The following is a 70,655-nucleotide window of genomic DNA, read 5'->3' on the forward strand; positions in this document are numbered from 1 at the left end:
CACTGACTCAAAGGTCAATCTCCGCTGGCAACACCCTCACAGACACACCCAGAAATAATACTTTACCAGCCCTCCAGGCATCCTTCAATCCAACCGAGTTGACACCTAGTATTAACCATTACATTGACCTAATACATGTTAAGCACTTAGAATGTTGCCTGATATACAGTAGATTCTAAGTAAATATTAGCTGTTACTATCATCACATCATTCACTTCATTTCACTCACAGCATTTACTAAAGCAGTGAAGGTGGAGGTGGGAAGATTGTTTCTCATGCAGATGCCAAGCCCCAGGGCCCTACGCACCTCTTGCCCTGTTGAGCTGTTGAGGCTTCACAGGAGGGAGGCACCTGCAGAATGAGCTTGATGGAGCCCCTCCTGCCATATCTCTGAGCCGGGATGAGGCCCTTTCCAGTGGCTGAGCCCCAGAATTTCCCCCTGGGGGTGGCGTCACCTGGAAATGATGGCATTGGTCAGGTGAACTAGGACTTGCGGCTATTTCTGCAGCTTTCATGTACAACAATAGCTTGGGAATAAATTCACGCTCAACTTGGCTTCTCAGACTATGCTGTAGATTCATTATTTTAAAAGTATCATGAAATTTAAGATACCACTTTTATATTCATTTGGCTATAATATTTTCTTAAAAATTCCATTTGTGTGACCTCCCTGAATTAAAGCCATGTGGAAGCATTAATTCATAGCCCTTTAAAACTGTATTTGTGAACACCTTTGGTCAACAACTCTCTCTTTTGTTTTGACTCCGTGTCCTGGCAGCCAAAATGTGATTGCAGTTCCAAGGCGAACCTCATGTATGTATTCTGATTCTGATGGTGTTCAGCTCTTGAATATCCACTACCAAAATGCTGGTGGGCATGTCTCACTGTTTCAGTGTGATTTAGTTCTTCTGCCTGGCTGCAGCCAGGATAAAGAATAATAGAAAATGAGGCTCTGCATTCCAAATGAAATGTAAACAAATCCCTTTGCCTTTGGTTGTTCTCTGGTTCCTAGTTACAGTTGCTCCAACAATAATCATCCCTCAGTATCTGCTGGGTATTGATTCTAAGACCCCCTTAGGTACCAAAATCCATGTTTGCTTTTAAGTCCTTTATATAAAATGTCATAATATTTGCATAAAATCCACCCAATCCTCCCATATACTTTAAATCATCTCCAGATTACTTTTAATACCTAACACAATGTAAATGCTAAGTAAATAGTTGTTATACTATATTTTTATTTGTATTATTTTTACTGTTTTTTAAAAAATATTTTTGATCCTTGGTTGGTCAAATCTGTGGATGTGGAACCCGTGGATAGGAAGGACCGGCTGTACTGTGAGCCTTTTGGGAATCATGTTTTATCTTTCTTTACATCTCCATGGTGCTCAGTACTTACAAAGTATTTCATAAAAACCTCTGATTGTGCTTTGATAAGTAAATGCTTGTTGAGTGCATGAATAAAAACCAGTAATCTTTTTGTACTCCTTTTTTGGGTGGTCACAAGACAGGTTCTCTGTACTCTGCTGTCCTTTTTCCTATCCAAGCTCATGTTCAACTTTAAACTGGCAAGAGGTTCATAACAATCATAGCTCAACTTTTGCAATTCATGGATAGTAAAGCTTAAAACAAAACAAAACTCCTGGGGACTAACATATGGTTTTCAACTTATTCCAGTAAGAAAGTTCATTAAAAATAACCAGCATTGTGCTATGCTGAATAATGGCCTTCAAAGATGTCCACGTCCTAATCCTTGGAACCTGAGAACATGTTACCCTTATGTAATAAAACTGACTTTGTAGATGCGATTTGGTTCAGGATCTTGAGATAGGGAGATGATCCTTGATTATCCAGATGGGCCCAATATAATCACAAAATATTTTTAAGAGGGAAGAAGGAGGTTGACAATCAGAGAGAGGTTGGAAGATGCTAAGCTGTTGGCTTTGAAAATGGAGGAAGGGTCCGTGAGCCAAGGATGCAGGCTACTTCTGTAGGCTAGGAAGGGTAAGGAAAGGGATTCTCCCCAGAGCCTCCCAAAGGAGCACACTCTTGCCCATCCATTTTGGAATTCTGACCTCCAGAACTGGAAAATAATACATTGTAATTTTTTGAGCTGTCTGTCACATTTGTGGTAATTTGTTGCAGTAGCAGTAGAAAATGAATACAGTCATCTATATGTTCCATCATTCCATTAAATGGAGAGTTTGTTTGTTTGTTTTGAGACAGGGTCTTTCTCTATCACCCAGGCTGGAGTGCAGTGGAATCATGGCTTACTACGCCTTAACCTCTAGGGCTCAAGTGATCCTCCCACCTCAGCCTCCTGAGTAGTTGTGACTACAGATGTGTGCCACTATGCCCAGCTGATTTTAAAATATTTTTTTTGTAGAGACAGGGTTTCACCGTGTTGCCCGGGCTGGTCTTGAACTCCTGGCTCAAGCAATCCTTCCCCTCAGTCTCCCAACGTGCTGGGATTACGGGCGTGAGTCACTGCATCCAGTCAATAAATCTTTAAGGTCAAAAAAGCAGGGAGATGAGATCTCCTAAAAGCACATTGGCAATTTTGCATGATATACAGACGTACAGAGAGGTACATGTATTTGGGGGCTATCAAGGCATGGATCTGTTGTTCTCAGCTGTTCTGAAGACAACAGGGGAAGATACCATTGTGGGTGTGTGAAGGAAGCCCAGAGCTACCAAGTGAATGTCAAGCAACGTAAAAAGTCAGCCCAGCCTCTATCCACAGGTGCAAAGCTGCTTGCCACAGCCTTCTCTCATGTGCGAAGGCATAGCTCTCCTACTTCTGAGCACTTTCCATTGACTTCCAGAAACATGCTTGATCCATCACTGGAGAATATGACTTGCTTTTTCAAGGGGAATTGAATTAGGTAAGTTCCATAAGTTTAATTTAAGTCTATATGAAATCTATTAAGCGTATTCAGATTCTATTCCAACACATTTTAGAGTTCATGGATAACAAGTAAATGTCTAGACTAGCTTTGCAGAAGCCCTCTACTTTCAGAGTCTATTCAGATTCTTTCTTTAAAATATCTACATTTTTCTCTTGCATAAATCTTTTTAAAGAGATTCTAGTGACAGGGCCTGAGTGCTTTGCTATATTCACTGTGAAATATCTTCATTCTTAACTATCTTTTCAAATTGAAGACTGTAGAGGTGTGATCAACTTAGTGAGCCTAATTCTCCCTGGCAGTTCCTTGCACTGGGTGGAGAAGGGAAAATGGGGCTCATTCTTGTGGCAGGAAATAGTCACGCCTTCACCTAGCACTGCATAAGGCTGCTCCATGCTGATTTCCTCACAATGGCGATATGGACAGACAGCCCAAGAAACACATTATTTCTTTCATAAGCTTCAAGGTCATGGGAACAGTACTGTGCTGATGAACTTCAAAGTCATGGTAACAGTACTGTGCTGATGAGCTTGACCTCTGAAGTCAGACAGACCTGGGTTCCAATTCTGACTCTGCCACTGATTAGCTCTATGATATTGGTAAGTTGATGATCTCTCTAAGCATCAGTTTCCTTATTTGGGATGATATTAGCACGATCTATGTCATTGTGAAAGTTGAATGGACTGGGAGCCGTGGTGGCTCAGGCCGGTTGTCCTGGCACACAAGGAGGCAAGGCTACACGTTCAAGGCCAACCTGGACAACATTAAAAGCCTTACATCCTTAAAAAAAGAAAATTGAATGGAAAGCACTCAGCACAGAGTACTTAATATTAATGGTACTTAATGATCATTCAATAAACATTGCTTTAATATTGTCTAGGTATCATTTATACAAGTTTTGGAGATGTTGGATGGCTAATATTCTCTGTATGCTAAAACTCCAGACCTTTTCCCTTCCTTCTTGCATTGATATCTGAAGATTCATTTGATAGGAGGCAGTTGTTGCTCAAAGGAGTTAGCATCTAATGGATGTTCTCTGGCAACTTGGGTCCCTCTGGAATTACACATTAGATAGCTCGGGTGATGGGGGCATTGGCTGATAGTTTGATGTTTGCTTTAGAATGTGTGTGCTATTTCTGTGGAAATCCCCTTTATGTCTATGAAGCATCCACATGTCAAAAGTGATTTTCCTCTTCATTCTTTCCCACTTCTCCTGCCATCCTTCTGACCCCCTTACAGGACAGCAGGACAAGAGCTTCATTATTCCTTTTTCTCAGGTTTACTTGAGAGACTTCTGTCTTTGCCACGCTTGGTACCCAGACCATCTGGAGGCTATTGAAAGGGAAGGATCAGCCCATGGTGAGAGTCATTCATTTCTCCCTCCAGCTCATTCCTATCTGGATATTGGCAGTCAGCACTCTACTAGGCTCACAGTTCTTGTTTTGTTTTTCAAACAGGCAGCTTGATGTCATGGGGCCCCATACACCTTTACCTTCACCTGCTGGCAAATGCTACTTGCCCATTAGTTCACCCTTAGATCAGCGTTGCACCATTTAATGAGATTTCTAAAAGTATCTTTTGCAGCAGAAACCTGTCTGTTGGAAACATATCCTGCATTTAGTTCTCTATCTCTCACTCTCACACTTTTTGTGTTCCCTGGATCATGATAGCATCAGCAAGTTGATATCTCGGCATCATCTTTGATCCCCTTCATCCTTACTCCTATAGCCACTCAACCTTCAGATTCTGTTGCATCTGCCTCCACAATCCTCCTTGACTTTACTTTCTTTTTTTTTTTTTTTTTTTTTGAGACAGAGTCTTGCTCTGTCGCCCAGGCTGGGGTGCAGTGGCTGGATCTCAGCTCACTGCAAGCTCCGCCTCCCGGGTTTAGACCATTCTCCTGCCTCAGCCTCCCGAGTAGCTGGGACTACAGGCGCCCGCCACCTCGCCCGGCTAGTTTTTTGTATTTTTTAGTAGAGACGGGGTTTCACCGTGTTAGCCAGGATGGTCTCGATCTCCTGACCTCGTGATCCGCCCGTCTCGGCCTCCCAAAGTGCTGGGATTGCAGGCTTGAGCCACCGCGCCCGGCCGACTTTACTTTCTTCTTTCCTTCTCCACAGGCATTGTCCTAGTTCAGGCTATCTTATCTTGCCACCCGCAGTGCTTCTGGATTGACCTCTCTGCCTCCAGTCTTTTTCCAGATATTGCAGAGTTATCTTTCTGAAACACACATCTGATCACCAATGATGCCTTGTTGTCCTGTGCATAAACTGCATGCTCTTCAGTGGAATTTACAGCACTGTGCACCATGGCACAGTGGGTCACGGGGAGAACCTCGAAGTCAGGCATATGGGTTCAAAGGATGGCACCATCACTTACTAGCTATGTGATCTTGAATGAGTTGCTTTACCTTTCTGTGTCTCAAGTTATCTCAAAATAGAGATAATAATAGTACTTCATAAGATTGTTGTGAAGAGTAAATGTGATGATGCATGTAGATTTCTTTGACCGGAGTCTGATATATATTAAGCATTTCAAAATGTTAACTACTGTGACCACAACTGCTGCACAGCTAACTATAGATGCCCTAATAGCCCACTGCTGTTGTGGCTGGGGTACTGGCGAAAGGCTTAGGTTGTCTAGAAATCTTTCTTCCTTCAATATCTGCAATGAAAATGGAACTGAAGGATATTAAAGAACTGCATCCTTTCTGATTCCCAATCTAGGAAAAATACTAAGGAGATGATACCAGCATCTGGAGTGGGTGTGCGTGGGAGGGAAAGGAGGAGGTGAAGATATGACTTGATGTATCACTTCAGCTAGAGATGTAATGCAGTGGAGTGGTTTTTACCACAGCTGAAACCAAGAGTGAAAGATGAATTTAACGGGTTCTAGATCAGTATAAACCAGGCTGACTTTCTCTAAGTCCAGCAGTGCATAGGGGCACCAAGCCTGTAAAAACTGGCATGGTTTCTGGGCTGTACAGACACTAATATTTCACACATTTGTAGTCGCCACCTTGTTGCATCAAAACCTCATCATTTGGACTCTGCAGCTGTAAACAAAAATTCTATGACTTTAAAAAATGCAATATATAAACTGAGTATAGGGAAAGTAATTACGTTTCAAAGGATAGCTTTCAAAATTTTGTAATGTTTTCCATCTCTAAATTTTCTTAGCCTAAATAAAAGCCTTTATATTCCTAAGAGGGTCCATTATCTTATTATTTTAAAGTGAGCTTTCTAGAACTATACCATTTTTGTATAAAAGTTAATTAGATAAGGCAGCCTCAACAGTTTTTTCTTATCTATTTATATGAATGAGACCATCCTTTGAAAAATGTGCGTTCTGTAGTGGCCCACTGAAGGGAAATTAGACAAATGCAGCCAAGAGAACCCTTGTCACACCGACCAGCCAAGGTGATAAGAATGCCAATTAAATGCTCACCTGGTTTGTTTCAAGATGGGAGTGTATTTATTTCATTCAAAGATTTCTTGGATTCACCTTCTAGAAGATTCCTGTGTTTGGGATTGCCCTAGATCAGTGGTTCTTAGCCAAGGAGGATTTTGCCTCCAGAAGACATTTGGCAATGTCTGAAGATGTTTTTAGTTTTCACAACTAGAGGGGTGGGTGTTATAGGCATCTACTGGGTAGAGGCCAGGGATGCGCTGAACATCCTACAATGCATGGGACAGGCCACCACAGTAGAGGACTGTCCAGCACCAAATGCAGTTGTGAGACCCTGGAATAGATGTTTTTGGCCTAGCAGGATAGTCTGGGTGAGGCTTCTTCTGGTGCTTATCCTGAATATCCATCCAGAATAGCTCTAGATAGGGCTTAGTCCAAAAAGGTCACCAGTGAACTCTCGGGGCTAGGGAAATAAGTTTTCTTGTTATTCCCCTAAAATCTCCCTCACTTGTTTACTGAGTTCTAAAATTATATCAAAATTTGAAATGAGGTTTAAATTGTGACTATATCTGAGAAGGAGGACAGGTTGACTTCAGTTAAAAAAAAATACATGGACAATTACATTTTTTTTTCTTTTCTTTTTTTTTTTTTTTTTTTTTGAGGCAGAATCTGGCTCTGTTAACTGGGCTGGTGCCATCTCACTGCAACCTCTGCCTCCCAGTTCAATTGATTCTCCTCCTGAGTAGCTGGGATTACAAGCACGAGCCACGTGCCTGACTAATTTTTGTACTTCTAGAAGAGATGGGGTTTCACCATGTTGGCCAGGCTGGTCTTGAACTCCTGACCTCAAGTGATCCACCCTCCTCAGCCTCCCAAAGTGCTGAGATTACTTGTGTGAACCACCACGCCCAGCCTATAATTTTCTTGACGAGCAATTTTGATGAGGTAGGGAGAACACAAAGTCCCTAGGCAGGGTTGCCAGATTTAGCAAATAAAAATACAGAATATCCAGGTAATTTGGATTTTAGATAGTCAAGAAATAATACTTTAGTGTATGTCCCAAACATAAGACGTATTTATACTAAAAAGTTATTTGCTGTTTATTGGAGCTTCACATTTAATTGGATATCCTGTGTTTTATCTGGTCACTCTGTGTCTGAGTGATTAGAGAAGGTGAAGGTAATTCTTGAAGAATAGAAAAGAAGCCCAAGAGTTGGGGGCCTATAACATGTATTGCAGCTGTGATCAACTTATTTAATCTCTCTGTTCTTGAGTTTTGTCAGGTGTTAAATGGGGGTAAAAATAGTACTCACTTTATAGAGAAGTTATGAGGATTGTTCGTTAATACATATAAAGTACTCAGAAAAATACCTGACTACGTAAAAACATTTTCCATGTTAGCTATTATTATTATTATTAGGACTGTAAGTATTATTCCAGGGCAACTGGGTGCATCTTGGTCTGGTCTTTTCTCTTTTGGACTACTGAAATTACTTTTATCATTTGGAAGGGTAGCAAGTGAGGAATCCCTTCCCCCAGCTTTTCCAAGGGAGTTATACATGTGGCTATCATTTGGTACTACTATTGGGTAACAGACAACCTCCAAACCAAGGCACCCATTTTGCCTTGAGAAAGATTAATTGCCAAGAAGAACCATCTGCATTTCAGAGTAGCCCCATGTTTGATTTCTGCCAGTTGCCAACCTGCCAGTACTTGCTTTAATCCTGTCAGATATCAAAGGTGAGTTACAGTCACTGTGGAGAAAGAATCTGTGTCCGTACAAGATAATTTGTCACGCTGATTCTGCAGTGAAGAATGATTAGAGTTCTGGGTAGAGCAATTTTCCTGTGGATATCTGAATCCATATCTATAGCTGAATGTAGCAAAGAGTTTCTTCGATATAGGGTTAAAAAAAAATCCTTTTCACAGAGATGTCTGAAGTATTCTATTCTTCTTTTCAAAAACCTTTAGTAACTTTTTCTTACCTACAGAATAATAGAATTGTATGAGATCACTCAACATCTGAAGGGAGACCAGGGTAAGATTAACCCGGAAGAAACCTAAGAAGGAGTACAGGAGAAGAGGGACAGAGTTTTATCTTGAAGCCAATGGAGAAGAGCATTTCAAAATAGAAGGATGGGTAAACAGTGCCAAATTCTTAGGGTTAGGAACCTGTTGGGAGGGAGTTTAAGAAGACTTTTGATCTAGATGATTACATAAATTGTTACTTTGACACACTTTTATCTGCTCCTAACACACAGTAATGACAGCTAAAATATAAAAGAAGAAAACTCAAAAGATACATTTAAGCTAAAAGATATAGTCACTGAAATGAAAAAAACAAAAGCAAAAATCCTCACTAGGTATAATGAGTTATAGTTTTAACACAGTTAAAAATAGCATTAGAAATTCGGAAGATAGTATAGAATAATTAACCCAGAAAACAGAACAAAAACATAAAGAGATTCAGAAATATGAAAAAGGCGTTAAGAGACACAGCAAGTAGATCTATGATTTTCCATATTTTTAAGAGGAGTTCCAAAGGAAGAGACTGAATAAAATGCTAGATATTTTAAGAGGTATTTTACATTTTTCCTGAATTAAAGACATGACTCCTCATAGCAAGTGTGCACATATGAACTCAAAATTACAAGTAGGACTAGTAAAGATAAATTCACATTGTTGTGGGTTGAATTGTGTTCCACAAAAGATATGTTGAGGTCTTAACCTTTGGTACCTGTGAATCTATTTTTGCACATAGGATCTTTGGTGATGTAAGCAAATCATACTGGATTAGGATAAGCCCTAATTCTGTGAATGGTGACTTTGTAAGAGGAAGAAGAGGGATATTTGGACACACAGATACAAAGGAAACACAGGGAAGAAGTCCATGTTAAGGGAGAGACAGAGATTGAAGTGATGCAGCTGCAAGTCAATGAACACGAAAAATTGCCAACAACCATAAGAAGTTAGGAAAGAGGCAAGGAAGGATTCTTTTCCACAGCCTTCAGAGAGAGCATGGCCCTTCTGACAATGTGTGCTATAAAACCCTTTGAGAACAGTTTGACAATTTATTAAAAGACTAAAGATACACTTACCATACAACTCAGCCATTTTACTCCTAAGTATTTATGCAAGGTAAATGAAAACATGTACACACAGAGACTTGTACATGAATGTTCATAGCAGCTGTTTGTGTAATATTCAAAACCTCCCAAAGTGCAAATAGCCATCAACTGTTAAATAAATTATGGTATATCTATGCAGTGAAATAGTACTCAGTGATGAAAAGGAATGAACTATTGATATACACAATTGTCAGGATCCATCTCAAAGTCACTATGCTGAGTGAAAGAAGCTAGGTATAACAAAGAATACATATCAAATTATTCCATGTATTATATGTAACATTTTAAGAAATGCGAACTAATACACAGTGACAGAAAGGTAAGTAGTTGTGTGAGGACAGGGGTGGAGGGAGGTATGGATTATTAAAGGGCACCAGGAAATTTTGGGGATGATAGAAATGTTCATTATTTTGATTGTAGTGATGTTTTCAAAGGTGTATGCATGTGTCAAAGTTCATCAAATTGAACCCTTTCAACAGGTACAGTTTATTGTATGTCAATTACACTTCAATAAAAAAGCAAAAAAAAGTATACTCCTTAAAAGATATATAAGAAATGAATCAAAACCATAGACTGGTGGAAAATATTTGTGATACCTGTATCTGACAAAATGCTTAGATCTGGACTGTATAAAGAACTCAACTCAAAAATAGAATGATTAGTGACACAAAAACAAATGAGTTATGAAAGGCCAGTAAGCTCATGTAAGGCTGCCCAACGTCATTAGACGTTAGGGAAATATAATAAAAATCACAAGGAAATACCACTTCATACTAAGTAAAATAGATAAAATAAAAAAGATACACAATAAGAAACGTAAGCAAGGATGTGAAGCAACTGTGATTCTCATACATTGCTGCTGAGAAAATAAAATTAGGTAATCTGAAAAACTGTTTTTCAGTTTCTTCTGAACTTTATTATGAAGTTAAGTATATACCTACTCCATGACTTATAGGTATTTACACAAGAGAAATGAACACATATGTCCATAGAAAGGCTTTTATGAGAATATCAATAGCGGCTCTATTCATAATAACCCGAACTTGAAACAAGTAAAATGTCTCTCGACAAGTAGAATAGATAAGCCAATTGTGGCATATTTAGGCATTAGAATAATACTCAGCAGTAAAAAGGGAGGAACTACTGATACACGGAACAACATGAACACACTTCTAAGACATTATTTTGATTAAAAGAAGCCAGCTGCAAAAGATTCTATTACTACATTTAAGATGGAAATAAAAACAATGGCTGCCTATGGGATGCTGGCGATGCTGGTGTAGGGGGTAGGATTCAGCAAAGGGGCAGGAGGAAACCTTCTGAGGGATAGAAATGTCCTATATCTTGCTCTTAAAATCTATGTATTTTGTTGTAGGTAAGCTGTACCTCACTGAAAAAATATTTTAAAAAGCAAGGACCAAAGAGCTAATGCAAATGTGATGAAATGTTGGTAATTGTTGAATCTGGGGAATGGGCTTATGGGGATTTATCAAACCATTCTCTTGACATCCTAATCCCCAGAATCTGTGAATATGTTACCTTACATTGCAAAAGGGAATTTGTATTTGTGACAAAGGTTAAGGACCTTGAGATGGGGGAGATAATCCTGAATGAATCCTTAAAAATGGAGAACTTTTCTTGGCTATGGTCAGACGATGTACGACTATGGAAGAATGGTCAGAGATGAAACATTGCTGGGTTTTGAAGACGTAGGAAGGAGCCGCGAGCAGGGAACAGGGGTGGCCTCTAGAAGCTGGAAAAGGCAAGAAGAGGGATTCTTCCTTCTCTGCTCCATAAATGCACCCCAGTCAACACTATGATTTTAGTTCATTAAGACCCATGTCGAACTTCCAATCTACAGCAATGTAAAACAATAAATATGTGTTGTTCAAGCTACTAAGTTGGTCACAATTTGTTACAGTAGCAAAAGAAAAGCAATGTATGCATATAACTGATAAAATATTGATATCAATAATATATGAAATATATGAATAATTCCCACAAATCAATAAGAAAAATGCGCAATACAAAATGAAAACAGGATATAAATAGAACATTAACAAAAAATAAAATGCAGAAATGTCTATTCAATTCCTATGCCCATTTAAAAATCAAGTTATTTGATTTTTTTTGTTGTTAAGTTGTAGGAGTTCTTTATATATTTTGGACACCAACCCTTTATCGGATATATAATTTGTAAATATTTTTCCCATTCCATAGGTTGTCTTTTCACTGTGCTGATTGTGTCTACTGATGAACGAAAGTTTTTGAGTTTGAAAGAGTCTCATTTACCTATTTTGCATCTGTTGCCTATTTCATGTCATTTCTAAGAAATCATTGCCAAATTCAATATCATAAAGCTTTCCCCCCTTTTCTTCTAACAGTTTTGTAAGTTTGAGGTCTTACCTTTGGGTCGTTAGCCCAAGTTAATTTTTGAACATGGTGTAAGATAAGGGTTCAATTTCATTCTTTTGCATGAGGATATCTAGTTTTCCCAATACCATTTGTTGAAGGCACTGTCGATTTTTGGTATTTTCAAATAACTAACTCTTAATTTTATGTAGTTTTCTATTGTTTTCCTATTTTCTATTTCATTCGTCTCTGCTCTAATCTTTATTTTCTCCCTTCTGCTAGCATTAGGTTTAGTTTGTTTTCCTTTTTCGGGTTCCTTGAGGTGTACAGTTAGGTTTTTAATTTGAGATCTTTCTTCTTCTTTTAATTGCATATGTTTATAGCTACAAACTCTCCTCTTAGCACTGCTTTTCCTACATCTCATAAGCTTTGTTTTTATTTGTCTCAAGATATTTTCTAATTTCCCTTATGACTTCTTCTTTGATCTATTGGTTGTTTAAGATGGTGTTTTTATTTTTTTTATTTTTTATTTATTTTTATTTTTTTAATTATTATACTTTAAGTTCTAGGGTACACGTGCATAACGTGCAGGTTTGTTACATATGTATGCTTGTGCCACGTTGGTGTGCTGCACCAAGGTGGTGTTTTTAAATTTCCACTTATCTGTGTATTTCCAGTTTTCCTTCTGCTATTGATTTCTAGTTTATTTTTACCACTTTTAGAAAAAGATAGTTTCTGTAATATTGATCTTTTAAAATTCGTTGAGCTTTGTTTTGTGGCTGTATTTTTTTTAAGGAAGGACAGCTTAATTGCTTTTAGGTCCTGCATATGAAAATTCAAATTATAGTTATGTGTGAATTCATGGACACAGCCATTGTTGTTACATCTCTCAATGGGGAATCTGGGAAGTATTACATAATCATGAATCACAAACACAAATCCTAAGTTAAGTCATCTATTTTACAACCATTCACTCAATGAAAATTACGTATGGAACCTACAATCATAGTCTCATAAAGTTATGTATTGGTCAAATTGGCCTTAGTGGTCACTTAATGTGTTCCCTTATGTTGCAGATGCAGAAAGAAGGAGTTCTGCTTCTTCCAAAGGAGTGACTCCCAAAGGAGCAAGAATTGACCATAGGTTATGGCTTGGATTATAACACACTAATGTTGTCTTTGAGGCCATCCACTGACGTCCTCACCCATGGCATAAGCAAGTTTTTCTGAAGGTATTATTGGATGTTTACAATTTCCATAGTCTAAAATTCAGAACTGTTTTTTAACTAGATTTATTCTTTAGAGAAGTTTTAGGTTCACAGCAAAATTGATCAGAAAGTATGGAGAATTCCTATACCTTCTGCCCCCATACAAGCACAGCTTCCCCAACTAGCAACATCCTGTACCAGAATGGTGCATTTGTTACAATCAATTAACCTAAACTGAAAAATCATTATCACCCAAAGTCCATAGTTTAAATTAGGGTTCACTCTTGGTGTTGGTATATTCTGTTTTAAAAAATATGATATTAATACTTATATAAAATTTACCACTTAGCCATTTATAGCATACAGTTCAGTAGTGTTAAGTATGTTCACATTGTCGTGAAACAGATCTCCAGAACTTTTTCATTTTGCAGAATTGAAACTCTATACCCTTTAAATAACAACTCCATTTTTCCTCTTCTCCTCAGCCCCTTAGTAACCACCATTCTACTTTCTGTTTCTATGAATTTGACTACTCTAGGTACCTCATATGAGTGGAATCATACAGTATTCATCTTTTTGTGACTAGATGATTTCATTTAGCGTGTCTTCAAGGTTCACCCATGTTGTAGCATGTGACAGGATTTTCTCCCTTTTTAAGGCTGAATCATATCCCGCTGTATATACAACATTTTGTTTATCCATTCATCCTTTGATGAACACTTGGGTTGCCTCTACCTTTTGGCTATTGTGGGAATAATGCTGCTGTGAGCATGTTGAGACCCTGCTTTCAATTCTTTTGGATATATACCCACAAATGGGATTGCTGGATCATATAGTAGTTCTATTTTTTTTTTTTTTTTTTTTTTTTTGAGACGGAGTCTTGCTCTGTCGCCCAGGCTGGAGTGCAGTGGCGCAATCTCGGCTCACTGCAAGCTCCGCCTCCCGGGTTCACGCCATTCTCCTGCCTCAGCCTCCCGAGTAGCTGGGACTACAGGCGCCCGCCACTGTGCCCGGCTAATTTTTTTCTATTTTTAGTAGAGACGGGGTTTCACCATGGTCTCGATCTCCTGACCTTGTGATCCGCCCGCCTCGGCCTCCCAAAGTGCTGGGATTACAGGCGTGAGCCACCGCGCCCGGCCAGTAGTTCTATTTTTAATTTTTGAGGAATTACCACACTATTTTCCATAGCAATTGCACCATTTTACAGTCCTACCAACACTGGTTCCAATTCCTCCACATCCTTACCAACACTTGTTATTCTTTTTCTTTCTTTTTAAATAACAGACATTCTCACAGGTATGAGGTGTAGAATTTAAAACTTGTGAATCTCTCTCACGGACTTCTTTCTCGTGACTGAACTTCCACAGAATTTTGTTTTTTCATTGTGTTAGGGTTAACTGCCAACTTCCTATTTAGGATTAGGACAAAAATTCTACAGACAAAATATGGGGGAAATGACATGTTTCCTAAGGAAGAGAAATAGACTTGTGAGATATTATGTATCAATGACTTATTCCTAAAAAGCTTTAAATTAGGGCAATTATCCTGGATTAGCCAGGTGGGCCAGATGTAATCATATGAGCCCTTGAAATCATAAGAGGAAGGTACAGAGGAAGTCAGAGGGTTGTGAAGTATGAGAAGTGCTAAATCCACTATTGCTGGCTTCAAGACAGAGGGGAAACATGGGAACCATGAGAAGGAAATAAATTCTGTTGACAACATGAATGGACCAGAGAGTGGAGTCTCCCTTAGAGAGCCCTGATACCCTGAGTTTGGACTTGGGAGATCCTAAGCAGAATCCCAGCCAAGTCTGCTGGACATCTGACCTATAAAACTGTGAAATAATAAATGAGTGTTGTTTTAAGCTGCCAGGTTTGTGGTAACTTATTGTGGCAGCAATAGAAAACCAAAGCACTAGATACTCATTATATGTGTTGAAAACAGTAGAATGTTTTCTCCAAATGAAATATTTGGATCACTGCAGAGCTTCTTTGGTCACATCTAGGGAGTGTGTGTGAGACTCCACTGAACATCTCTTCCAGGCATCCCCTGAAAGCATTTGAATAGATTCAGGTGTAGACATCCTATGAGTGGACCTGATCTCAATACTTAACTGCAGTGCACTGTGGCTTCTGTTACTTCATCATTCTCACTGGACTGTATAGTCCATAAGGGCAGGAGCCATTTCTTCTTAATTTTCCTTCCCCAAGAGCAAAACACAGTGCTGGCACAAGGTAGGCACTCAATAAACATTTTTATGAATGAATGTTAAGAGAGTTTGACAACTTATGTCTCCAGAGGACAATATTGGTTATGGGTAGAGGCAGAGCAAAGAACTAGAAGCACAGCAGTGAACAAGATAGGGAAGGATAGAATTTAATGGACAAAGGAATGTACAGTTTAATACATGCATAATTATTGTTTGTTTAAAAAATTTCCATGATATATTTCTCCTACCGCCACCACCAGCGGAATCAATTTCAGGAAGTAGGCTGACCATTGCATAAGTGGCTTGTGAAACATCACATCATAGCTCACATTCCCAACAACTTGAATAAATATGTGTGTGTGTGTGTGTAGTTTACCCCCCAAGGACAATTCTCCTGGCTTCCCTGCAGCTGAAGTCAGATTCGTGTTTAGTAATCTCGTGGTGACTATGTTTTCCCTGCGGGAATAGAATACACCAGGGTTGATGCCCCCCATGTGGAGAGGAGCTGAGACTCCGTGCAGCTTGGTGAGGTGTGGGTACCCAGACAGTCCAGGGAACTTGGTTCAAGCTCCAAGAACATGGAGATGGCCTGTGAGGCTGCGGCAGGAGAACACATACTACTGGTTATACCCCAAAGGCAAGCCAGAGGCAGGGGCTGTGAAGATGGCAAGCCACAGAGGTCTGTGAGGAAGGCAAGCCATAGGAGCATGCAGCAACTGGGAGGAACCCTAAGCACACACACCCCCAACTCATTTTTACGAAGACTGACTCTGTATTGAAAACTAATTAAATAAATGCCAGCCCATTCTCTTTTCTCAGTGCACTTCTTACTATTTTAGTCACTGTAATTGAGAGTAGAAACAATCTCCACTGTGCCTGAAAAACAGCTCTTGGCCACTCTATTTTACATGATGTAGAAAAACATGAGGTGAATGTGACAACTGGCCTTCAAGGAATGACAACTGGCTGTATATCCAGTTTCACTGGTTTCACTCTGCAGTTTGTAATTTGTGCAGTTAGTGAAGTAGATCGCCACATGCTTTCAGGGTTTTTGTTGCCCCTGGTGCTGGAGCAGAAAACTATTATCAGGAGTGCATTTTATTACTTCAATCTAGGTTGTGAATTTGGGTCAGCCATTTGACCATTTAAAGTCTCCACTTCTTGTTATTAAACAAAACAAAACAACACAACAAAACAGAATAAGTCAAAGAGGAGATGAGAGGTGGAGGAACTTGAAAGTGCTTGGTTTTAAAGCTAGCTTCTGGACTTTTCTTATTTGATCACTTGATGATTTTGTCTACTTTCCATGAAGTCTAAATTTTATGGTGGGTTTGGAAGAAACATGTCTTTTATATTTGGGCAGATCCACGTTTTGTGGAACTTGAGCCTTAAGCAATGTCAGAAACTGTCTTTAAGAAAAAGAATACAGGCCGGGCATGGTGGCTCATGCCTGTTATCCCAGGTCTTTAGGAAGCTGAGGAGGGAGGATCCCTTGAGGCCAAGAGTTTGAGACCAGCCTGGGAAACATAGAAAGACCTTATCTCTACAAAAATAAAAAGTAAAAAAATTTAACCAGGTATGGCAGAGCACACTTGTAGTCCCAGCTACTTGGGAAGCTGAGGCAGAAGGATGGCTTGAGCCCAGGAGTTAAAGGCTGCAGTGAGCTATGGTCAGGCCCCTGCACTCCATCCTGGGTAAGAGAGAGAGCTCCTGTCTCAAAATAATAATAATAATAATAACAACAATAAGAGAAAGAAAGAAATAATTTTAAAAAACACAAAGGTGCCTACATTGGCAAATTTTACAAAAATATATGACCCTGTGAACACATCATCACCTCCAGGGCCCAGGAGTAGTCTGTGCAGTTGAGTGGCCCTGAATCTCGTGCTTTATGAATTCCTGGTCAATCCACATCTGCATCTACATATGAGAATCATGTTGCTTCCCTGAGAAGAATGCAGTGTGGCAAGAACAAAATACTGTATTAGTCCAATCAGACCTAAAATGAATCCCGCGCTTTTACAGATGAACAAAGGAGGAAACTGGGGTTCAGAGAGGACAAGTAACACCCAATATCACATATACAATCAGTATTAGAATCTGCTTCTTTTAACTTCAATTTTCAGACTGGTATTTCTGCTGTTTCCAGGAAAGCTTGTAAAACCAGAGAAAACAATAGGAGTAAATATGTTACAGTCTGTTTTTCCTTATAGAGGTACTGTATACACACAGCCAACAAGGAGGATATAGCCAACCCAGTAGAATCTGAGAAAGGACGAATGAGAGATTTTGCATCATCTGATCCCTTCCCTCTTTCCTGTTTTCAGAGGTTTACAAGGTGTGACTGCATGCTTTTTTTTTTTTTTTTTTTTTTTTTTGTCAAGTTCAAAAGGACATTCATATCCAAATGAATGTTATCTTCTTGTTCCTTTCAAAGAAGATTCTTATTCCAAATTGCTGCCATTTTTAGAAACTTCTTTTTGGACTAACATTTTGTCAGTTTGAGTCACCCAACAAAATCAGTCCTTCAGGCATTTTTGTGTCTTCTTCCTTTCTTCTCTCCCTTCTTTCCTTTTTAATGAAAAAAACATATTATCCAGTTTATTCACCAGGCTTGGTGCTAAAATGATTTTTAGATGTTTCCAAAAAAAATCATGGCCATGATTAAAGGTTTAAAATTTGGTGTCATAAAAATATTAAAAATAATTCGATATAGATTCTGAAGAGGACTATAGTTTTCACCTAAAACCTGCAGCAGGAAGGGAAAAATTTGTTTTAAGTTCAAGGTAGGTAGGATTTATATCTTCTTATATTAAAAAGACCTATGCAAGGTGGAAGAACATCTGACATGTGCCAGGCATTGTTCTAGATGGCTTCATGTGACACTTCTTACAATAATTTGCACTTATTCCTCCAACCTTAGGGAAACTGAGGCACTGAGAAGTTAGAAAACTTTCAGTGGTAGAGATGAGGTTAAAACCTAGTCTGCTAGTTCCCAAATCAGCGCTCTTTCTCCCAGTCAACATACTTTACTTTATGCAGTCATCTACATGAATGTCTGCCTTGAATTCACAGTGGGTCTGCCAGATCCTATGTACTCCCAGCATAGGTTATAACCAGGAAGGGAAGTCACAAAATCATCCTCAAAGAAGTTCAGGCCAAGGCCACCTGCCAGCCTTCAGGGAGAATTCATGAGTTAGAAATTACCCAAGGACAGCTCTGGGAAAAGATGTAAAGCCCTTGTTGGTTTTTTTTCCTCACACAGAATGGCTTGAAACCTGTTTATTTCTCTGATTTGTTTCTGTCTGTCTTTGCCACCACCCCCCTCAGGCATAGTTATTTTCACAATTATCCACATCCCTTCCAGCCCAACAAATCTCTTCTTCCAGAATAATTTTATGTTAACTCCTTTAGTCATTGCTTTGAACTTCATTTCAACATTGACTGTACCCTATTTTCCACCTTCTGCATTCCTAGTATTCTTTATTTCATGGGAATAAGCAATATAAGCAATTATGTATATATAGCAAATTCGACTGGAGCCTTCTCTCAATAACCAAGCTCTTCCTCATCATACACTGAAGTGTGGTGATGGTGAAATTTAGAGAAAGACATTTGAATGTCAGCATAGTAGTACTGACAGAGATTAAACCCCAGACATTTAGGTCAACTTTTATCTTGAGGAGTAGTCCTTGTGCATTTTGTACATATTTTCTGATATTCACCCACATTATTTATCTTGGAATGACCCATATGCTGAAATAAAGGTCTTTTGAGAGGAGGGCATCTCTTCAACTCCTGCCAAGGGTCAACAAGTAGGAACATAGGGCTTTATACCAAGGTGGACCTGAAATTGAGGAAACTAGGTTCATCACCAATTGGCTCTGTGACAAAGAGCAAATTACTTAACTTTTTTGAGTCTCAGTTTCCTCATCTGAAGAATGGGATTATTATAGCTGTCTTAGAGGACTGTGTTAAGGACACAGGTTTTGAAGTTAGATCAAAGTCTGACTCCTACTCTGCCACTGATTAGTTGCATAGTACTAGGCAAGTTAACTTCTCTAGCCTTGTTTCTGCCTAGTAAAATGGAAGATAATACTTATTTTGTAGGATTGTTAGTAGGATTCAAATAAGTAATATATTTAAAGCTCTTAGTCTAGAATATAGCACAAAGCAAGCACTTAACAAATGATAGCTATTCTTAGAACTAATGAGATTGTGAATATCAAGTTTCCAGCATAATAACTAGCCCACAGTTGAGTTTCAATAAATGTTAATTCCTTTTTTTCCTCCCAGGAAGAAGTAGCAAAATAAATTGGATACTTAATGATTATCTTCCCCTTCAAGCTAATGTGCATAAGATTAACACTTCTCCATTTCCCACTACTTTGCATCTGGTGACACTTCTTACAAGGATTCATATGCCATGAGGACTGGCATTATGTTCAGGTGGAATAAAGAGCTGGTTACATCCTATAATTTCAGAAGCACTGCAAGCTTTATTTGCCACAAATGCACATCCTCTAGCAGACTTCTTAGAGTTGGAATAGTGCTTTTTAAGAGGATTTTCTTTGGGTTACAACACTATTTCCAGAAAGTTTTTGTTAAAGTGCAGTTGTCTTACCTGAGTAGGATAACATATACCCTGTCATTCACACATCAGCATGGATTAGTCCAGTAAAGACCATGCAGGACTAGAATATGGGAATGGTGAATTTTAAGAAAGAAGAACTGTAAAATTGGGAGCTGTCTAGAGAAGCAGTAATAGGCTTAAGCAGCCAGGAGTTTCCTAAATCAGCCCAGGGTGGACTTGGTCCACTTCCACAATTTGCCTTGAGGGTTCTCCTGTAGGAAGGAGCAGAGATTGAGAAGACCCAGAGAACCTTTCTCTAGAGGCCTCTAAGGACTCTGTGGATGGTGGAGTTCAGTAACATGGACACTGCTCACTAAGCCTAAGGCAGTAGCAGATTATGATGACAGGTTCTGATGTGGCTCTGTCATGTCTTATCAAATGCAAATTGGAGAGTGCTTAGCTCTGGTGGAAGTTTGTGTGAAATGGGTCACAGAAAGAATAAAGAGCATGACAGAAATACCAAGTATAGCTAGATCAGGTCAAGTAGTCAAATAACTAAAACTCACAGAGACTGGAGTTCACATGTTGGGATTCAGACAACAAAGATAATGATGTAACTCCAATGTCACACTTAGAAGTGGCTGGAAAGTCAGGATGTCTGAGGATAGGTTGTTAGCAAATAAGAAATGGAAATACAAAGTTTTTTTTAAGCCTTAAGAAACACAGGGTTTGAGGAACAGCAAGCTATGCAGAAAGAGCTCTTTTTGTATTTAAACTCTGATGTTGAGCTTAAAGACTGGTCTTTTGAATTAATCCAGTTGGACAAAAATTAAGAAAAAAGAATTTAAGGAAATGGACAAAGTCTTCAAGAAATATGGGATTATGTAAAGCAACCAAATCTATGAATTATTGATATTCCTGAGAGAGAAGGAGAAAAAGTAAACAACCTGGAAAACATATTGAGGGAAAAATTCAATGAAATTATCTTAATCTCACCAGAAAGGTAGACATCCAAATATGAAAAATCCAGAGAACTCCTGTGAGATATTATACAAAACAAATATCACCAAGCCATATGGTCACCAGACTGTCCAGTAAAGAAAAAATCGTAAAAGCAGCTAGAGAAAAAGGTCAGATCTCATACAAAGGGAACCCCATCAGTCTAACAGCAGTCTTCTCTGCAGAAACCTTATAAGCCAGGAGAGATTGAAAACTTATTTTAAACATTCTTTACGGAAAGAAATTCCATTCAGGATTTTCATACCCTTCCAAACTAAGCTTCATAAACAAAGGGGAAATAAAATCTTTTGCAGACAAGCAAGCACTAAGGGAATTTGTTACCATTAGACCAGGCTTACAAGAGATCCTTAATGGCTGGTCCGAGTACAGTGGTGTTTACAACTAATTGATCACAAGAGACCCTTAAGAGAGTTCTAAACATAGAAATGAAAGAATGATACCTGCCGATACGGTTTGGCTTTGTGTCCCCACCCAAATCTCATCTGAATTGTAATCCACGCATGTCAAGGGAGAGACCTGATGGGACGTGATTGGATCATAAGGGCTGTTTCCCCCAGGCTGTTTCTGTGGTTGTTAGTGAGTTCTCACAAGATCTGATGGTTTTATAAGAGGCTCTTCCCTCTTCACTCCCCCCTCTCTCTTGTCTGCTGCTATGTAAGACGTGCCTCTTCCACTTCCAGCATTATTGTGAGTTTCCTGAGGTCTCCCCAGCTATGTGGAACTGTGAATCAATTAAACCTCTTTTCTTTATAAATTACCAAGTCTTGGGTAGTATCTTTATAGCAGTGTGAGAATGGACTAGTACAGTTAATTGCTACTGGTATAGTAGGTTACTGCTATAAAGATACCTGAAAATGTGGACATGACTTTGAAACTGAGAAATGAGCAGAGGTTGGAACAGTTTGGAGGGCTCAGAAGAAGATAAGAAGATGTGGGAAAGTTTGAAACTTCCTAGAGACTTGTTGAATGATTTTGAATAAAATGCTAATAATGATGTGGACAATGATGTTCAGGCTGATGTGGTCTCAGATGGAGATCAGAAACTTCTTGGGAACTGGAGCAAAGGTCATTCTTGCTATGCTTTAGCAAAGAGACTGGTGACATTTTGCCCCTGCCCTAGAGTTCTGGGGAACTTTGAACTTGAGAGAGATGATTTAAGGTATCTGGTGGAAGAAATTTCTAAGAGCAAAGCATTCAAGATGTGACCTGGACTCTTCTGGAATCATTCAGTTTTATGCATTCACAAAGAGATGGTTTGAAATTAGAACTTATGTTTAAAAGAGAAGCAGAGCATAAAAGTTTGAAAAATTTTCAGCCTGATGATGTAATAGAAAAGAAAAATCCATTTTCTGGGGAAAATTCAAGCCAGCTGCAGAAATTTGCATAAGTAATGAGGAGCCAAATGTTAATCACCAAACAATGGGGACGTTGTCTCTAGGGCATGTCAGAGACCTTCATGGCAACACCTCCCATCACAGGCCCAGAGTCCTAGGAGGAATAAATGGTTTCATGGGCTGGGTCCAGGGCCTTTCTGCTGTGTGTAGACTTGGGGCTTGTGCCAGTCACCCCAGGCATGGCTAAAAGGGGCCAAGGTACAACTCAGGCCATTGCTTCTGAAGGTGCAAGCCCCAAGCCTTGGTAGCTTCCATGTGGTGTTGGTCCTGTGGGTGCACAGAAGATGAGAATTAAGGTTTGGGAAACTCTGCCTAGATTTCAGAGGATGTATGGAAATGCCCAGATGTCCAGGCAAAGGTGTGCTGCAGGGGTGGAGCCCTAATGGAGAACCTCTGCTAGTGCAGTGTGGAAGGGAAATGTGGGGTTGAAGCCCCCACAATAACTTGCTTTTGAGGACTAACTTGCTTTTGAGTCCCCACTGGAGTGGAGCACTATCTAGTTTAGCTGTGAGAAAAGGACCACCATCCTCAAGATCCCAGAATGGTAGATCCACTGACAGCTTGCATTACATGCCTGGAAAAGCTGCAGATGCTCCATGTCAGCCTTGAAAGTGGCTAGGATGGGGGACTGTATCCTGCAAAGCTACAGAGGCAGAACTGCCCAAGACCATGGGAGCCCACCTCTTGCATCAGCATGATCCAGATGTGAGATATGGAGTTAAAGGAGATAATTTTGGAGTTTTAAGATTTAATGACTTCCCTGTTTGATTTCAGACTTGCATGGGGTCTCTAACCCCTTTGTTTTGGTCAATTTCTCCCATTTGGAATGGGAGCATTTATCCAATGCCTATGTCCCCATTGTATATTACAAGGAACTATCTTGCTTGTGATTTTACAGGCTTCCTTTATCCATCCTTTGGAACAGATTGCTTTACAGTCAAATTCCACAAGATGTGTAAAGAACATCTGGTACCAGTTCTACTGAAACTTTCCAAAAAATTGAGAAGGAGGTACTTCTCCTTAACTTATTCAATAAAGCCAGCATTACCCTGATACCAAAACCTGGCAAAGACGTAATGAAAAAAGGAAACTACAGGTCAATATCCCTGATGAACATGGACACAAAAATTCTCAACAAAATATTAGCAAACTGAATCCAGCAGCATGTTAAAAAAGAATTCACCACGATCAAGTAGGCTTCATTTCTGGGATGCAAGTTTGGTTAAAAATATGCAGAAGGAACTTCCTTGTTTCAGATGAGACTTTAGACTTGGACTTTTGAATTAATGTTGGAATGCATTAAGACATATTGGGAAGGCATGATTGGTTTTGAAATGTGAGGACATGAGATTTGAGAGGGACCAGGGGTGAAATGATATGGTTAGCTTTGTGTCCCCACCCAAATCTCATCTTGAATTATAATCCTCACATGTCAAGGGAGAGACCTAATGGGAGGTGACTGAATCATGGGGGTGGTTTCCTTCGTGCTGTTCTCATGATAGTGAGTGAGTTCTCATAAGATCTGATGGTTTTACAGGAGGCTCTTCCCCCTTCACTCACCCCTCTCTCTCTCCTGCTGCCATGTAAGACGTGCATCTTCCCCTTCTGCCATGATTGTAAGTTTCCTGAGGCCAACCCAACCATACAGAAATGAGTCAATTAAACCTCTTTTCTATATAAATTGCCCAGTCTTGCGTAGTATCTTTATAGCAGTGTGAGAATGGACTAATACACTTGCTTCTACAAAACACGCTTGAGTACATAGCCTACAGACCCTATAAAACAACTACACAGTAGAAACTACAAAAGCAACCAGCTAATGACTTCATGATAGGTTCAGTATCTCATATGTCAATATGAACATTGAATGTAAATGGTCTAAACACCCCACTTAAAAGGAACAGAGTGGCAAGTTGGGTAAGAAAAACAAGAACTATCTTTCTGCTGTTTTCAAGAGACCCACCTCACATGTAACTACACCCATAGGCTCAGCAATAAGGACTAGGGAAAGATCTATCATGCAGACAGAAAACAGAAAGAGGTAAAGATAAAATAGACTTTAAACCAGTAATAGTAAAAAAGGATAGAGAAGGGCATTACATAATGATAAAGAGTTCAATTCAACAAGAAGACTTAACTATCCTAAATATATATGCATCCAATATTGAAGCACACAGTTTCCAAAAGCAAATACTTCTGACCTACAAAAAGGCTTGAACAGCCACACAATAATATTCAGGGGCTGCAACACCCCACTGACAGCATTAGACAGATCATTCAGGCATAAAAGTAACAAAGAAATTTGGGACTTAAACTTGACATATGACTAACTGGACATAATAGACATCTACAGAATTCTCCACCCATCAACCACAGAATATAAATTCTTCTCATCTGCACATGGAACATGCTCCAAGATTGACTACAGGCTTGGCCATAAAAATGTCTGAATAATTTTTTTAAAATCTAAATTATACCAAGCACACTCTTGGATCACAGTGGAATAAAAATAGAAATATATATCAAGATCTTTCAAAATCACACAATTACATGGAAATTAAACAACTTGCTCCTGAATGACTTTTGAATAAACAACAAAATTAGGGCAGAAATCAAAAAATTATTTCAAATAAATAAAAACAGTGACACAACATACCAAAACCTCTGGGATGCAGAAAAAGCAGTGTTAAGAGGAAGGTTTACAGTGATAAGTGCTTACCTTAAAAAGTTAGAAAGATCTCAAAGTAATAATCTACCATCACACCTAGAGGAACTAGGAAAACAAGAACAAGCCAACTCCAAAGCTAGCAGAAGAAAAGAAGTAACAAAAATCAGAGCAGAACAGAATGAAACTGATACCCAAAAATCTGTATAAAGAGTCAATGAAAACAAAAGTCAGATTTTGAAAGGATAAACGAAATTGATAGACCACTAGATAGATTAACAAAGAGAGACAATCCAAATAAGCACAGTTAGAAACAAGAAAAGTGACATCATAACCAATTGCACAGAAATACAAATGATCCACAGTGACTATTATGAGTACCTCTATGCACAAAAACTAGAAAATATAGAGGAAATAGATAAGTTCCTGGAAACATACAGCCTCCCAATATTGAATCAGGAAGAAAATGAAACGCTGAACCCACCAATATTGAGTTCTGAAATTGAATCAGTAAAAAAACTTACCAACCAAAAAAGCCCTAGAACAGATGGATTCACAGTCAAATTCCACAAGATGTATAAAGAAGAGCTGGTACCAATTCTACTGAAACTTTCCAAAAAATTGAGAAAGATGGACTTTTCCCTAACTCATTCAATAAAGCCAGCATCACCATGATAGCAAAACCTGGCAAAGACACAATGAAAAAGGAAACTACAGGTCAACACTCCTGATGAACATAGACACAAAAATTCTCAGCAAAATATTAGCAAACTGAATTGAGCAGCACATAAAAAAAGAATTTGCCATGATTAAGTAGGCTTCATTTCTGGAATGCAAGGTTGGTTAAACATATACAAATCAATAAATGTGATTCATCACACAAACAGACCTAAAAACCCAAAACCACATGATCATCTCAATACATGCAGAAAAGGCTTCTGGTAGAATCCAACATCCCTTCAAGATAAAAACCATTAAAAAACTGAGAATTGATGGAACATACCCACAACAATGAGCCATCTATAATAAACCCACAGCCAACATTATACTGAATGGACAAAAGCTGGAACTGTTCCCCCTGAGAGCTGGAAAAAGACAAGCATGACCACTGTCACCACTCCTGTTCAGTACAGCACTGGAAGTTCTAGCCAGAGCAACCAGGCAAAAGAAACATATAAAAATCATTCAAATAGGAAAAAAGTCATCAAACTATCTGTCTTTACTGATGATATGACTATACCTGCAGCACCTTGAAGACTCTGCTGGAAGGTTCTTGGAACTGTAAACAGCTTCAGTAAAGATTCAGAATACAAAATCAATGTACAAAAATCAGTAGCATTTCTATACATCAATAACACTCAAGAACCAAATCAAGAATGAAATCCTATTTACAATAGCCATACACAAAAATAAAATACCTAAAGACACATCTGAGGAGGTGAAAGATTTTTGCAAGGAGAACTTTAAAACACTGCAGAAAGAAATCATAAATGACACAAACAAATGACAGAACATTCCATGCTCATGGATTGGAAGAACCAATATTGTTAAAATGGCCATACTGCCCAAGGCAATCTACATATTCAACACTATTCCTATTGAACTACCAATGTCATTTTTCATAGATGAGAAAAACTTTTAAAATTCATGTGGAATCAAAAAGGAGCCTGAATAGCCAAAGCAATACTGAGCAAAAGACAAAGCTGAAAGCGTTACATTACCCACGTCAAACTGTAAGACTACAGTAACCAAAATAGCACGGTGCTGGTACAAAAACAGACACATAGACCAATGGAACAGAAGAGAGAATCCAGAAATAAAGCCACAAACCTACAACCATCTGATCTTGACAGGGCTGACAAAAACAAGCAATGGGGAAAGGACGACCTGTTTGATAAGTGGTGCTGAGATAACTGGCCAGCCATAGGCAGAAGAATGAAACTAGACCCCTACCTTTCATCAGGTACAAAAATTAACTCAAGATGGATTAAAGATTTAAATGTAAGACCCCAAACAATAAGAATCCTAGAAGAAAACCTAAGAAACACCATTTTGGACATTGGCTTTGGAAAAGAATTTATGGCAACATCCTCAAAAAGAATTGTAACAAAAACAAAAATTGACAAGTGGGATCTATTTAAACTAGAGAGCTTCTACAAGACGAAACTATCAACAGAGTAAACAGACAACCTACAGAATGGGAGAAAATATTTGTAAACTATGCACCGACAAAGATCTAATATCCAGAACCAATAAGGAACTTAATTCAAGAAGCAAAAAACAAATAATCTCCTTAAAAAATTGACAAAACAGTTGCTCTTCTTGAGCAGTATGTTTATGGTTTCTCCATATTTCCTGAATTTGAATGTTGGCCTGTCTTGCTAGGTTGGAGAAGTTCTCCTGGATAATAGCCTGAAGAGTGTTTTCCAACTTGATTCCATTCTCCCCATCACTTTCAGGTACACCAATCAAACATAGGTTTGGTTTTTCCACATAGTCCCATATTTCTTGGAGGCTTTGTTCATTCCTTTTCATTCTTTTTTCTCTAATCTTGTCTTCATACTTTATTTCAATATGTTGATCTTCAATCTCTGATATCCTTTCTTCTGCTTGATCGATTCAGCTATTGATACTTGTGTATGCTTCATGAAATTCTCGTGCTGTGTTTTTCAGTTCCATCAGGTCATTTATGTTCTTCTCTAAACTGGTTATTCTAGTTAGCAATTCCTCTAACCTTTTCTCAAGGTTCTTAGCTTCCTTGCATTGGGTTAGAACATGCTCCTTTAGCTCGGAGGAGTTTGTTATTACCCACCTTCTGAAGCCTACTTCTGTCAATTCGTCAAACTAATTCTCCATCCAGTTTTGTTCCCTGGCTGGTGGGGAGTTGTGATCCTTTGGAGAAGAGGTGTTCTGGGTTTTGGAATTTTCAGCCTTTCTGTGCTGGTTTTTCCTCAACTTCATGGATTTATCTACTTTTGGTCTTTGATGTTGGTGACCTTCAGATGGAGTTTTTGTGTGGACGTCGTTTTTGTTAATGTTGATGCTATTCCTTTCTGTTTGTTAGTTTTCCTTCTAACAGTGAAACCCCTCTGCTGCAGATCTGCTGGAGTTTGCTGGAGGTCCACTCCTGACTCTTTGTGCCTGGGTATCACAGGCAAAGGCTGCAGAACAGCAAAGATTGCTGTCTGTTCCTTCCTCTGGAAGCTTTGTCCCAGAGAAGCACCCACCTGATGCCAGCCAGAGCTCTCCTGTATGAGGTGTCTGTTGACCCCTGCTGGGAGGTGTCTCCCAGTCAGAAGGCACGGGGTCAGGGACCCACTTGAGGAGGCAGTCTGTCCCTTAGCAGAGCTCAAGCGCTGTGCTGGGAGATCTGCTGTTTTCTTCAGAGCTGGCACGCAGGAACGTTTCAGTCTGCTGAAGCTGTGCCCACAGCCGCCCTTTCCTCCAGGTGCTCTGTCCCAGGGAAATGGGAGTTTTATCTATAAGCCCCTGACTGGGGCTGCTGGCTTTCTTTCAGAGATGCCCTGCCCAGAGGGGAGGAATCTAGAGAGGCAGTCTGGCTACAGTGGCTTTGTGGCACTGCAGTGGGCTCTGCCCAGTCTGAACTTTCAGGTGACTTTATTTACACTGTGAGGGGAAAACCGCCTACTCAAGCCTCAGTAATGGCAGATGCCCCTTCCCCCACCAAGCTCCAGCATCCCAGGTTAACTTCAGACTGCTGTGCTGGCAGCGAGAATTTCAAGCCAGGGGATATTAGCTTGCCGGGCTCTGTGGGGATGGGATCCACTGAGCAAGACCACTTGGCTCCCTGGCTTCAGCCCCCTATCCAGGGGAGTAAACGGTTCTCTCTTGCTGGTGTTCCAGGTGCCACTGGGGGTATGAAAAAAAAACTCCTGCAGCTAGCTTGGGGTCTGCCCAAACATGACCGTCCAGTTTTGTGCTTGAAAAACAGGGCCCTGCTGGTGTAGGCACCTGAGGGAATCTCCTGGTCTGTGGGTTGCAAAGACCATGTGAAAAACGTAGTATCTGGGCCAGAGTGCACTGTTCCTCGTGGCACAGTGCCTCATGGCTTCGCTTGGAACTCCCTCCCTGACTCCTTGTGCTTCCTGGGTGAGGCGATGTGCCACCCTGGTCCTGCTGGCCCTCCGTGGGGTGCACACACTGTCTCACCTGTCCCAATGAGATGAGCCCACTACTGGAGTTGGAAATGCAGCAATCACTCACCTTCTGTGTTGATCTCACTGGGAGCTGTAGACTGGAGCTGTTTCTATTTGGCCATCTCAGCCACCGCCCATTGCAGTATTTTTAATTCCAAAGCTATAAACAATGTAAATAGCCCAAAACAGAGTTGTGATTAATATAACTATTCTGTGGCATCATTAAAAATCATATAAGGGCTGGGCGCGGTGGCTCAAGCCTGTAATCCCAGCACTTTGGGAGGCCGAGACGGGCGGATCACGAGGTCAGGAGATTGAGAGACCATCCCGGCTAACACGGTGAAACCCCGTCTCTACTAAAAAATACAAAAAAACTAGCCGGGCGAGGTGGCGGGCGCCTGTAGTCCCAGCTACTCGGGAGGCTGAGGCAGGAGAATGGCGTAAACCCGGGAGGCGGAGCTTGCAATGAGCTGAGATCCGGCCACTGCACTCCAGCCGGGGCGACAGAGCAAGACTCCGTCTCAAAAAAAAAAAAAAAAAAAAAAAATCATGTAAGGACATGGGTCAGTGCTCACAGTATACTTAGAAGGAAACTATAAGGTTAAAAACAATGTATGAATTATGATCCCACTTACTTTTAAGCACGTATACATTAATTTATTTAAAAAAGAAAAAGTATTCCAAAATGTTAAATATGTCATAATTTCTGGATGATTCCAGTCCAAGTAATTTTTATCTGCTTTATATTATTATTATTATTTTGAGATGGAGTGTTAATCTTGTTGCCCAGGCTAGAGTGCAGTGGTAAGATCTCAGCTCACTACAACCTCCACCTCCCAGATTCAAGGGATTCTCCTGCCTTGGCCTCGTGAGTAGCTGAGATTACAGGTGCTGGCCACCACACCTGGCTAATTTTTGTATTTTTAGTAGAGATGGGGTTTTGCCATGTTGGTCAGGCTGGTCTTGAACTCCTGAACTCAAGTGATCCTCCCACCTCAACCTCCCAAAGTGCTGGGATTACAGGCGTGAGCTACTGTGGCTGGCCTATTTTTCTGTATTTTACAAAATGTTTGGAATCACTATATATTACTTTTAGAATTAGAAAAAAGAGGATCCTTTTTTTTTTCTTAATTTTTAAGTTCCAACCAGCCAAACACCGCTAAAGAGCTAGTTGTGTTCTGTAACTCTGCAACAGGCTAATGGGTTACAATGGTTAAGTCAGTCTGTGTGGGGCTAGGTTTTCCTGTTCATCACGAAGAGAAGTAAATGTCTCTGTCTCCATCATAGCTAAAGTAAGAGAGCTTCTACTGAGGCTCCTAGTCTTCCAGGCTGTTTGGCTTCTCTAACTCCCCTGGATAAGGGACAATTTTCCCCTCCCAAAGCCTTTGCTCTCCATCTTCTTCCTGGACCAGGCAGACAGAAAGAAAACACGCATGCCTGCTGCCCATTCACCTCTGAGGTTGTCTTAAAGGCGGAGGGCACCACCACCCAGCCACCTTCACTGCAAGGTAACAGACCAACATGTTCCAGGCAAAAACCCAAGGTCTAGAGAGATTATGTGGTCAGAGTTCTCCTGCGTCTCCAATGCTGCACACTCCCACTTTCCTTTGCTTAAGGAAACCAGGAAACTTTGAGTGAGAAAATGGCATCTGAGAATTTTCTATGATAGTGAATTCAGGTTTCCTACCTACTTTCTTTCCAAGGTAGTGACTAAGTCAGTGTTCCAGAACTTGAATTTTAACACACTAGATGTATTCACCCTCATCGGCAAATTCTCATTGGGTACTATTGTGCCCTGCACTGGGCAAAGTCGTACGTATAAAGAAGTGACTGCAGTTTTCCTGCCCTTAGGAACTAGAATCAAGGGAAAGTCACATAACACTATGGAAGCATGAACTTATTGTTGCTAGAATAATATATCTTGGGAATTTCCAGCTTTTTATTTTAAGTCTCCCTGTGCTATAAGTAAAAAAGAATGGCCAGAAGAACCTGTTTTATTGTACAAAATTAACATTTAAAAACTTTTGTGTATTCTCCGCCCCAAATCTCAGTGTTTCAAGAGACTAGAATTTAATTAATGTAGCTATTTAGAGATACAAATCAGCCATTACTGTCCTTTTTTTCATAAGGATATTGAGTTTAATGATATCATTATCTTCACTAGCTTCTAACACTAGAGAACATAAGATTGATCCATTTTCCCCAAAGCTTTTGTGTAGTAAGTTTTTATGTAAGTGGAAAACTTAATGCTAACAGAAACAAATTCAACCACACTTTGAAAATTACAGGATAATTGCTAATTCTGTGGTCATTCATTCCCATGCCATACTCCAACACGGGAAACTATGAGAAATGTAACCACTGGTAAAATTAAACCTGCAATTATAGCACCAGTTTCTAGGATATGTTGATTTTTCTCTATTTTGCAACATGTGCACAAATATATAAAATTTTCTCATTTATTTATCATTCATGTTGACCTTTTAAATTCAGAGTCTGTCATATCACGATTAATATACTTAAGAAAGGCTTTTTGTTTTATGTTTTTTTGAGATGGAGTCTCGCTCTGTTGCATAGGCTAGAGTGCAGTGGCACTATCTTGGCTCACTGCAGCCTCTGCCTCCCAGGTTCAAGTGATTCTCCTGCCTCAGCCTCCCAAGTAGCTGGGATTACAGGCACCTTCCACCATGCCCAGCTAATTTTTGTATTTTTAGTAGAGACAGGGTTTCACCATGTTGGCCAGGCTGGTCTCGAACTCCTGACTTCAAGTGATCAGCTTACCTCATCCTCCCAAAGTGCTGGGATTAGAGGTGTGAGGCACCGCACCCAGCCTTAAGACAGGTTTGGATACTGCTTATAGTCTTCTTTATTAGTTAAAATTTTAAATTGTCATCAAAGTCAAGGGCAATAATATACTCGGTGAATTAGCATAAGCTACCTTTGAAAATATGAATCAGAAAAAAAAAAGAAACAGGCATGTAGCAAATCCATGCTTTATTCTAATCCACCATCCTTCTAGATAATGATTATCTTTGTCACCTAGCATTTGGATCAGTCTCCCTATTTGCAATAAAGTCTCAATGCACCCCGTATCTTTACTAATATCTACCATCGACTTCCAGAACTTTTCCTAAGTACCCTCTATTTCTCTCATCCCCTACCCTCAGCCTTTCCTAGTTCTTGGAACAGTGCATCCAATGCTTCACTGTACCCTAATCTAGAATTATTCACACAACTCCCACATTTTCCTCATTGGTTGAAGCTTTCTCTAACCAGAATCCTTCTTCCATCACCATTAGATGCATCATTAGTTTTTGATCTTTTTCTTTTTCCATGGCCTTAGTAAACTGTTAGTTTGTCATTTTTCATCCAGTTCTACGTATGTGTTGTATGCCTCTCTGGAGCATCAATTCTATTGGAAGGGGCCCTGGCTAATTCCAACGACATACCAGCACATCTGGTATATTGGGAGTGGGGACGAGGGCAATTCTAGAAACAGTAAATATTGAGCTCTCAGTGTTTTGCACGTACTATCTAGATTCAAACCCAGACAGTCTGAATGTAGAGCCAGCACTTTTCACGCCGCACTATGCTGCTGTGATGAAGAGGACAGGAAGTAAGATGCAGAGGAGGAGGAGGAGGCAGGAAGTGGAATTCCAGTGGTAAAATCTCTGGATCCAGAAAAGTACTGTAATAGAATCCTCACTGTGGCACTTCCTGCTATATGGCTGCATATATGGTGTATGGGCCACATGTATTGATATTAGATAATGTTTATCTCTGTCATTATCTAATATCAATGTATTGGGCCACATGTATTGAACAAATACGAAGTCTCATGTACCGGGTCGTGTGCTGTGTGCTGCATACTGCCTATTGAGCAAACAGTCGTATGGTCCCTGCTCTTCCACAGCTGGCAGCTTCGTAATCCAGAAAGATAAGGGGACATAGAAGGACATGGAGACAGGGTGGTCTTTTCAGAGGACGTAATGTCTGATGAGTGGCAGGATGGGTTAGTATTAATTAGATGGGTTAAGGATGGGCTAGTGGGCATCAGAAAGGCGCCAGGAAGGGCATTCCAAGCAAAGGAACTAGCCTGTGCAAAGGCCCCCACCTAATAGGGAAGTGAGGTTTATTGAGACACTACAAGGAAAGAACTCAGCATAGTTCCTGGCACATGGTAATAGCTGGTAATGTTTCCAGTGATGACAATGATAAAAATGATGGTTGTGGTGACCAAAGTTGTGATAGAGGAACATATCCTTCTCAAATTATTGCCATTATGGTTTTTGTTTTGCTTTGTTTTGTTTTTTAGTGACAAGGTCTTGCTCTGTTACCCAGGCTGGAGTAATCAAAGTTCACTGCATAGTGAAGTAATCAAAGCTCACTGCAGCCTCAACCTCCTGGGCTCAAGCGATTCTCCCACATCAGCCTCCCAGGTAGGTAGCATTATGGCCCTGAGCCACAATTCCTGGCTAATAATTTTTTCAAAAAAATGTTGGTAGAGATGGAGACTTGCTTTGTTGTCCAGGTTGGTCTCAAACACCTAGGCTCAAGTGATACTTCTGCCTTGGCCTCCCAAAGTGCTGAGATTACAGGCATGAGACACCATGCCCATAATCAGCACAGCTGATTAACTGAGATTTATTTTTCCCAGCTTCCATCTCACCCTTTAATGAGGGCATTTTTTAAGATACATTTCCCTAAGGATAGGCAAGAAAGGGAAAAAGAAGAGAACTGGAAGCCCAAATCATGGACGTGTGACTAATCTTTCTCTTATTTGTAAATTTGTTTAAGTGGAGCGTTATAGGGTTAGTTGGTTTAATCTTTACAAATGGAGAAAAGTATAGAGATAATGTGTTGTGTTCATTATAGTATAGGTGATCAGTTTTTCCAGAGAAAAATCTAACTAGAACAATTAGATGAGACATATACCTAATGATTCAAGTTTCTCAGTAGTAGCAGAACAAAAAACAAAACAAAACAAAAACAAAAAAGCAATTTTTTTCCAAGGTAAACCAGACCACATCTTTTTCAGACCACTTCCAAGAGATGAATGTTAATGGCAGTAGGGATTTTTGAACAGTCTTGCAGAGCGTATGGAAATCATGGTCCATGTAGTATCCTTGTTCATCTTCATATTTACCAGGCAATTCAAATAGATAGATACTTCCTACAAAAACTTCTGAAATGCTACGATAACATATGCCATGAAATATAATTTGCATGGACGATTAAGATCCTATTTACGGCCTTCACCTCTTTTTACAGCTGCTGTACAAATAACAAAGTTCAAAGGATGGAAAATCTAACAGTTATAAACACTGAATTCCCACACCCAAAAGATTTTCATAAAAGCCAAATAGAAACATAGAGAAAGGTGCGGTTGCTCACTCTCATTTTCCTTTAAGTAGAGTGACTGTTTCCTATTAGACTTCACCTGGTTTGTTTATTTAACGATTCTTCCCAGTAGACTATTATTACCTGAAGGAGTATAAAATAGAAACTACAAGCATGAGTTAGAGAAAACTACAATCTTCCTACCAGAGCTTGGGTAATAATGAATACTCTAGGAACATTTTTCCACCCAAATCCTGAAATTATGCTCAGAATTGTGGTTCATATGCATAGGTGCACTGTGTCCCCTTTAGGGGAGGAGCCATAGCTTTTTATAGGGTCTTCAATAAGTCTGTAGCTTCAAAGAATTGTTAAAACACATTGTTCAACAGTGTTTTCCTTTTGCTATACTTTCACTCAGTAACATTTCCACACCTAGAAAGGTACTTTAAAAAGGAAACACTTTGGCTTACCTGCTCATAAATTAAGCCTGAGCAACGTAATGTACAATAAATATAAAAATAATATGGATGTTAAACGGTGTGGTAAAGTGGTCATTAGTCCAATCATCAGAAAATGTCAAGAGAGATCACAGATTAATTAGAATATATAACCTATTCAATTTTTTTTCAATTGTTGTTTTAAAAGTTTCAAAACCTCAGGGTGTGAGTAGATTATTGTGTGATGTACTTCTGACAAAATTCTTTTAAGTTGACATGCAGGACAGGAATTTGAGTGCTGTGGAAAAATCACCACATTTGCTGATACTGTCTTTTTTGCAATTGTCATGGTCTGTGAATTTTTGGAGTCATAGTTTCTTTTCCCCAACTTGGTCCTTCTGTGTCTTGCTCATTTTTTCCAATGATCCTCATCCTTTAATGGTTATAATCCTAAATATCCTCAAAGGTGGGATACTATGGATGATAACTGAGTTCATGTCTACCTATAACCAATCATTTATACTGGGGAACTAAACTAGCCGTTCTGCAACAACACGAAATGCTGGGTCAGGGGGTGGGCAGTTTGGATGAAGTGATACTATTCACTCATCAGCAGGGACATAATAAATACTTTGAATTCTTTTCCTATAAAAGTAAAAGATTCCACTGAGCTTGTATTACTTTTGTGATGTCCTTTATAAGATACCTTTTCAGGCACATTATCATTAATGATGCATGTTTATAAAATATTTTTTTAAAAGGTTGGTTTTTAAAAGAAGAAGGAGGAGGTGGAGCAGGAGAAATAGAAGTAACAGCAGTAGTTGAGGTGAATCAGAGGCAGAGGAGGAAGAGGAGATGAGAAGTAGGTTGGGAAGAGAAGTGAATGTCCAGAGAATTGCTGGTGCAATATAGCTTTCAAAGAATAAGCTGGGCCAAGAAATACTAGTGTCTTGGAGTTAAATTTTTGTCTTTCTGTCTGTTGAGAGAAGACCAAAAATGAAGAAAGAGGCAGGAAGACCCAGCCCTTTCTGTAAGCCTCAGATGGAGTCATCCTGGTGAAGCATTCTGAGGAAACATGGACAGTGCCCCCATAGTGCCAGGCAGTATTTCTCTAAAGCAGAGATTCTGGGAGGAACATTCCCCATCCAAATCCTAAAATTATATTTGAATTGATACATTCATATGCAGAGATGCATTTTTTTCTCCTAAGGGGAAGAGACATAGCTTTCTTTAGATACTCAGCATAGTCTATAACCTCAAAAAACCTGATGAAACATATTGTTCAAGGTTAGGGATTCCCCGAACCTCTCTTTCCAAAAGCATCCAAGTCGTCCTGCATCTAGCTCCTAAGCCTATTTCCCTAGGGGGAATAACTAACCCCTAAGGGTATTGCAACAACTTTTTCCAGAGGATAAAGCCTAAGTAGCTTGAACCATTGAGTAACTTCAGCCTCCTTAAGCTCATGGGCTAAATTGGTTAACCGCCCAGATTTCAGACGATCTGCCACAGCTATTTATGACCAGTATTCTGTAGTTTTTCATCATCTTCTCCCATTTGCTATGTCATTTGTTACTCACAACACCTTTGTAGTTAAGTAGGACACCTCCAATTAGTTCCCATTTACAGAACAAGAAATTGAGAGAGAAAAAAAGTGACTTGCCCAAGTTCCCAAGTAGCAGCCTGCCAGGCTGAGAATCTAGGCATGGACTCCAGGGAGGGTAAGGCATGTCTGTCTGCAAGGAAGTTAGTCTAAATACAGTTTTGTTGTCATTTTTCTCCAGTGGCAAAATGTTTTAATTCCCCTAACCCAACCCGACACACATTCTTCCACCACACCTTGGCCTTTCTCAGAGAGAAACTGAATCAAAATCACTCAAAGAGAGTCAGTGCTTTTCTCAGACAACAAAAAAATAGCCAGAGCATATCATGCTGCCAGCAAACTCCAGGCACATCAGAAAAACAAACAAACAAACAATGTTCCTCATTATTTTTGAAGATATATTTTGTTTAGAAGTACAGAGCCAGAAACTGCCTCATAGGGAAAATCATCTCCCTTTTGTAAACATGTATTGTGCACATTAATTTTTAAGAAATATGTTTGTTTACTAGAATCTTCTATAGACAGTGTTATTGGCTCTAATATTTTCCTCCTTCCTGTATCTACATTGTTCTTCACATAACTCTGAAATGCACCCACAATGTGCGAAAGATGTACTTCTTTGGGTTTGGACATAGGACTTGCTTTTGCCAACAGAATTAGGCCAAAGTCATACTGTGCTCATTCTGGGCAAAACCATAAAAGCCTTGTGTTTCCTCTCCCCTCTTGTACTTCTGCCATTACCTTGAGAAGACTATGCCAGACTAACCCATTGGTATCAGGAAGGGAAGAACAGACATTTAGGACAAACCTGCATCAACCAAGTCACCCCCACTCATCATAGGCTGCATTAGCCAATGCCGAAAAGATACCTCTCTGAAGATGGCATGAAGACCAAACTATCAGCTGTGTTTGTTACAAAGTGAAGTTCTCTTGGCAATAAACCATGTATTTTTTGTCCAAATGTTGCAGATAAGGCAGTATTACTTGATCTCTGCTGTTGAGTTTTTGTAAAGAATTTTAGGACTCCTTGGTTCCCTTTCATGAGTTCTTTTTATGTAGGAATGACCAGATGTACCTAAGGAGTTTGGCCCAATTGCTAACTGGACTGTTCACAAGTATCTCATCTTCCACACCCACCCATTGTTCTTATATACATGAAAGTTTGTAGTTGGGAAGACAGAAATACAAAGAGAATAAATTACTGAATTGATAAGTAGCCTGTGATAAAAATTTAGATTCCATCGCAATGTCTTGAAAATTCTAAGGGAAAATGATTTGTAACCTGAAGTTCTATAACCAGCTAAACTATTATGCAAGTATATGGGTAGACAAGAACTACCTGAGAGAATCTCTGGGACAGAGCTAAAGCAGTGCTTAGAGGGAAATTTATAGCACTAAATGCCCACAGGAGAAAGTAAGAAAGATCTAAAATTAACACCCTAACACCATAATTGAAAGAACTAGAAAAGCAAAACCAAACAAATTCAAAAGCTAGCAGAAGACAAGAAATAGCTAAGATCAGAGCAGAAATGAAGGAGATAGAGACACTAAAAACCCTTCAAAACATCAGTGAATCCAGGATCTGGTTTTTCGAAAAGATCAACAAAATAGATAGACTGCTAGCCAGACTAGTAAAGAAGAAAAGAGAGAAGAATCAAATAGACACAATAAAAAATGATAAAAATGATACCACCACTGATCCCACACAAATACAAACTGCCCTCAGAGAATACTATAAATACCTCTATGCAAATAAACTAGAAAATCTAGAAGAAATGGATAAATTCCTGGACTCATATGCCCTCCCAAGACTAAACCAGGAAGAAGTCAAAACCCTGAATAGACCAATAACAAGTTCTGAAACTGAGGCAGTAATTAATAGGCTACCAACCAAGAAAAGCCCAGGACCAGACAGATTTCCAGACAGATTGTACCAGAGGTACAAAGAGGAGCTGGTACCATTCCTTCTGAAACTATTCCAAACAATTGAAAAAGAGGAAATCCTCCCTAACTCATTTTATGAGGCCAGCATCATCCTGATACCAAAACCTGGCAGAGACGTAACAAAAAAAGAAAATTTCAGGCCTATATCACTGATGTACATCAATGGAAAATCCTCAATAAAATACTGGCAAACTGAATCCAGCAGCACATTAAAAAGCTTATCCACCACAATCAAGTTGGCTTCATCCCTGGGATATAAGGCTGATTCAACATATGTAAATCAATAAACAGAATCCATCACATAAACAGAACCAATGACAAAAACCACATGATATGTCAATAGATGCAGAAAAGACCTATGATAAAATTCAACACCCCTTCATCCTAAAAACTCTCAATAAACTAGGTATTGATTGAACGTATCTCAAGATAATAAGAGCTATTTATGACAGACCCACAGCTAATATCACACTGAATGGGCAAAAACTAGACGCATTTTTGAAAATCAGCACAAGGCAAGGATACCCTCTTTCAGCACTCCTAATCAACATAGTATTGGAAGTTCTTGCCAGGGCAATCAGGCAAGAGAAAGAAAGAAAGGTATTCAAATAGGAAGAGCAAAAGTCAAGTTGTCTCTGTTTGCAGATGACATGATTATGTATTTAGAAAACCCCATCATCTCAGCCCAAAATCTCCTTAACCTGATAAACAACTTCAGAAAAGTCTCCAGGTACCAAATCAATGTGCAAAAATCACAACCATTCCTAGACACCAAAAATAGGCAAACAGAGAGCCAGATCATGAGTGAACTCCCATTCACAATTGCTACAAAGAGAATAAAATACCTAGGAATACAACTTACAAGGGATGTGAAGGACCTCTTCAAGGAGGACTACAAACCACTGCTCAAGGAAATCAGAGATGACACAAACGAATGGAAAAACATTCCATACTCACGGATAGGAAGAATCAATATCGTGAAAATGGCCATACTCCCCAAAGTAATTTATACATGCAATGCTATCCCCATCAAGCTACCACTGACTTTCTTCACAGAATTAGAAAAACTACTTTAAATTTCATGTAGAACCAAAAAAGAGCCCGTATAGCCAAGACAATCCTAAGCAAATGAACAAAGTTGGAGGCATCACACTACCTGACTTCAAACTATACTATGAGGCTACAGTAACCAAAACAGCATGGTACTGGTACCAAAACAGATATATAGACCAATGGAACAGAACAGAGGCCTCAGAAATAGCACTACACATCTACGAGTCAGGAAAGAATAGATGCTGGAGAGGATGTGGAGAAATAGGAATGCTTTACTCTGTGGTGGGAGTAGAAGTTAGTTCAACCATTGTGAAAGACAGTGTGGTGATTCCTCAAGGATCTAGAACCAGAAATACCATTTGTCCCAGCAATCCCATTACTGTGTATATACCCTAAGGATTATAAATCATTCTACTATGAAGACACATGTGCACATATGTTTTTGCAGCACTGTTCACAATAGCAAAGACTTGGAACCAACCCAAATGCCCATAAATGACAGACTGGAGAAAGAAAATGTGGCACATATACATCATGGAATACTATACAGCAATAAAAAAAGAATGAGTTTATGTCCTTTGCAGTGACATGAATGAAGCTGTAAACCATCATTCTCTGCAAACTAACACAGGAAGAGAAAACCAAACACAGCATGTTCTCATTCATAAGTGGGAGTTGAACAATGAGAACACATGGACACAGGGAGGGGAACATCACACACTGGGGCCTCTCGGGGGGTGGGGGGCTAGGTGAAGGAGAGCATTAGGAGAAATACCTAATGTCGATGACGGGTCGATGGTGCAGTAAATCACCATGGCACGTGTATACCTGTGTAACAAACCTGCACGTTCTACACATGTATACCAGAACTTATAGTATGATTAAAAAAAGGGCAAAAGACATAAACAGACACTTCTCAAAATAAGACATACAAGTCAAGAAACATGTGAAAAGATGTTCAATGTCACTAATCACCAGAGAAATGCAAATAAAAACCACAATGAGATACCATCTTATACTAGTCAGAATGACTACTATTGAAAAGTCAAAAAAACAACAGATGCTGGCAAAGATGTAGAGGAAAGGTAACAGACACGTTGGTAGGAATGTTTTTAGCTCAGCCATGTAGAAAGCAGTTTGAAGATTTCTCAAAGAACTTAAAGCAGAACTATCATTTGACCCAGCAATGCTGTTACTGGGTATATATACATAAGAAAATAAATCATTCTACCAAAAAGACACACTCATATGTCATCAAAAAGATTCACTCATATGTTTATCACAACACTATTCACAATAGACATGGAAGCAACCTAGGTGTCCACCAGTGGAGGCTTGGATTAAAAAAATTGGTACACATTATATAATACTATGCAGCCATATGAAAAATAAAATCATGTCCTTTGCAGCAATATGGATGCATCTGGAGGCCAATATCCAAAGTGAATTAACGCAGGAACAGAAAACCAAATATCGCATGTTCTTATTTTTAACTGGGAGCTAAACAATAGATACTCATGGGCATAAAGATGGCAATAATAGCCACTAGGGGCTACTAGAGTGGAGAGAGAGGAAGAGGGGCATGGGTTGAAAAACTAACTATTGGGTACTAGGCTCAATACCTGGGTGACAGGATCATCCTTATGCCAAACCTCAGCGTTATGCAATATACTCACGTAACAAACCTACGTGTGTACTCCCTGAATCTAAAATGAAATTTGAAATTATTTAAAAAAAAACCCTCTGGTGTCTAAATACTATAGCAGCAAAACCAACACTACTTTAATAAGTGAGTTTACATACTTTAGCACTTCTTTTTGAAAGCTCTTTATTCATCAGAGCTTAATTATTGTCATTTAAATATTTTCATATTTGTCACATAATTAGGAATGTTGCAAATACTTTGTCATTTCCAGTTCACAAACGGGATGATGAAGGAACAGCTAGACTATGACTTGTGTAACATACACATATTCCTTGTGTGTCTGTCTGTCCGAAATCCAATTTTCTGTTCAGATGTGTAAAATATACATATATATCATTATGATTAATGTTCTATAGAAGGGGTCTGGTGGAGCAGAAGAAAGGTTGCCTCTTAAGTGTAATTATAGCTGCTAGGGAGGGCTATTGTGAGAATGAGAAATATAGAGAAAGTAAATAACACTACACAATGGAAAGGTTAAAATCTTTCAGGAACTACACAGATTAGAAATTGATCCTGTCTGGCCAAAAGCTAATGGAGGCTTTAAAACCCTTCCTCCTCCCACAGTGAGACATTTGACAGTAGTCTTTCTCTAGACTCATAGGAGACTTGTATTTACAGCATTCATATAGATAATAGTAACCAATAACTCTTATTGAGTAATTGCTATCTGCCACGCTGAGTCCTCCATATAGTTTGTCTCATTATATAATTAGAATCTATAAAGTAGCAAATGACAGACATGCTTAGAACCAAGGAAATAGCGTGGTTAGAACCAAGGAAGTAGCAAATAAAAATAGACGTGGTTAGAACTAAGGAAATGAAGATTCTGCACTTAAAAATAAAAAGGCAACTTTTGAGTAATTGCAGAAAGGCCTGGGATTCTCTACAATTTGTAGATAAATCCTGATACCATCTAATGATGTTTACTGTGGTTTCTGGGCCCAGATAGGATGTAACAAGGACCAGCAAATAACCTCCTAAATAGGTCCAGGTCGATAACCAGAACAGAAAACTTGCTTTTGGCCACACTTCTTAAGGAGGGGCTCTTACTAGTTAAGAGAGTTCAATATTAAATAAATAATAAATAAATAAATAAATGTTCTGGATGTGGGTTGTTTAATGTAAATTCCTATTCAGTTCATCTGATAATAAACTGTATTTAATTCATGATGTAATTCTATGTTCTGTCATGGTTTTTACAAAGCCGCAACTTGAAAAAACTTTTTTGGGTATTGCTTTTTAGTGGATGCAGCTGTTGAGAAGGGGCAAGGTTTTGGCTTTATATTGTAGTTCGTGGTCACTGATGCAGAGAGGTGTTTATAATGTATTGTGAGTGACTTAAGCAGAGTATAAAACATATTATCCCATTTTGTAAAAAAAAAAACAGGCAAATGAAACACTAAACAACATTGTTTATTAATGTTAGAAAATTTGAAACATCAAAACGTACCTCAGAGCAAAGAAAAAAAAGGAAATGAGGAACAACTAAATGTTTAACTATAAAGCACCGCTTAATAAATTGAGGTAGATATATATGCTGCCTTGAAATATGGCTGTATAAAGGAGTACTAAGAGGGAACTTTGTAGCTCTAAGTGCCTACATTAGAAAAGAAGAAAAACTTCATTAAAAAAGAAAGATACATCTCAAAGAATTAGAAAAGCAAGAGCAAACCAAAGCTAAAATTAGTAGAAGAAAAGAAACAATAAAGATCAGACAAAAATGAAATTAAAATAAAGAAAATAATACAAAAGATCAGTGAAACAAAAAGTTGGTTTTTGAAAAGTTAAACGTAATTGGTAAATTTTTAGCCAGACTGAGAAAAAAAATAAGCAGATCCAAATAAATAAACTCAGAGTTGAAAAAGGAGACATTACAACTGATACTGCAGAAACTCAAAGGACCATTACTGGTTACTCTGAGCAACTGTATGCCAATAAATTGGAAAATTTAGAAGAAATGGACAAATTCCTACACACATACAACCTACCAACACTGAACCATGAAGAAATCCAAAACCTGAACAGACCAATAACAAGTAATGAGATCAAAGCTGTAATAAAAAGTCTCCCAGTAAAGAAAAGTCCAGGACCTGATGACTTCACTGCTGAATTCTATCACACGTTTTAAAAAGAACTAATATGAATTCCACTCAAATTATTTCAAAAAATAGAGGAGGAGGGACTACTTCCAAACTTATGCTGTGAGGCCAGTATTATCCTGATGCCAAAACCAGACAAAGACACATAAAAAAAAAAAATTACAGGCCAATATCTCTGATGAATATTGATGCAAAAATCCTTAACAAAATACTAGCAAACCAACAACACATTAAAAAAAAGTCATTCCTCATGACCAAGTGACATTTATCCTTGGGATGCAACGATAGTTCAACATATGCAAATCATTCAGTATGATACATCATATTAACAGAATGAAGGACAAAAACCATGTGATAATTTCAATTGATGCTGAAAAAGCATTTGATAAAAGTTAACCCCTTCATAGTGAAAACCCTAAAAAAACTGGGTGTAGAAGAAACATACCTCAACATTATAAAAGCCATATATGACAGACCCACAGCTAATATAATACTGAATGGGGAAAAACTGAAAGCCTTTCCTCTAAGATTTGGAACACGACAAGGATGCCCACTTTCACCACTGTTATTCAGCATAGTACTGGAAGTCCTAGCTAGAGCAATCAGACAAGAGAAAGAAATAAAGGGCATCCAAATTGGAAAGTAAGAAGTCAAATTATCCTTGTTTACAGATAATATGATCTTACATTTGGGAGAACCTAAGACTCCACCAAAAAGCTATTAGAACAAATAAACAAATTCAGCAAGCTTGCAGGATACAAAACCAACACACAAAAATTTGGCATTTCTACATGCCAATAGTGAACAACCTGAAAAATAAAAAGTAATCCCATTTACAGTAGTCACACATAAAATTAAATACCTAGGAATTAATTTAACCAAAGAAGTGAAAGGTCTCGATAATGAAAACTATAAAACACCAATGAAAGAAATGCAAACACTAAAAAATGGAAAGATACTCCATGTTCATGAATTGTAAGAATCAATGTTGTAAAAATGTTCACACTACCCAAAGCAATCTACAGATTCAATACAATCCTTATCAAAGTACCAATAATATTTTTCACAGATATAGAAAAAATTCTAAAATTTATATGGAACCACAAAAGACCCATAATAACAAAAGCTATCCTAAGCGAAAAGAACAAAACTGAAGGAATCACGTTACCTGGCTTCAAATTATACTACAGAGCTGTAGTAACCACAATAGCATGGTATTGGCATGAAAACACACATGTAGACAGATGAAACAGAATAGAGAACCCAGAAAGAAATCCATACACCTACAGTGAACTCATTTTTGACAAAGGTGTCAAAAACGTACACTGGGGAAAAGAAAGTCTCTTCAATAAATAATGCTGGGAAAACTGGATATCCATATGCAGAAGAATGAAACTAGATCTCTATCTCTTGCCATATACAAAAATCAAGTCAAAATGGATTAAAGGTCAGGCATGGTGGCTTACGCCTGTAATCCAAGCACTCTGGGAGGCCAAGGCAGGTGGATCACCTGAGGTCAGGAGCTCGAGACCAGCCTGGCCAACGTGGTGAAACCCCGTCTCTAATAAAAATACAAAAATTAGCTGGATGTGGTGGCGGGAACCTGTAATCTCAGCTACTTGGAAGGCTGAGGCAGGAGAATCACTTGAACTCAGGAGGCAGAGGTTGCAATGAGCCAAGATCGTGCCATTGCACTCCAGCCTGGGCGTCAGAGAGAGACTCTGTCTCAAAAAAAAAAAAAAAAAAAAGGATTGAAGACTGAAATGTAAGACCCCAAACTTTGAAACTACTACAAGGAAACATCAAGTAAACTCTCCAGGACATTGGTCTGGGCAAAGATTTCTTGAGTAACACCCCACAAGCACAGGCAACCAAGGCAAAAATGGACAAATGGGGTCATATAGAGTTAAAAGGCTTCTGCACAGCAAAGAAAACAATCAACAAAGTGAAGAGACAGCCTACAGAGTGGGAGAAAATATTTGCAAACTACCCGTCTGACAAGGGATTAATAACTAGAATAAATAAGGAGCCCAAACAACTCTATAGAAAAAAAAAATCTGATTAAAAACCGACAAAATATTTGAAGAGACATTTATCAAAAGAAGACATACATAAGGCAAAGAGATATATGAAAAGATAACCAACATTACTGATCATCAGAGAAATGCAAATCAAAACTACAATGAGATATTATCTCACCCCAGTTAAAATGGCTTATATCCAAAAGACAGCAATAACAAAGGCTGCTGAGGATGTGGAGAAAAGGGAACACATGTCCACTGTTGGTGGGAATTTAAATGAGCACAACCACTATGGAGAACAGTTTGGAGGTTCCTCAAAAAACTAAAAATAGAACTACCATATGATCCAACAATCTTACTGCTGGGCATATACCCTAAAGAAAGCATATCAGTATATTGATGAGATATCTGCACTCCCATGTTTGTTTTAGCACTGTTTGCAAGAATCAAAATTTGGAGGCAACCTAAGTGTTTATCAAAGATGAACAGATAAAGAAAATGTCCTGTATACACACAATGGAGTACTATTCAGCCATAAAAGAGAATGAGATCCTGTCATTTGCACAAGATGGATGAAGCTAGAGGTCATTATGCTAAGTGAAATAAGCCAGGCACATAAAGACAAACATAGCATATTCTCATTTATTTGTGGGATCCAAAAATCAAAACAATTGAACTCATGGAACTAAAGAGCAGAAGGATGGTTACCAGAGGCTGGGAAGGGTAGTGGGAGGGTTGGGGTTGGGGCACGATGGGGATGGTTAATGGGTACAAAAAAAGTAGAAAGATTGAATAATTCCCAGCATTTGATAGCATAACAGGGTGACTATAGTCAATAAGAATTTAATAGTACATTTAAAAATAACTAAAAGAGTATAATGGGATTGTTTATAACACAAAGGATAAATATGTGAGGGGATGAAAGCCCCATTTTACATGATGTGATTATTACACATTGGATGCCTGTATCAAAACATCTCATGTACCACATAAATATACCTACTATGAACTCACAGAAATATAAAATTAAAAATTTAAAAAACAAAAGTAACCGTGGACAATATATAAACAAATGGATTTCATGTGTTCCCATAAAACTTTATTCAGAAAAAATATAGTTGTAGACCCAGCCATCCCATTACTGGGTATATACCCAAAGGATTATAAATCATGCTGCTATAAAGACACATGCACACGTATGTTTACTGCGGCACTATTCACAATAGCAAAGACTTGGAATCAACCCAAATGTCCATCAGTGACAGACTGGATTAAGAAAATGTGGCACATATACACCATGGAATACTATGCAGCCATAAAAAAGGATGAGTTTGTGTCCTTTGTAGGGACATGGATGCAGCTGGAAACCATCATTCTTAGCAAACTATCACAAGAACAAAAAACCAAACACCACATGTTCTCACTCATAGGTGGGAACTGAACAATGAGATCACTTGGACTCGGGAAGGGGAACATCACACACCCGGGCCTATCATGGGGAGGGGGTAGGGGGGAGGGATTGCATTGGGAGTTATACCTGATGTAAATGACGAGTTGATGGGTGCTGACGAGTTGATGGGTGCAGCACAGCAACATGGCACAAGTATACATATGTAACAAACCTGCACGTTATGCACATGTACCCTAGAACTTAAAGTATAATAATAATTAAAAAATAAAATTAAAAATAAATAAATAAATAAATAAAAATTTATTGACACTGACAATATTCATAACTTATTGTTAAAGCAGTAAAACATAATCCAAAATATTTCAATTTATTTTTATAAAAAAAGTACACATAGATAAAACATTTAGAAATATAGATACTAATATGTTAACATGTTTACTTTGAATAGTGAGATTACAATTGTTTTTACATAATTTAAATAGACTATTTTTTTTAGAATGGTTGTAGATTTACAGAAAGTTGAGGAGGTAATAGAGTTACCATATATCCTATATCCAGTTTCCCCTATTATTGCCATCCTATATCAGTAGAATACGTTTGTTACATTAATAAACTAATATTGAAATATCATTAACTAAAATTCATGCTTTGTTTGAATTTCTTTAGTTTCTATTTAATGTCTTTTTCCTTGTTCCAGGATCCCATCTAGGATACCACATTACATTTAGCATCATGTCTTCTTTTAACTAAAATTCGTACTTTGTTTGAATTTCTTTAGTTTCTATTTAATGTCTTTCCCTGTTCCAGGATCCCATCTAGGATACCACATTACATTTAGCATCATGTCTTCTTTTAACTAAAATTCATACTTTGTTTGAATTTCTTTAGTTTCTATTTAATGTCTTTTTCCCTGTTCCAGGATCCCATCTAGGATACCACATTACATTTAGCATCATGTCTCCTTAGGAACCTCTTGGCTGTGACAGTTTCTCAGACATTTGTTTTTGTTGACAGTTTTGAGGAGTACTGGTCGGGTATTTTGTAGGATGCCCCACTATTGGAATTTGTCTATGTTTTTGTTATGATTAGGCTGGGGTTATGGGTTTGGGGAGGAACAGCTGATTTTTGTATTCTTTTAATTAATTATTTACTAAAATGAACATGTTTTACTTTTGTACTAAAACAGTTATGATGAAATCATGTGCGCGTGCACACACACACACACACACGTATATGCATTCATCATTGCTAGCCATCAGCTATCTGGATGGTTGCCTGGGTTGGCACTGGGTGAAACTGCGATTAGCAAATTTTCTCCTCAGTAAGTTTCAGCTGCTCTTTTCAGCATTCTCTCATTCCTGTTTTAATGTGTCTGACAGTTGGTAAAGGTTTAAGATACAAGCTTTTTTATGAAGACTCTTGCATTGTAATATAAGATTCTAAAAATCTGATAAGTTTTCAATACCCAAAGGAATTAGACTCTAACAGCAGAGTTGCAGGGACCTGGTGGAGAAGTTGCAAGTGGATAGAGAAGGAACTGTTCTCCTCACCTCTATTCCTAAGTTTGCTCAGGAATAGCAAACTAGTGATTATTGTCTATGTGAGATGCTCATCAGAGATGAGCAAAGACTCATCAGAGACAAGCAATGTACAGGTTAGCAAAGGAATCAAACTATCTGTCAGAAATTGAATTAGGACCTTAGAATAGTTTTTTCCCCGATCCTAGGAATCTGTTGTTTTTGTCTTCAAAACCCTATTTCTTCCTTCCTTTTATAATAAGAGTCTTATTTTCCTTTAGTGACTCCCTTTCTCCCACTCTCTCCTACTATTCCAGAAATGACTGTCTGACCAGATCTAGAGTCCAATAGCTCCTTCCCTTCCCACGGTGATTGGTGGATCTGGAATAAACATGTGACTCTAAGTGAGCCAATGGGAGCTTGTCCTGAGACTTTTGCCAAAGCTATTAGGAAAGAGGAGCTTTGTTTCTGTGATGGATGTTAAGCTGATAGGGTGTAAGCCGGGAGTTGCTAAGGATTATCCAGACTACCACAGAGAAACAATCTGTCTGAGAGGGAAGTCAACACAAGAGGAATAGATTCTTGAAGATAACGTGTGATTTTTCTGACAAGCCAGATTTATCTCCTAGACTTTATAGTTACATAAGCCAGTAAAGCTTTTTTGTTGTTGTTGTTGGTGTTTTTTTTTGGTTAATTCACTTCAGGTTGTGTTTTTGTGGCTGCAACTAAAAGATTCTTCATCAAAAGGCTCTCTTAAGATCCTATTCTTTTAAATAAATTAACTATCTTTTTACTCAAGTGTCTGACTTCAGCATATTTTCCTACTTCTTAATTTTTTTTTTAATCTTTGGACTCTTGTATCTTGTTTCTTATAAAAAAAAAATAAAGATAACCTGTTAAAAATTCAGTCAGGCTGATTATTTAGTTTCATGTAGTCTATACAGTTTATCTCCACTGGTGATGAAATCAAATTCAGAACACACTAAAATATCGAACATAGTGAAAATATCTCTGTGATTAGGACATAGCTACAACTGTGACTTTAAAAGATTTTGGGCTCGACACGGTGCTTACGCCTGTAATCCCAGCACGTTGGGAGGCTGAGGCTGGTGGATCACTTGAGGACAAGAGTTGGAGACCAGCCTGGGCCACATAACAAAACCCCATCTGTACTAAAAATACAAAAATTAGCCAGGAATGGTGGTGCACACCTATAATTCCAGCTACTTAGGGGGCTGAGGTAGGAGAATTGCTTGAACCTGGGAGGCAGGGGTTGCAATGAGTCAGGATTGGGCCACTGCACTCCAGCCTGAGCTACTAAGTGAGATTCTGTCTCAACAACAACAACAAAAAAAACTGTAAAATATATTGTTTAATTTTATTTTTTGAAATGGAGTCTCACTCTGTTGCCCAGGCTGGAGTGCAGTGGTACAATCTCGGCTCACTGCAACCTCTGCCTCCTGGGTTCAAGCGATTCTCCTGCCTCAGCCTCCTGAGTAGCTGGGATTACAGGCACACGCCACCACACTTTTTGTGTGTGTGTGTATTTTTAGTAGAGACTGGGTTTCACCATGTTGGTCAGGCTGGTCTCGAACTCCTGACCTTGTGATCTGCCTGCCTCAGCCTCCCAAAGTGCTGAGATTACAGGCATGAGCCATCGCACCCGACTTATTTTGTTTAATTTTAAGCAAGCCTGTTAACCAGTGGCCACCTGTCTCTTGCCCCAGTAGTTTCTCAGCTATCAGAAAATTCTTCTGGTCAGTTTACATGGCACCAACACCACCTCAGGTTTCCTGTTTTTATAGCGTCATTTGGCAAATGATCAATCAGCCTCTTTCTACCACCCTTCAATCACTGGCCAACGTGAAATGAGTTAAACAGAGTAAAATAGTATTCTTTGCACTGGAAGAAATGTGAAGGTGATACAGTTGCTCTCAAGAATTCTTTCATACAAGGTAAGGGTTGAATGCTTGGACATTTCACAGCCACTAAAAACTGGATCTCAACCCCAACTCTGCTGTTTACTTGCTATCTGACTGCAGAGAGGTAACGAAAATCTCTATAATTCAGTCTCATCATCTAAGAAGCAAGAATAATAATAGAAAAATAACCTAAAATAATATATCATACAATATTATATAAAACAATAGGGCTGGTGTGAGATTAAGAAATGTGGTCCATAAAGCACTAAACACAGTGGCTGACACAGAGGAAATAGTCAGCATCAGGTGGCTCTTTAGATATGTAGTTGATCACATCTGGAATTCACTATGTGCTTAAAATGGATTCTTTATATAAGGCTTGTCTATTTGACATATCCCAAAAAATTAAAAATCAAGCTGACTGGTCTTTTGAGAATGAAAGATGTGGGGGAAAATGCAATGAAGATCTAATTTGGGTCAATTACTCACTGTCTTGCTTGTTCGGGAATTATGACTAGAAGTGTTAATAAAAGAATTAAGCCATGAAGTGTTGCTGTAAATATTTGACCTCTGCTACCACCCCTGTTGTAAGGACTCATTGAACACTCTTACATGTTGCATGGTGCATGCTCATTAATTTTTCTATTGCACTAAGGTTAACATTTTACATAGATATCAAAATTATTCATACTTCACGAGTCTATCAGAAAATGATTTTCAAGAAAAGTGCCATTGCTTATGACTTTTCTGAACACAGGTCATGGGAAATCTAAACAGCATTAAAACTATGCTAGCATTTCTCATATTTCATTTTGAAAGGACAGCAAATGATTTCAGGATGGTACTGGCCCATCTCTCCAAACCCTCTCTGTAGTTGCATGATAGAAGAGTGTGTGAGAATTCAAACGATAATTCATAATGGATTTGACAGATGTCTTCTTTCTTGGTGATGAGGTGCTAGCATAAAGGGAACTTGGTTGACTTCCAATCCTTGAAGCTATTGGTTCTGATTCACTTCTGTTAAGCAGATATTTTCGGATAATGATACTATAGGATAAATGCTGATTAGGTCCATTGTTAGCAGAGGGGAGCTGAGCTAAAGCAGTTTGCAAGTTGTGACTGTAGTTGCTTGATGAACTATTGATCTAATTGCCTACATTGCTGAACTAACTGAAGGATTTCTTTAATTTAGAGGATGATGACAGGGAGGAGACTATTTACAAATAGTGTTTCTTGTACAGCTGGGTAGAATTTAGGGTCATTCATTTATGTTCAGCATTTCCAAAGGTTAACGATATGAATCATACAACTGAAACTGGCATCACATGGCTTTAGAATGTCACCACATCAAACACCCAGCTGGCGTCAGGGAAGGAGGCCTGATGTCATTGTATGTTTGGCCTATATGTTTTCTTAACCCAACAGCTAGCTTCCTGTGAAACAGTACATCCGCATGGAATGTCTTCATGGACTGCACGTAGAGTTCAGGATACTTCTGCCATCTTAGTTGTGTGAGTGAGCCAAATCACACAGCCAAATGCCCATTTGGAAAATAGGTTCTGAATTTATAGGTTCTGAATTTCAGGTTCTGAAAAACCAAGGGAAAAAGATTTGCCTATAGAGAGATCACACCAAGGATACCGAGCTGGGGATAATTAAAATAAAAGTGACGTTAACCAGGTTAAATTCCGTTTTAGGTGATCATCACTGTCACACAGACAGTTCTGGTGATACATTTGCAGCAGCCAACTTTGCAAGCTACAAAGGATCAGCCTTGTGATCCAGATTTGGTCTTTGATTTGGGGGATGCCATTTGCATTCTGACACTCTTCCTGTGATGAGTTTTATGACTTCTTATTACCCAGTACATAAAACTCTGCTTTTGCATTGTGATGGCTATCCATTTTAATCTTCAAGAATTTATAACCTGATCCGAGGTGAGTGATTTAAAATAGAAAAACAAGCAAAGACATATGTTAGAAATACTAGTGCTTCCCCTGAGTTCTCTGAGGCTAGTGTTGGGCTGTCTTGAGGCCAGCATGGTCATGGTTTCTGCTCTACCACCTCCATGCATCATGAACCTGGAGCCTCTATACCTTCCCCATGTTTAGAATGTACAGATTTGATGGATGAAGAATCTCCCACTAAATTCTTAAGTTTCCTGAGGGAAGGTTCTGTCTCTTATGCAGCATTATATACATCTAGTGTCTGGCATGGTGCCTAATGTATAGTGGGAATTTCAGTATTTTGATTGAATAAATAAACAAATGTAGATGTGCCCATGTGAAGTAGACCACACAGGAAAAGTTACTGTGTAATTTATTCATTGGCTGACTAGCAAATAGGATGTTTTGGAAATAAATTGGTCATATTGCTATTACCCTCCAAATAATCACATTATTTTTACAGATTACAATATAAGCATAAGCATCGTGTGAAGTAGGTGTCCATTCTGATTCTAAAAATAAGATGGTGCATCAAATGGCAAAGTGATTAGGAATCCCTTTGGACGGTTCATTGGTAAGGAATTTGATTCTGAACTTTAAATTCCTTCCGGTAACTTTAAATTCCTAAAGCTAACTTGCTTTAGCTAACACTTGCTCCGCCTGATTCTTACGTATCTTGATGGCTCTGTTAGAAAGCAGAGTAGTGACTAAATCAGTAGAAAATACTGCAGCCACTGCATGGGTCGGGGGCTGGAGGGGATGATACTTAAGGACCCTTCTGTCCCTGAATTGTTCTAAGCCTATTAAAAAACCAACAAAATAAGACAACAAAAAAGGAAAAAACCCACTTCCAGAAGCAGTCTTTTCTATGGGGGAAAAAAAATCATCAAGCTGTTATTTGGCATCTTGTTGAAAAGGCACAGTTAAAAAAAAAAAAAGATTATGGGACAAGTTTTTTTAATTTGCATTTCTACGAGTTGCTTTGCTGTCATCTAGAAATGGCTCAAGCCTTGTGTTTAGGATCTTAGCATGAGTCAGGAGGGACTGAGCTTCTGCCGCCAACCCTTACCCACCTGCTGATGGTGATGGGGAGGCTTTTGCATTCGTTTCCATGTCAGCTGACCCTTCAGCTTGGGTTCTGGAGCTTGCAATGTCCCTCACAGGGACAGGGACTGATCCTGGAAATGGCCTGGCAGTTTACTCACCCAGCGGGGGTGAACTCAGGCAACCAACAACTTGGTGACTTCGACAGATGTTTTTGTCTCAAAGCCTCGGGCACCTTGCCCTGCTGTCTCGCATGCAGAGGGTGATGCCTGGCACCCTGCCTGGTGCCACCAGGAATGAGTGTAGCCCCAGGGAGTACTGCCAAGTCATGTTGGTGAGCTGCTTTCTGGGGGCCAACTGGCCGCTGGATAAATGTGTTGGTCGGCGTGTTCACAATAGTCAGGGGTCACACTAGCTAAAGTATCTCACTGCTTTCTGTGGCTGTAACTTCTGAGTCTGTGTTCTATGTTTCAAGCCATTTTGTTTATGTATTTCCTTTGCCTCATTGTGCAATTGTGGTGACTGAGGGGGTTCATTGGACAGAAGCCATAGGTTTCACGGTTGTGTCTGTAGCAAAATATTAGTGGGAAAACATGCTGCCCCAAGTGTATTCTGGTTCAACCCTGAAGATTGAAGTCACCTAAACAATAAATAAGAGATAAGCCCTGCCAGTCAACACAGATTCCATAGACCCACTTTTGGTAAAGCATGGTGCAGTTGAAAAGCACTGAGCTTGTAGTCAGGAAGCCTCTGCATATTCTCCTTCACCATTTATAAGCTGGGCCCTTGAAATGTTTTCAATGTATTTTAAATTTGATCCTGTTCCTATTTTAATAACTTTATTTTGTGTTGAAGTATCCCTCAAATTAAAAAGAAAATATGAGTGAACAGGTTGCAAATGTATCAGGTTAGTTAAGTCTTTGTGCCTCAGTTTCCTTACCTGTATAATCATTTATTCATTCAATACACAGCAGTCGAGTATTTTCCCTCTGCTGGGCACTGGCCTGGGTCCTGGGGGTACAATGGGGAAGAAGACTGGGTCCTGCTCCTGTTCCAGGAAACAGAGTCATTATTCAGGGATGAATCCCAGAGCAAAGAACAAGGTGCTCTTGCAGAGAAAAGAACCCAGAGTCATTGGAAGATGGAGGTCAAAGCAAGTTATTCTGCTGGGACCTTAAGCTCCATCTAGAGGTGATGTTTTGAGCTGAGCTGAAAAGAGGAGCTGGGATCCTGTCAAGGCTTGGAGCAGGAGCAGGCTGAGTGCATTCTGAACAAAAGAGAAAGTGTGTTTGGTAACACGAGGCAATAAAAGAGTATCTGGAAACAGGGAGAGGCTGCTGCTGGAGAAAGACAGAGTGGCAGACGTGTGAAGGGCCGCAGCAGTGGGGCACTGTGCCTGCTCTACCTCATTTCACAGAGGTGCTAGGACCATCGCCTGGAACAACACTCTGCAGGCTAGGAAAATGATTAACAGAGGGTTTGTTTGTTTGTTTGTTTGTTTCTGATTGTGAAAACAACCTAGTTTTATGGTAGTTAATTTAGGAAATACATGTTAGTATTTAAAAAAAAAAAAAAAAACCCTCCAGAATCTCTCCCCAGAGAAAGAACTGTAACATTTTGATGTGTTTCTTAACACCTAGGTGTGATTCCATGTTACTCTCTGTGATGTTTAAACTGAGACCTAAAGAATAAGAAGGAATCTTTATAAAATGTGTATTGTCCTGCACATTCTCAAATCACAGCCCAGAAGGAACGAACAAACAGTGTTTGGTTTACTTATCTTTTGTGACTTATTATATTTATCCTCCTCACTTATGAACTGCATATTAATTAAACAGCAATTAAGTGAAATAGAAACTTTACATTTTTTGAAAGGGTGTGCCAGAAGAACCATGTGATTAAAAATAAAAACGATAAACCCCGTCTCTACTAAAAATACAAAAAAATTAGCTGGGCGTGGTGGCGAGTGCCTGTAGTCTCAGCTACTCAGGAGGCTGAGGCAGGAGAATGGCGTGAACCCAGGAGGTGTAACTTGCAGTGAACTGAGATGGGGCCACTGCACTCGAGCCTGGGCAACTGAGCGAGACTCTGTCTCCAAAAAAAAAAAAGAAAAAAAAGTAAAAATAAAAATGGTATAAAGGTGTAAAAAAAAAAAAAAAAAAAAAAAAAGAATAAGAAGGGAGTGGTGGCAGATACACGGGAGGTGCCTCCAGGCAGAGGTGAGCTTGTGGAAGGCCCCGAGAGGGGAGAGACTGGCCTGTGTAAGGAACTAGAAGAAGATCAGGGAGCTGGAGTTGGAGGTGAGAGCAGGAGCAGTGAGGTGAAGTTGCAGGTCGGCATGCAGATCATGGGACCTTGTGGGGCATGCCCGGAAGTTGGGCAACTGGGAAGTTTGATGAGCTTTGACCATGAAACTGATATGCCGTGGTCTTCCTTTTTCCAAAGACCACCTAGCAGCCAGAGGAGAACTGATTGTGGGAGGCAGGTGTGGAAGCAGGGAGACCAGATAAATTCGTGTGAAAGATTATGGTGGCAGTGGAGATAGAAAGCATTACTTTCAAGGCCAACTTGGGGATGTGATTGACAGGATTTGGTGATAGAGTGCCATGGGAGCTGAGGAAGGAGAAACTGAGGATGAGTAATCATGGATTCACAGACATTAAGGTGCAGACAGTTTTATTATACTCAGATAATAGAAGTTAACTGTAGTTATGATGTTTCTGATTTCCCCATATTTTATCAATTATCTATCATCCCTTATCACCGATTCTTGTGTTTTTCCACTTTAGGCCTTGAAGAAATGCATGTTGGTAGAGAAGATTGCTTTACTTATCTCTTTTGTTTTCTGCGCTTCTACCCCTAATTCCAGGAGTTTCCATCCCTTTCTGGGTGCTGGTCAGAACTCATAGCTCAGAGCCACACCCATGATATGGCCTAAAGGGGAGGCAGAGGAGACTTGGATGAGCAGACACAACACATCCCAAAATGTGCTGGACAAGCAGGGGAAGGAAAGTGCTGCCCTTCCTTCTGATGTGGAACCTGCCCTCCCCACTCCCACACTCTGGACGAATCTCTCGCCTCTCTTGATCAATCTCTCGCCTCTCTTGATCTTGTGGGTTAAACCAATATCTGGAGGTAAAGCTGAGTTGCTGAAGGTCTCGTGAGTAGATGAGTCTTAGTGAGTGAGAATGAACTCCAGTCAGCTTTAGAACACTGACAAAAGTCAAAGCTGATGGTGTGACATGGAGTTAATGTTAGCTGGTTAGGATGACTGGCTGGTGGTGAACTAGAATGTTAGCGGTGGGTATCTTTAACTCCTGAGGTTACAGGTGGCATTAATTTTCTTCTTTGTATGTCTGTGTATTTTACAAGTTTTCTGCGATGAGCATGTGGTCTTTAAAAAACCTGATGAAAATTCAGTTTTATTATTGCCATTGCTGTAAAATTATATATACTTCTCAAATTCACCAGTTTTAATAACTATGTGAAATGCATTTAATTTTAGGGAAAAGATGGCTTAGCTTTTATTGAAAGGAATTACTGTTCTGTTTCTTTTGAGTGACAGAGCTGAGAGCCCCTAAAAATAGATTGCCTGTTTGTAAATCTGCCTTGTATACTTGGAAATTTCTAAGAAAATACAAACTGAGATTTCACTCAAAATGTTTAAAAATATAAGTAGTATATCTAAGAACTTTAACCATATGATTATCATATATAAGCTGTGGCATATGTGTGTATGTGTATACACACATACATCATATATATATACACACATAATATACATTTACATACATAAAATTTACATATATACATTTACACATATATGAAATCTTTGTATCACCCACAGAATTTAACTTAGTACCAGAATATTCATTTTAGTATCTCACTATTTGGTAAGTAAGTGTTGGAAGTATGTGCTATTCTGGATTTTACTTATTAAAAACGGTAAGAAATGCAAATGACAGGAGGGGCAGGTCTCCTTTGTAATGTAGCTTACTTTTTTAAAAGTTTTTAAGCTTTTTAAAAACAGATTTATATTGAGAGGCTGAGGCGAGCGGATCACGGAGTCAGGAGATCGAGACCATCCTGGCTAACGTGGTGAAACCCCGTCTCTACTAAAAATACAAAAAAATTAGCCAGGCAAGGTGGCGGGCGCCTGTAGTCCCAGCAACTCGGGAGGCTGAGGCAGGAGAATGGCTTGAACCCGGGAGGCGGAGCTTGCAGTGAGCTGAGATTGTGCCACTGCACTCCAGCCTGGGCGACAGAGTGAGACTCTGTCTCAAAAAAACAAAACAAAACAAAACAGATTTATATTTGGATGAAAAAAATCAAGTAAGTACAAATAAAGGGACTTGATATAAGAGCAGTACATCTAGAAAGGAGATAGAGGCTTTAGTTTTCTAAGATCTCAATATGATGTAAGATTAAAAATAAATATAATTTTAGGTTGCATTAATATAAATACAGTATCTTCAACAAGAGATATAGTACTTTTTACTTAAAAACAAGCCCTGTGTAGGCCTGGCATGGTGGCTCAGGCCTGCAATCCCAGCACTTTGGGAGGCCGAGGCAGGCAGATAGATCACTTGAGGTCAGGAGTTCAAGACCAGTCTGGTCAACAAAGAGAAACTCTCTCTACTAAAAATACAAAAATTGGTCAGGTATGGTGAAACATTCTTGTAGTCCCAGCTACTCAGGAGGCTGAGGCAGGAGAGTCACTTGAGCCTGGGAGGTGGAGGTTGCAGTGAGCTGAGATTATACCACTGCACTCCAGCCTGGGCAACAGAGCGAGAATCTGACTCAAAAACAAAAAAACAATAACCAAAAAAACCACCAAACCCTGTGTAATTTTCTTTGAAGAGAAAATACCTTCACATGGTTCAAATATAAAAAAGTATAAAAATATGTTTATTGAAAAATGTACACTCCTTTTCTCTCCTGTGTCAGCCTGGTTCCCATCTCCCCCAAGAGGTAAGCACTGGTGTCAACGTGTTTGCTCTTCTAACGATTTTGTGTAGTTTCAAACATTCTCTTCCTTTTAAACGAATGGCAGCATTATGCACAGTGTTCTATATCTCTATACCTTTTTAAATTAAAAGAGTATTTCAGAAATTATTTTAATATAGATTCTTCTTTATAGCTATATAATATTCCATTGTGTGATGTACTATGTTTAACAAATCCCCTACTAATAAACAGTTAGGTTTTTCCCTCTTTTCCCTTGGCCAAACAATGCTTCAGAAAATAATCTTTCTCTTTTTTATTTTTAATTAATTAATTATTATTATTATACTTTAAGTTCTAGGGTACATGTACATAACGTGCAGGTTTGTTACATATGTATACTTGTGCCATGTTGGTGTGCTGCACCCATCAACTCGTCAGCACCCATCAACTCGTCATTTACATCAGGTATAACTCCCAATGCAATCCCTCCCCAGAAAATAATCTTAAAGCATCATGTGTATAAATATATTAGTAGGATAAATTTCTAGAAATGGAATTATTAACTCAAAGGGTATATACTTCTTCTTTTTTTTTTTTTTTTTGAGGCGGAGTCTTGCTCAGTCGCCCAGACTGGAGTGCAGTGGCGCGATCTTGGCTCACTGAAACCTCCGCCTCCCAGGTTCATACCATTCTCCTGCCTCAGCCTTCTGAGGAGCTGGGACTACAGGCGCCCACCACCACGCCCGGCTAATGTTTGTATTTTTTAGTAAAGACAGGGTTTCACCATGTTAGCCAGGATGGTCTTAATCTCCTGACCTCGTGATCTGCCCGCCTCGGCCTACCAAAGTGCTGCAATTACAGGTGTGAGCCACCAGGCCCGGCCCCTCAAAGGGATATATATTTTTAAAATTACACAGTTCCTGATAATTTTTCTCTAGGATTAAACAATTTATAGTCCTATTAGCAGTGAATAAGAGTAACTGTCTACATTCTCACGAACAATGTGTTATCAAACATATAATTCTATAAGTGAAAAGTGGTATTTGATGTAGTTTTTGATTTCTATTTCTTCAATGGAGGGAGGACACACATGTTTCTAGGTTTATAGGTCATTCATATTTCCTTTTCTGTGAACTCATTCATACATTTTGTCTAGTCTTCTGTTATGTTGGTTATATTACCCTGTTAAAGCTAAACCCTTACCAGGGTCTACGATGATCTGGTACCCAGGTGTGTAAAATTTTCTGTGGATTAGAAAATACAGGAGAAAATTTGTGAGAGATGATAAAAATGGAAAAATGATGCTAAAACATTCCAAAGGCTATGGCCTGGGTGCTTACTTTTGCTTTAAAAACGTCCACATACTGGGAGTATTTCCTTGGGAAAATAATTGGGTTTCATAGTGGAAATTAGAAGAAAATATTTGTGTTAAGAAAATTCATGTTATCTTCTACTTTGATGGAAATCAACTTTTTCCCAATTAAAAAATATAAATTGTGTTACAGATTCAAGTGCAAGTGGTTTTTAAAGTGACATAGCAAAGTGAAATGGAGGATTGAAGCAGTTTTCTGGAGAGCCCAGGCTACCACCTGATTACCTCGTCTGGTATGTACATGTAATTAACAATTTTTTGTGAGAAGTTTAAATCACTATAGCAGTCAACTGTTTTCCAAAATTCATTCTTCTTTTCTTCTACTCTACTAGGTTGTTTTCCTGAGTGCAAAGAATTTTGCCACAGCTAAAGTCAGTATTTCTCAGCTCCTTATTGCAGCTAGATGTGGCCATGTGATTATGTTTTGGCAATGGGATATGAACAAAAATGATATGTGGCACATTCAAGTCCTGACCTAAAAGGATTGTTATGTGAATATCCATTGTGTCTTCTCCCTTTCTGCTGACTGAGATGTAGTTGTGATGGCAGGAGCTGGAGGAGCCACTTTGAACTCAGAGATGGAAAACCTGTGTTGAGGAGTCCTGGACTTTTATGTAAAAACTTCTTATTTAAACTCTTGTATGTCTGAGTCCTTTGATCATAGCATCTTAGGCTGTATTCCCATAAGTACAATATCTGCTTCATAATAAACTGCCTCCAAATGCAGTGACTTATAAAACAATCATTTATTAGCTCCTGATACTGTTGTTTGTCAATATGGGCTATGCTCATCTGGGCAGTTCTCTGGGTTCACTCACATGGCTGCAGGTAGCTGGTGGGTGTGCTAAGCGATAATTGGTTCTGGATGGCCTCATTCATGTGACTGACAGGGGCAGTGGGAGCAACTGAGTTCCATGTCTCTAGCATTTAACAAGTTCAGGCTTTTTCTCATGGTGGCTGGATTCCAAATGTAACCAGAGATAGCAAACCCCAGTGAGCAATCACTTTTTACACCCCTGCTTGTATTATACTTGGTAATGCCACATTGGCCAAAAAAAATAACATGGGCAAACCAAGAGTGAATGTGGGAAGGTGTATATTTACAGCAGGGTTTCTGAACAGCAACACTCCTGATATTGGGGCTGGAAAATTCTTTGTCCTGTGGGCTGTCCTGTGCACTGTAGGACATTCAACAGCATCCGTGGCTTCTACCCCTCAGATACCAGTAACAGTTCAGACCATAACCTTCACACACCCCAGACCATAACACCCAAACAGGTCTCTAACATTGCCAATGAAGTTTGCATGGAAAAATTGCCTTCAGTAGAAAATAACTGGTTTGCAGGGAGATGTGAACCTGGTGTGAAACTTTGAGGGCTATTAATGCGACAGTCTGCCACGTACAACAATTGATAGAGTCAGCTTATTTTTCTTTGCTGTGTTGTTACTCTTAAATTCGGACACTGCTGCTAATTATCTCCACTGATATATATGTTTTTGAAAGGCTGTTATTTAGTTCAAGGACTCTGCCCTTGTGTTTAGAGCTTGATGTTGTTTGTGATTCTGACTTTTATACTTGGACTACTAGCACAAAACTGGTCTTAGTTATTAGAAAATATTAGTATTGTGATGTATTGGATTATTATACTCAAATCTTTGCTGCTTCTCTGTAATAATACATTTCTTCCTGTTGTCAGGTGACTTACCATGCCTCACAGGAGGCAGAATATACATCCTTGCTCCATTGTCTTTGGGCTTGGCCGTGTGACTTGTTTTGACGGACAGAGGGTGGGCATATGTGAATGCCAATTCTGACAGAGGTTTTAAAAGGCTTTGCATGTTTCTGCGGGTCTCTCTTGTGCTCCTGTCTCCTGCCATGAGAACAGCATGTCCCAGGTAAGAACGAATCCTTCTGCCTAACTCTCCATAGGAGAAGATCTGAACCTGACCTACAGTCTGTAACAGAGCCACCCAGGTGACCCACAGACACTGGCAGAGAAATGAAGACTTACTGTTTTTAGACTTTGATATTCTGGAATTGATTGCAGCACCATTACAGCAAAAGCTGACTAATACAATTCCATTTTTTATTCTACTAAGTTCTTTTTATTAAAAAAGTATATAACCATTGTTGAAACATTAGAAAATCAAAATGAAGAAAAAGGTTGGGTAGGAAGACAGGCTCAAACAACTATGATGCAATTACATGTTTATTTACAATTGTGATAAGTGCTGTAAAGGGAAAGTCTGTATTCTAGGATAATATTAATATTTAAAAAGAGGGGCATAGGCTGGGCATGGTGGCTCACGCCTGTAATCCCAGTCCTTTGGGAGGCCGAGGCGGGCAGATAACCTGAGGTTAGGAGTTTGAGACCAGCCTGGCCAACGTGGTGAAATCCCGCTTCTACTAAAAATACAATTAGCTGGGCGTGGTGGCACACACTTGTAATCCCAGCTGCTCAGGAGGCTGAGGCAGGAGAACCACTTGAACCCAGGCGGTGGAGGTTGCAGTGAGCCAAGAGCACACCACTGCACTCCAGCCTGGGTGACAGAGCAAGACTCCATCTCAAAAAAAAAAAAAGAAAAAAAGAGGGCATGATATAATCTGGGATCAGGAAAAATGTTCCAAAAGAAATAATGTTACACATATCATGTATTAAATACATAAAAACTGTAATGTTGCATCTATTATAATACACACACACTTTTATATTACAAATATGTCAGTTCTCATATATATGTATTTCTTACACATATTTCTCATACATATTTCTCTCATACATAATGTAACATATGTATAAGAGAACATATTATTGAATATGTTCTCTTCAATGGACAATATAAAATTAATATCTTTCCACATTAACAAATATGTTCTCACATCATTATTTATTTCAATGTGTGCCTCATATTCCAGTGATATGTGTGGGCCATGTTTTATTCAACCAATCCTCTGATGTTGGACATTTGAATTGATTTTCATTTTTTGTCACTCTGAACAATCTTGTAATGAACATTCTAGCAAGGAACATTCTAGCAAGGACTCTAACCTGTTTGCTGAAGAGAAATAATTGTGGTGAAAATGAGAAAATTACGTGCTGTGAAGCAAAATTCTATGACATATCCTGACCTTATGTATCCCCTCAGGAAGCATAATGGAAATATTTATGTTTGAAATAAAATTTCTCATGTACTTCCAGCTACACTCGGTGAGTCATTCCTGAAGATCCTAGGGGAAAATTTAGACTATGTTTCTTGGATGAAGATTGATTGGTGGCAGACAGGGGCAGAACGTCGAGGGAGATGATATATATGTATCAAGTGGAGAAAGCTAGACTATCACTTCTGCTTTTTCCAGTCAAGATGTGATCTGCTGTCATAATATTATATTGCTGGCTTGGCTTTTTTTTTTTTGTTTTTTCCGTCAGTGTGGTTATTGTTACTTCATCTGTGGCCTGTTTCCAAAAGCAACGAGTGAGCCCCCACAAGATAATCACTCGATTATCTGGTTCTTTCATGACTAATAGGCTGGGGGAATGTACTAAACAAACAGTTCAGCTTAGACGTGTTGCAGGGGATTGAAACTGTCTGAATGAAAATAAAATATGATAAAATAATATAATTCACATGATTCATCTGCAAGACAACCAAGTCTGACATTCCTATTTCGTTTAAGAAGTGGTAATTTCAGTACATTCAGTACTGAATTTTGTATATTCAGTAAGGATATGAAATGTGATTTTGGCAGGTTTCATGGTGTAAAGTTATAATATGGTTTTGGGGGTTTATAATATGGATGACTCTATTTACCTTGTGGCTGACTATGAGGTAAACTTGCAAATATGTGTCCATATTACATTCATCTACTATGAGAAAATACTTTTGGGTTGTGAACCCAAGGGAAGAAAGTGGTAAAATGACTTATTTTGCCTCATGAATTTCAGTTTACTCGGGTAATACGAACATTGCAGGGGCACATTTGTAATTTAGGGAGTTATAACATCAGTGGTTACATTTAATTAAATGACTATCAAAAATGGGATTATTTAGGAAGCATTTCTTCTTCTTTTTGGTTAAACCTGGATTGACTCACATTTTAAAGCATTTTTGTCCAGAAGAGTAATGGAATCCAACAACTCTCTATTTTAAGTCAATGACTTTGAATCAGTGAGTGGTACTCATAAGAAAAAATACAAGCTAGTTTTTCAGGGGAAATTATTTCTTTCCTTTACTCAGATATTAGACTCTCGCTCTCAGATGACACATGGGGATATATTTCTTATCTTCCAATTTTCTTTGGAAAGGATCAGATCAGAAGATGAGAAAACAAATGTTCAGTGTCCACAGAAATCCTGTTCCTTTTAAACAGTGAAATTATGGCTATAATGCTTTATTCTGTGTTCAGTGCAAGTTTAACCCAGCTTTCTAAATGGCAATTTGGTGACATTCAAACCGACAGCCGTGACAGGGGCTCAGAGAGGTGAATGACTTCTTGGTCCTCTAAAAGGAAACGTTTATATACCCAAATTTACTGTCCTCTCAGAAAGTTGTCAACCAAACGCACTTTGTTCTTTCAACAAATGTGTACTGAGTTTCCCCCAAGTGTCTTTGTAGTCTCTGACTTTTTGAAGCTTAAGGTGTGATGAGAGAGACAGAAAATACTCAGGTTTAAAAAAAAAAATGAAAAGTAAGTCTATGAAAGCAGTAAAAGTAGAATAGAGGAATGGAGAATGGGGCGGGGATTGGCATACGAGGAAGAACAAATTTAGACAGGGTGAGGAGGAAGGTCTCTCAGCTAAAGGCTGAGAAGGCATCAGCCATGAGCATCAATTGCTGTATCCATAGCACCTGTAACAGGACCCAACACAGAGTAGGATCTTAATAAATACATGTAGAATGCACGAACAGACAGATGTGTGAGTGAACAGCGCTCAGGCAGAGGAACTGGGCTGGAGAGCAGACAGGCGGCCCGTGACACTGGGGCACTGTGGACAAGCAGGGAACATGCTGAGAGGGGAGGGCAGACAGGAAAGTTGCACACAGGTTATGCAGCAGGTTGTGGGACCTCTTGGTAAGTTTGAGTTGTACATGCCATAGGAAGATATTGGAGACTTTTAAGATGAGAGAAATCTGAATTTTGGTTTAAAAGATTGTCTAATATCCCAAATAGCCAAAACAATCTTCAAAAAGAAGAACAAAGCTGGAGGCCTCGTATTTCTTTATTTATCTTACCACAAAATTACAGTAATCAAGACAGGGTAGTGCTGACATAAAGACAGACATGTAGAACAGCAGAATGAAGTAGAGCCCAGAAATAAACCCTCCTCTATATGATCAAATGATTTTCAATAAGGGTGCTAAGACAGTGGGGTAAAGAATAGTCTTTTCAACAAATGTTGGGAAAACTAGATCTCCCTGCAAAAGAATAAATTTGGACCTGTCTTACACTATATTCAAAACTTGACTCAAAATGAATCAAAGACCTAAGCATAAAACCTAAAATTATAAAACTCTTAGAAGAAAACACAGGGGAAAATCTTCTTTGGATTTTGCAACGTTTTCTTGGATATTACCCAAATGTACAGGCAACAAAAGTAAATTGGACTACATCAAATAAAGAAAAAAAACTTCTGTGTATCAAAGGATACAATCAACAGAGTGAAAAGGCTACCTATGGAATGGGAGAAAATATTTGTAAATCATATATCTGATATGGGGTTACTGTATAGAATATGTAAAGAACTCTTACAGTTCAGTCAGGTGTGGTGGTATGTACCTCTAATCCTAGCTACTTGGGAGGTTGAGGCAGAGGATCCTTTGAGCCCAGGAGTTCAAGGCTTAAGTGAACTATGATCATGTCACTGCACTCTAGCCTGGGTGACAGAGTGAGACCCTGTCTCTAAACCCCGCCCCTCCCTCCAAAAAATTATACACATGCATACAAACACACACACACACACACACACACACACACACACACACACACACTCCTTGCTCCTTCTCGCTATCCCCATTTCCTCTGCCTTAGTTTAAAAAATTAAGAGAGCGAAATCTGAATTTTGGTTTAAAAGATTGCCTAATGTTATCCCAAATAGCCAAAACAATCTTCAAAAAGAAGAACAAAGCTTGGGGTCTCATATTTCTTGATTTATCTTATTCCAAAATTACAGTAATCAAGACAGGGTAGTGCTGGCATAAAGACAAGCATGCAGAACAATGGAATGAAATAGAGCCCGGAAATAAACCCTCCTCTATACGATCAAGCAATTTTCAATAAAGGTGCCAAAACTAACTCCTACAACATAATAACAAAAAAATATATAACAACATAATAACATAATAACCCCCCCCACACACACACACACACACTATTTAAAAGTGAGTAAAGGACTTGAATAGACATTATTCCAAAAAAGATATACAAATGGCCAGCAAATAAGCATATGATAATGCTGAACATCACTAATCATTAGGAAAATGCAAATCAAAACCACAATGAGATATCACCTCATACCCATTAGGATGGCTACTATCAAAACAGAAGAAAATACCAAGCGTTGACAAGGATGTGGAGAAATTAGAAAACTTGTGCACTGTTGGGAAAGGAAAATGGTGCAGCCGCCGTGGAAAACAGAATGACAGATCCTCAAAAAATTACAAGTAGCATTACCATATCATCCAAACAGTTCACTTCTGGGTATGTAACTATTGAAAGCAGGGTTTCAAAGAGGTATTTGTACATCCATGTTCATGGCAGCATTATTCACAATAGCCAAAACGTGGAAGCAACACAAGTATTCAAGCTGATGAACTGATAAACAAAATGTGATATGTACGTACAATGGAATATTATTCAGCTTTCAAAAGGAAGGAAATTCTGACATACACTATAACATGGATGACTCTTGATGACATTATGCTAAGTGAAATAAGTCAGCCATGAAAAGACAATTACTGTAGTATTTTACTGATATGAGGTGGGTGCCTAATGTAGCCCAATTCATAGAAGCAGAAACGTGAGTTGTGGTTGCCAGAGGCTGTGGGGAGGGAGAAGTGGGGAGGTGTTGTTTATTGGATATCACGTAGAGTTTCAGTTTTGTGACATTAAACAGTTCTTGAGTTTGATTGCATAAAAATTTAAATACATGTAATACTACTGAACTACATGCTTAAAGATGATTAAGATGGCAAATTTTATGTTATATGTATCTTGCCACAAGTAAAAGAAAGATCACCCAATATTCATGCCCTGAGGCAGAAGGTATCCTTCCTTCTCCTAGGAGTAGGCCCATGTTGCTCTCTTCTGTGTAAATAGCATGCCAAGTCACCTGAACACTGAGCCAGGTGTTTGCATTAGACTTGCAGAGTCATTCATTTCTGTGTACTGGGCTCACCCTCCCACTGGACTGGAACACCGCTTAGCAGAAGCTGCTTTGCCTCCTCAATCCCCTGGCAGCCCGGCTACAGTCTCCTCTCCATAAATATCTGTCACCTGCACAAAGTTAGGTGCGATGCCCACAGGGAGCCTCTTCCTCAGATGTGAAGGGCAGTGAGATTCAAGCATACAAGGCCTGACAGCCTCAGGGATCAAGGGTTATAAAAGACGCAGGTGAAGAACTAGTTCTACAGACTTTGAGAACATCACCCCGGAGGCCTTCGTGGGGGCTTAAAGACAGTGGCACCATGTCAGCCTGGGCTCGGGAGGGTTCCGATTGAGTAGATCTACACAGTACTGTCAAAAACACTAGATGGTGACTGGCAGAAGCATATACTAGAAGAATTTCCATTTGGTCTCCTTCCAAATACGTAGTAGGACATTATTGGCTTTAAGGTGTAACCAAAGGATTTACAGCATTTTGGTGCATCCAGTTCACTCTAGTTTGGGGTACACAGTCTCGAAGTGGATTGCCTTTCTTAGTCCATTTGTACTGCTACAACAGAATAGCACAGACTGTGTAATTTATAAAAACCAGAAATTTTTTTTCTTGCTATTTGGGTGGTAGGGAAGTATAAGATCAGTAGATATGGTGTCTGATGAGGGCCTGGTCTCTGCTTCTAAGGTGGTGTCTTGAAGATTTCACTGTCTGGAGAGGAGAAATCCTGTGTCTTCAGATGGCAACAGAGCAGAAGACAGGTCAAACTCAATCCCCCAAGCCCTTTTTATAGCAGCATTAATCCACTCATGAGGGCGCCACCCTCGTGACCTAAACACCTCCCATTAAGTCCCACCTCCCAATATTCTTGCATTTGGGGATTAAGATTCCAACAAATGAATTTTGGGAGGGAATACATTCAAACCGTAGCAGTGATCAACTGTCAGTTATCAAGATGACCCACATATTTGCGTATTTGGCATCAGTTGAATTGCTTTCTCTACAGCCATCCCCAAACTCTTAGCTTTTTATCATCATATTTTAGCATAGCCCTAGTGTTCTAAACAGTTTGCATACATTGGGTTGAGGGATTGGTAGGGAGGAGAAGGACAGAGGTAGGAAGTGGGGAAAGGACCAAGAGGGATGGGAAGAGAAGTGGAAAATATATTGTGTGAGCCTCTAAACCAGTGGTTCTCAAACTTGAATGTGCATCAGAATCACATGGAGGGTTGTTAACATGCCAGGTGCACCCGAGTTTCTAATTCAGGTCTGGGTTGGGGCCCAAGAATTGGCAGGAGATGCCAGTGCTGTTGGTCCAGGCCCACATATTTGAGGGTCACTGCTTTAAACAACAGTAGTGAGTCTTAATCATGGCTGAGCAGCAGACTCACCTGAGGAGCTTTGAAAATCCTACTGTCCCGGCCATACTCCAGGCCGATTACAAAGAATCTCTGAAGGCAGAACCCAGGCAGTAGGACTTTTCAAAGAGTCCCAAGTGTTTCCAATGGGGCATCAAAGCTTGAGAATCACAGCTATAGGCTCTTCCTTCCGAATTTTGCAGGGCAGACCGGCAGCAACAGCATTGCTTGGGAACATCTTAGAATGCAGAATCTCAGACCCCAGCCCAAGCTGCTGAATTGGCACCTGCATCTAAACAAGCAAACATCTCAAGCCTCCATGTGCACTGGGAGCTCTGCAGAGAAATCGAGCAGTGAGAAGTAAGTCCAGCTGAGAGATATTTTGTGATGCTCACTATGGGATAAGAACCAAATATCTGTGATGGCGAGTGATGTTGAGCATTTTTTCATGTGTCTGTTGGCTGTATGAATGTCTTCTTTTGAGAAGTGTCTGTTCATATCCTTTGCCCACTTTTTGATGGGGTTGTTTTTTTCTTGTAAATTTGATTGAGTTATTTGTAGGTTCTGGATATTAGCCCTTTGTCAGATGAGTAGATTGCAAAAATTTTCTTCCATTCTGTAGGTTGCCTGTTCACTCTCGTGGTAGTTTCTTTTGCTGTGCAGAAGCCATAAAAAAGGATGAGTTTGTGTCCTTTGTAGGGACATGGACGCAGCTGGAAACCATCATTCTCAGCAAAGTATTGCAAGAACAGAAAACCAAATACCGCATGTTCTCACTCACAGGTGGGAATTGACCAATGAGATCCCTTGGACACAGGAAGGGGAACATCACACACCAGGTCCTATCATGGGGGGGGGAAGGATAGCATTAGGAGATATACCTAATGTAAATGACGAGTTAAAGGGTGCAGCACACCCACATGGCACACGTATACATATGTAACAAACCTGCACGTTGTGCACATGTACCCTAGAACTTAAAGTATTAAAAACAAAAAACAAAAACCAAATATCTGCAGAAACCGGAAGCTTGCTGCTGGTACTGACTCACTGGAGAGTGTGTGAAAGGAACAGAGCAGGCAATAGAATATGCTCGTGACTGAATCCACATATCAATGTTGATTTTTAATATGTCCAAACATGGTTTCTTGCAATGAGCCTTTCACTTAATAAATCAAATTGAGGCTGGGCACAGTGGCTCACACCTGTGATTCCAGCACATTGAGAGGCCAAGACAGGAGGATCGCTTGAGCCCAGGAGCTAGAGACCAGCAACACAGTAAGACCCCATCTGTAAAAGAGATTAAAAAATTAGGCCGGACACAGTGGCTTATGCTTGTAATCCCAGCATTTTGGGAGGCCGAGGTGGGCACATCACCTGAGGTCAGGAGTTTGAGACCAGCCTGGCCAACATGGCGAAACCCCGTCTCTAATAAATATTAGCCAGGCGTGGTGGTGGGCACCTGTAATCCCAACTACTGGGGACTAGTGGAGAGGCTGAGGTAGGGGAATCTCTTGAACCCGGGAGGTGGAGGTTGCTGTGAGCTGAGATCGTGCCACTGTACTCTAGCCTGGAAGACAGAGCAAGACTCAGTCTCAAAAAAAAAAAAAAAAAAAAAAATCAGCCGGGTGTGGTGACACATGCCTGTAGTCCCAGCTGCTTGGAAGGCTTAGGTGGGAAGGATCACTTGAGCCCAGGATTTTGAGGCTGTGATTGTGCCACTGTACTCAAGCATGGTGGCAGAGTAAAACCCTGTCTCTAAAAAAGAAAAATCATAATAAAATCATATTGAGAAGAAACGCATTTTAAATCTTCATATGGATGAATTCCTTAGAGTAGTAAAACAGTCAATTTTACACTGAATGTGCTTAAAATACCGATAGCTACAATCGTTATACCTTGTAGCACCAAGAATAGCAGCTGCCTTCGTGGAGGGAAGGCCACCTGAGCAATTTCATCTGTGTAGCCCTTCATTTGGCCTCCCTGGCTCATGGCATCACCATTTTTCACATGCTGTTTGGTTCACTTTAAGGGTGATCTGAAAGTGCCAGATACGAGGTTCTGATCTTACCAAAAACAAAAACATCAGCAAACAATGACAACAACAACAAAAAAGCCAGAAGCGGCTCACATGGTGGAAAGTTACCAAAAGAGGCAAAGGGTATAGCAAAGCTTAGTGATTAGGCACAGGGGCTCTAGAGCCCAGCCTTGTGGGTTCAAACCGAGGCTGTGCCACTTACTAGCTGTGTGTCCTTAGCAAGTGACTTAATCTCTCTGTACTTCATTTTCTTCATTTCTAAAGTGAGGATGACAATGATAGTCCCTACCTCGCAGGGGTTTTGAGAGGATAAAATGAGTTATGTGTGAAGCTTTTAATTCTGGCCGACTACAGTTGCTATATGATACTTATTAAATGTACAGGTTAAGAAACATAAGGATTTACATTGTTTTTTACATTTTTGTTTGTTTTCATTTTTTAGAGACAAGGATCTTGCTCTGTTGTCCAGGCTGGTCTTGACCTTCTGGCCTCAAGCAATCCTCCCACTT

At 39.3% G+C, this 70,655-nt stretch overlaps 1 long non-coding RNA gene across 1 annotated transcript; it reads left to right on the forward strand.

The window, feature by feature from the left end:
- The first annotated feature begins 12,870 nt into the window (after positions 1-12,870).
- LOC107126552 (uncharacterized) lies at positions 12,871-60,103 on the forward strand. Its single transcript, XR_006693663.3, has 4 exons — positions 12,871-13,025; positions 33,335-33,458; positions 59,511-59,610; positions 59,710-60,103. It is a non-coding gene; the product is annotated as an uncharacterized lncRNA (long non-coding RNA).
- The last annotated feature ends 10,552 nt before the right edge of the window (positions 60,104-70,655 follow it).

The sequence above is a fragment of the Macaca fascicularis genome, chromosome 17, assembly GCF_037993035.2.
Source record: "Macaca fascicularis isolate 582-1 chromosome 17, T2T-MFA8v1.1".
NCBI lineage: Eukaryota > Metazoa > Chordata > Mammalia > Primates > Cercopithecidae > Macaca > Macaca fascicularis.